This window comes from Rhinoderma darwinii, chromosome 2 (genome assembly GCF_050947455.1).
Source record: "Rhinoderma darwinii isolate aRhiDar2 chromosome 2, aRhiDar2.hap1, whole genome shotgun sequence".
Lineage (NCBI taxonomy): Eukaryota > Metazoa > Chordata > Amphibia > Anura > Rhinodermatidae > Rhinoderma > Rhinoderma darwinii.
Window position 1 is genome coordinate 244,604,766 of NC_134688.1, and position 72,089 is coordinate 244,676,854.

The following is a 72,089-nucleotide window of genomic DNA, read 5'->3' on the forward strand; positions in this document are numbered from 1 at the left end:
GGTGGCGGAGTCATGTTTTGGGCTGGAATCATGGGGAGAGAGCTGGTAGGCCCCTTTAGGGTCCCTGACGGTGTGAAAATGACCTCTGCAAAGTACGTAGAGTTTATGACTGACCACTTTCTTCCGTGGTACAAAAATAAGAACCGTGCCTTCCGTAGCAAAATTATCTTTATGCATGACAATGCACCATCTTATGCTGCAAAAAATACCTCTGCGTCATTGGCAACTATGGGCATAAAAGGAGAGCAACTCATGGTGTGGCCCCCATGTTCCCTTGACCTCAACCCTATTGAGAACCTTTGGAGCATCCTCAAGCAAAATATCTATGAGGGTGGGAGGCAGTTCACATCAAAACAGAAGCTCTGGGAGGCTATTCTGACATCCTACAAAGATATTTAAGCAAAAACTGTCCAAAAACTCACACATTCAATGGATGCAAGAATTGTAAAGGTGATATCAAAGAAGGGGTCCTATGTTAACATGTAACTTGGCCTGCTAAGTTTGTTTTGATTGAAAGAGCTTTTGATTTCTGTAAATATGACCTCCTGATGCTGGAAATTCAACAAATTACCATTTTAGTTCTCTTTACAACCTTTAAAATGTTTTGATCTCTGTTGTGCATAATAATGTGAAGCAGTGCATTTTGAGTTTTTTTACTTCTAAAAAAAAACCTGTTATCATTATGAGATTTGTTCAATAAAATTTGCATTATACCCCAACAGTTGATGGCTTGAAGATTATACTGACTGTCATTTGCATCGACTATTTAGGAAAATGAGCGAAAAATAACATTTGCATAATAATTTGGAACGCGGTGTATAAGCAATAGGAAATAAATAAGAAACATTCACCAGTATTTCTACAGTCCATAGCAGTCTTCTGTAATTAAAGGTGTTTTTTGGTTTTGTCTATATAAAGTCAATAACTTTATAAATAAAACATTCTACTACTTTCTAATATTCTTTGTCTTTTAATTCCTCACTATTTTCAAGATATTGGCTGTCTGTAAGTGAATGAGAATACTCTGTTTCCATTCAGAGGAGGCTGAGAATTAGATACAATTGTATCCAGTCTAGGTAATGTTCTGGGAGCGAAATACACCAGCAGTAGCTGCACAAATCCCTCTGCTACTGTAGTTTGGTAAAATGTATCAATCTGAGGTGCGGACTGTGAGGCTAGGTTTTAACATCGCGGTCAAAATGCATCATTTGCTGCTAATCGTGTCTGAGTCGTGCCAATTTGCCACGATTTTCATCAGATTGGGGCAAAATGGCGCAGTATTGCAGTGATTTGTGGCAAAAAAAAAACGCATTTTGACTGCATCATGTGGACCCAGCCTTAAAGGCATGGTGTCGCCCCAAAAACATGTTTTTTTTTTAAAATTTAAACATTTAGTGTGTGGGTGATTAAACATTGTTCAAATTTTTTTTATTTTTTTCGCGAGTCAGGAAATATTATACATTTTTTCAAATTTATAATACTACCCATTTTTGGTCACTAGATGGAGCTGTTTGGAGCTAGTTCCCAAAATTGCAGCATTGCAACATTGGGTTAAAAGCTATCGCTCTAGTGAGCTCTCAGCAATCCCCCCTCCTTTATCCTGGCTAGTGCCGGGATAAACGAGGGGTTTGAAAGGTTTAACCTCCTACACTGTGTGTCGCCATTTTTTGAGGTAACCCACAGTGTAGTAGGTTTACATGCAGTAGTAAACACACACAAACACTAACATACATTGAAATCGCTTACCTGCTCCTGCCGCCGCGGCCCGTCCGCTCCCTTTGCTGCCGCTGTTCCATGTGCACTTGTCCGGAAGCCGCGACCGGAAGTAGTAATATTACTGTCCAGCCGCGACTTCCGGTCCACGGGAAAATGGCGCCGGACGGCGCCAATTTCGAATAGGACTGTGTGGGAGCGGCGCATGCGCAGTTCCCACACAGACGCCGTACACGGCAGTCAATGGGACGGGAGCCGTTCGCAGTCCCTATGGGACTGTGGCTGCCGTATTCCATGTCTGTGTGTGTCGTTAATCGACACACACAGAAATGGAACAAAAAATGGCAGCCCCCATAGGGAAGAAAAAGTGTGAAAATAAGAAACAGTAAAACACAAACACACAAATGAAAATAAACGTTTATATTAAGGCACTAACATCTTTAACATATAAACAAATTATTTGTGATGACACTGTTCCTTTAAGCTTGCAGTGCATTGCCTAGACTGGATACAATTGTATCCACTTCAGCTGCGAGCAGAAGAATATTTAGTATTTATGGATTTTTTTGCTTCTGAATGTAACCAAAGGTGTTGCAACTCACTGACAGCAAACAAATAGCTAGAAAATGGTAAAGAATTTAAACACTATGGGGGAATTTATCAAACTATGTACAATAGAATTCTGTTGTAGAAAAGTTTCATAAGATTTGTATGCCGTCCTAGCCGGTTTTGCGTAAAAAGAGGGCGTGACTTCACAAAATGGACAGAGTTACAGCAGCCTGACAAATTACTTATAATTTACACCAGAAAATTGGCGTAAATCATAGTGGAAATCTACGCCAGCTCCTAGCTGCCGTAGATTTCTCTGTGTGGGGCTTAGCAAGGTACAGGGCACCGTGCGGGCCGTACTTTGCCCCTTTCTGTCGGACTAGCCCCCATCACCCTTTGGACATTTAAATAAAAACAAGAAACAATTATGCTCATTACAATGTTCCTATTCTGAGGGAGCCGGAGGGGACTAGGAGGGGAGAAGAGGAGCAGTGAGGTTAATATACTTATTCTTTATTTTATGTCCGAAGAGGCGGGGGTAGGGTTGGATGCTGCACGGCCACGGTTGCTGTGCCACACGGCCAGCAGGTAGATGCAACAGCTTTTTTTTTTTTATAATAATAATGGTTTTGATGACATTTTTTAACCTTTCAACCAAGGGTACAGAGGGCAAAAGGGGAAGGGGAGGGAAGGAACCAATAAGAAGCATGGTTATATACATTATATTAAATATCAATACTTGAATGCAGGTCAATAATGATGACATTGCCGAGATATATCTCACAGTTAGGCCCCATGCACACAAACTTATTTTTTTCCTCCCGTAAATACAGGGGTAAATACGGATCCTTGGTCACACGTATTCGACCCGTATTGCACTAGTATTTATGGACCCGTGCCTGTAAATACGGGTCCGATGTCACTCGTATTCCACCCGTATTTACGGGCACGTTTTCGCTGCAAAATTACACTGCACTAATCGGCAGCCACTTCTCTCTATCAGTGTAGGATAGAGAGAAGGGGCAGTCCTTTTTGTAGTAAAAGTAAAAGAAATTCATACTTACCTGGCCGTTGTCTTGGTGACGCATCCCTCTTTCGACATCCAGCCCAACCTCCCTGGATGACGCGGCAGTCCATGTGACCGCTGCAGCGGTCACATGGGCTGAAACGTCATCCCGGGAGGACGGACTGGAGGAAAAGAAGGGTTCCTTATTCTATCCTGGCCAAGCAAGTCTCAAATCGCCAAGACCCTTTATATGTATACTGAAAGGAAGGTTATGCAGAATAGAGGTATTACTTGATCAAAGTGTATAAATAACAGCTATATACCTGTATATTCACATTAATACAATGTAATGTAGAGAATCTGTAAAAAAAATAAAAAAGGAGGGGGGGGAAAGCGGGAGAGGAAATGGGGTTTGGATACCAGGATTTCACCTGACCAGATACCATGAAATGCTATCCAGGCTAAAATATAAATGGCTTAAATCAATTGAAGTGTCGAACCAGTGAGAGATTGCTCAACATACCAAGTGGTTGGGCCAAGTATCTGAGTTTCACATGCTCTGGGAGAAGAAATATGAATCTCCCCCGAATTTAAAATGTTTTTTTTTCCCCTTTTTTTTCTTGGATAACGATGCCTCTATCCAGTTCATGCGGAAGTAGAACGAATACTTTTCAAGGAAAAGTCCGGTAGTGGGTGGAGATGATGATATACAACAGCGTAATATTGTTTTACATGCTGCCCTTGAAATAAACAGCAATAATTTTCGCTCATGTCCGAACCTACTTTTTTAACGTTTTTGGGATAATATCAAATAAACTCCAGGAAACTGCATAAGGGCAATTCACCGATATGTTTGGAGAAACAAAAGACTTTATCTGTTACCAGAAGTTTTAAATCTGAGGGCATTTCCACATACAATGAAGATGAACTCTGTGTCGGGCAGTGCATTTTTGGCAGGAGTGATCTGTAGTATTATTAACCAAAAATCCCCTGTGTGAAGAGATGTAAGCTCTGTGTGTTCATTTGTATGGCATTTCCCAGTATATGGCGGAGGGCAAATATTTAGCTTTATTCTGCAATGCAGACAGGATATCAACTACTGTGACTGCTCGACATCACAAGTATAGCTGTTATCCTGAGCCTCTACCAATCAATACACCCATGCGATACTGTGCCACCGGACTGTACACTATTCTTATTGACGTTCCCTTGAGCCTGAGATTTGGTGGTAGATGTGTTGGCAGCTTCCATTCTGTGTTTTGTCCATTGTGCCGCCACTTGGTCCCAAAGATTGGGTGTTGGTAACGGGAGCATCCTCTGCAGGGGTTTGGGGCATCTCATTGAGTGTCTGCATTACACATAGGCGGGCGTAAAAGTGGTATTTGAGTTTATTCTTTTTAACACATTTGCTGAAATTTCTGCAAACCTGACTTTGCTTTGTCATCATGGGGCATTGTGTGTAGATTGAGGAGTAAAAAAAAAAGATTATCCATTTTAGAATAAGGCTGTAATGTAAGAAGATATGGAAAAATTGAAGGGGTCTGAATTAGGGCTGTCACGATAACAGAATTTGGACTTCGATACCGATACTTTGTGTATTATTGCGATTTTCGATACCAAAACGATACTTTGCCAACAGTAATAAAATAAAATAAGTTCTTCCATTTTCTGATGTGAGGCACGTGGTGTGATGAATTTTGAATGGGCCAGACATTAATAGTAATTAACCCCATCATCTTTCTCAGTCATAATGGACAACATTGGGTTAATGTGTAAGGTACATGATGTGGTTAATTACTATTAATGTGAGGCACATGGAGGTTAAATTCATCACACCTCGTGCCTTACATTAAGGGTATGTTCACACGGCGGGGGTCCGTAACGGCTGAAATTACGGGGATGTTTCAGCCTGAAAACATCCCCGTAATTTCAGCCGTACCGGCATGTGCAGGCGCTTGAACGCCGCGTCAATTACGGCCGTAATTAGCGCTGCTATTCATTGGAGTCAATGAATAGCGGCTCCAATTACGGCCAAAGAAGTGACAGGTCACTTCTTTGACGCGGGCGTCTATTTGCGCGCCGTCATTTGACAGCGGCGCGTAAATATACGCCTCGTGTGAACAGACAAACGTCTGCCCATTGCTTTCAATGGGCAGATGTTTGTCAGCGCTATTGAGGCGCTATTTTCGGGCGTAATTCGGGGCAAAAACGCCCGATTTACGTCCGTAAATAGGCCGTGTGAACATACCCTAACAAGTGAAAGAAAGACGTTTTTATTTTATTTTTTTATAGCGTACACATCATAAATGCCACAAAAAACTATTTGTTGTGTAGGTTATAACAGCCGCGCCAATACCGAATATGTTTATATTTTATGTATTCAGTCTTATTTTAATGTTTATTATAAAAAATGTGTATGTGTATTTTTTTTATTTAACATTACTTTATGTTTTTATTTTTAAACTTTAATGTACTGGAATATTTCTATATACCAGTACATTAGCCTGTGCACTGATAGTACACAGGCAGTTCTTAGGACATATCTAAGTGTGCTCTAACAACAGGAACTATAGTAAGAGAGCCCTGGGGTCTTTCAATGGACCCTGGGCTGTCTGCTTATATATGGTATGTCCCTCAATCATGTCACAGAGAAGCGTCACAGGGACTCCCTGTAACACGATCCACGGGGCATCCCCCTTCTCATTTTCCCCCTCAATGCTGCGGTCAGCTTTGATCGCAGCATTCAGGGGAATAGCGGTACTGCGGCTGGGTAATACAGTCAGTGCCACTCTCCTGACACCAAGTGTGCGAGCGGTCAGCATTAGGTGATGCGGCCGGCGCTGCACTAATGAGCACAGGCACTGAACACAGAACATGGGGGTGTTTTGCAGTGCGCCTGCCATGTTCTGTCTTCAGTGCCGCCGCTCATTAGTGCACCGCTGGTTGCATCACATCATGCTGACTGCGCGGACTTGTCAGGACTCAGGAGCGGGGCAATGGCTGTATTAGGGCATGGCCCCACGTGGCGTATTTCTTCCGCAACTGTCCGCATCAATGCCGCACAGAATCTGCGTTGCAGATTCTGTTGCGGATCTGCCCAAAATGTGCAGTAAATTGATGCGGACTGGCCGCTGCGTATTGAGGGTAAAGTACTTCCCTTCTCTCTATCAGTGCAGGATAGAGAGAAGGGACAGCACTTTCCCTAGTGAAAGTAAAAGAATTTCATACTTACCGGCCGTTGTCTTGGTGACGCGTCCCTCTTTCGGCATCCAGCCGGACCTCCCTGGATGACGCTGCAGTCCATGTGACCGCTGCAGCCTGTGATTGGCTGCAGCCGTCAGTTAGACTGAAACGTCATCCTGGGAAGCCGGACTGGAGAAAGAAGCAGGGAGTTCTCGGTAAGTAGGAACTTCTATTTTTTTTACAGGTTGATGTATATTGTGATCGGTAGTCACTGTCCAGGGTGCTGAAACAGTTACTGCCGATCGCTTAACTCTTTCAGCACCCTGGACAGTGACTATTTACTGACGTCGCCTAGCAACGCTCCCATAATTACGGGTGCACACACGTAGTCACCCGTAATTACTGGAGCCCCATTGACTTCCTCAGTCTGGCTGTAGACCTAGAAATACATAGGTCCAGCCAGAATGAAGAAATGTCATGTTAAAAAACCAATACGCTCCGCAGCACACATAACATGTACATGACATCTGCGGACTTCATTGCAGAATTTAGAATCTCCATTGAAGTCAATGGAGAACTTCCGCAATGAGTCCGCAACATCCATTGCATGCTGCGGACACCAAATTCCGCACCGCAGCCTATGCTCCGCAGCGGAATTTTCCGCATCGTCTAAACGAACCCTACTAAAAAGCAGTGGAAGGCAATGAAGAAACGGGTCCGCTGCGGATTAACGCTGCGGAGCGTCCGCAGCGGAATTCCAGAGCAATTCCGCCACGTGGGGCTTTGCCCTTACACAGCTGCAGCTCCGCTCTCATACATTCATGTGTTACAATACTAAGCTGTGCGGCCGCACAGCTTAGTATCGAAATACATGGAATAATGGTATTGAACCGTTTGAGGGTGCTCGGTGTGAAGGATGATTTATTTGCTTATATTCTCTGTATGAAATGACATTGTGAATTATCAAGCAGGATGCCGAATTACTAAGATATGTATTATGTGAAAGTGATGATAACGTGTAAATGATTTAGTTTCGTGCAGCAGCCATCTTGTCTGGAGTTCCCATCTTGGTTCTTTTGTAGTGAATAGGAAAGTCATTGTTCCTTTAATACAAGTAATGTTGATTTCGTATGTTTTATCTTTGACCTTGGTTCCCATGCGAAGATGGACAGGGAGTGAGATGGGAGGATGGCAAGTATGCGTGAAGAAAGGTCTCCCCCATCTCCACGAGGACATTCTGTCCAAAAGAGAGATAAGAAAGCTGTAAACATAATGTGTGAAGAATTATAATGATGTATTTTATTGTATGCTTTTTACTGAATAACAAATATTGTTACATTGTCTCTGATTGGTTTACCTCAAGCCTACACCCCTTCTGAATTTCAGTTTAACAGTTTGAGTCTGGTAATAAATCCTTCAGAGGAGCATTTTGAACATATAAGCGTGTCTGTGTGTTTTCTTCTCCTCTCTCGATATATATCGGTGAAATATCCTAATTAGGATACTGACTAATGGAGTCTGGCCTTGAGAGTCTGTTGGGACTCGTATAAATTTCAGTCTAATATATTTTGAGCGATGGATTTCCACGACATCGGCATCTAAACAGTATGGAAGTCTCAATGCATGGTGCATCCCTAGTCTGAATACGTTCTCAGTATTTTGTTTTACATTCTGCCTCTTAATTGGCTGTGTTCACATGAACCTGTATCGGTGCAGTTCTCCTCTGCATTTTTTCTCATTTGTAGCACAGCTCCCATACTAAGAAGACGAGGAATGACACACATGACATTCACACGCCTGCAACCAGGCACTTAGACACGTAGAATAATTTCACCTTATAAGGGCATGACCACACATGGCGGAATTCCTCCGCAACTGTCCGCATCAATGCCGCACAGAATCTGCGTTGCAGATTCTGCAGCGGATCTGCACAAAATGTGCAGAAAATTGATGCGGACTGGCCGCTGCGGACTGCAGGAAAAGTGCTTCTCTTCTCCCTATTCAGTGCAGGATAGAGAGAAGGGACAGCACTTTCCCTAGTGAAAGTCAAAGAAATTCATACTTACCGGCCGTTGTCTTGGTGACGCGTCCCTCTTTCGGCATCCGGCCCGACCTCCCTGGATGACGCTCCAGTCCATGTGACCGCTGCAGCCTGTGCTTGGCCTGTGATTGGCTGCAGCCGTCACTTACACTGAAACGTCATCCTGGGAGGCCGGACTGGAGACAGACGCAGGGAGTTCTCGGTAAGTATGAACTTATATTTTTTTTTACAGATACATGTATATTGAGATCGGTAGTCACTGTCCCGGGTGCAGAAACAGTTACTGCCGATCGCGTAACTCTTTCAGCACCCTGGACAGTGACTATTTACAGACGTCTCCTAGCAACGCTCCCGTCATTACGGGAGCCCCATTGACTTCCTCAGTCTGGCTGTAGACCTAGAAATACATAGGTCCAGCCAGAATGAAGAAATGTCATGGTAGTAAAAACAATACGCTCCGCAGCACACATAAGATCTGCGGACTTCATTGCGGAATTTTGACTCTCCATTGAAGTCAATGGAGAAATTCCGCCATGAGTCCGCAACCAGTCCGCCACTGCTCCGCAACAGACAGAGCATGCTGCGGACACCAAATTCCGCTCCGCAGCCTATGCTCCGCAGCGGAATTGTACGCATCGTGTAAACGAACACTGCTAAATTAAAGTGAAAGTCAATGGAGAAACGGCTCCGCTGCGGATTAACGCTGCGGAGTGTCCGCAGCGGAATTTAAGTGAAATTCCGCCATGTGTGAACCCGCCCTAAAGAGTATATGGAGGTCAACATTCCGGCAAGGCTTAGTATTTTATTGATTCATACATTTTACATTCTGCAATGTTTCGGCTTCAGAGGAAAACTTTCTGAACCAGTTGTTTACCTTGCAGCTATCACCCGCCTGAGAAGGCTTTCTCATTGTGCAGCTTTATTTCTCTGCATTTTTTTTTATCACATGCTTGTATATAATAAGTTACGGCTGGTGGGGGACCGTGAACAGGAGTTGATAATCCAATCAAAACTCCACCTTGCTCTGTCACAATAATGAATGCATCTACTGAGGGCATGTGGCTAAGCGGATGTCCCAGCGTCTCCTTAGCGATTCTGCGCATACACCCAGGCTCAAGCGAAATAGTATCATGACAGCACGTATCCAAGTAGTAACATGACAGCATGTATCCAAGTAGTAACATGACAGCACGTATCCAAGTAGTAACATGACAGCACGTATCCAAGTAGTAACATGACAGCATGCATCCAAGTAGTAACATGACAGCACGTATCCAAGTAGTAACATGACAGCACGTATCCAAGTAGTAACATGACAGCATGTATCCAAGTAGTAACATGACAGCATGTATCCAAGTAGTAACATGACAGCACGTATCTAAGTAGTAACATGACAGCATGTATCCAAGTAGTAACATGACAGCATGTATCCAAATAGTAACACGACAGCATGTATCCAAATAGTAACACGACAGCATGTATCCAAGTAGTAACATGACAGCACGTATCCAAGTAGTAACATGACAGCATGTATCCAAGTAGTAACATGACAGCATGTATCCAAGTAGTAACATGACAGCACGTATCCAAGTAGTAACATGACAGCATGTATCCAAGTAGTAACATGACAGCATGTATCCAAGTAGTAACATGACAGCATGTACCCAAGTAGTAACATGACAGCATGTATCCAAGTAGTAACATGACAGCATGTATCCAAGCAGTAACATGACAGCATGTATCCAAGCAGTAACATGACAGCATGTATCCAAGCAGTAACATGACAGCATGTATCCAAATAGTAACACGACAGCATGTATCCAAGCAGTAACATGACAGCATGTATACAAGTGGTAACATGACAGCATGTATAAAAGCAGGGCCGCCATCAGGAATTTCTGGGCCCCATACAGCCAAGATGTCTGGGGCCCCCCTCCATTACCGGGGGTGGGCAACAGAAATTGTGGCACTCACGTTTGTACGTTATACGCATTAACTGATTTTGGTGCCGATGTCAATTACAGTGAAGGAAACCATGGAGCCGGCAGTGACCGGTTAATGCTCCGGATTTTGATCTATTTAGCTAAAACGTATCCGACTGTATGGCATGCAGTGGGATACGTCGCATGGGGAATGGCCCAGGGGAAACTCCTGACGTCACCGTCCATGAACAGGGCTGGAGACTTCTACTAGCACTCTGCCCAGGGAGTCTGGCGCTGTTCCTGATGTCCATATACGTAAAGTGACGTCCGAAGCTTTGCAAAGCCTGAGTACACGCCCGGAGCGTCGACAATGCTCTGGCCAGGGATTCCGGCCCTAGAGAATCCTCTGATGTCACTTTACATATATGGACAGTGATGTCAGGAGCTTTCCCAGGGACAAAGTCCACGGGTAGAGCACTCGTGATGCTGCCTGGGGACTCTGGAATAACAAAGTCTACTACGCCATTTCATCCTTCAAAAATAAGGTAAACCGACGTCTACCAGCCCGACGGAGGCTAAAAGGACATAATGGAGCCCTGTGAATTATCATCTACGTTGTTTATACTGTAAGGTAGGAGATTTCCTGACTACACGATAAACTTAGGGCAACAACACGATGTGAAGGGGGAAGGGAGGGGGCAGCGCTTGTGAGGAAGTAAGGAGCACTAATGCTCCGCTCTTACGTTGCCATTAAAGTTCAATGTGTTTTTCCACAGCAAAAATCGGAGGCTTTCCCTTTGATTCCTGGCGCAGATGCTACAAGCGTGTAGCAGATCCGCACGAGAATAAGGCCCTGTTCAAAAATATAAAAAATGGACTTTAGATCGGGCCCAGGCTATTGTTAATTCTAGAGACAGAAAAGATTTACTTTCTATACACAATAGAAGTCGAGACTCATCAAAAATTAATAATTCATCCCAACCGACGTTAATTTTACAATATAATAATCAATTTTCTGAAATACGAGATATGGTCCACCGGTATATTCCAATATTGTTTGATGATCCTAAATTGGAATCTATACTGAAAAATGGCTATCGTATAGTCTCCCGTCGAGCCCCAACTTTGGGTAACATCCTTTCCCCTTCATATTTACCACCTAATACTAAGTCTCCAACATGGCTACATTATACGGGAGTGGCTATTATTATTTAAAGCACCTGCTCACTCGCCTTCATCAGCGTTTCAGACCTGGCTGTGTCCATTTGTAAGTATGGCCTTTTTCGGTGATTATACGGGGTTTTACAAATGTGGGTCCCACCCGTGTAAAGTTTGTACTTTCAGCAAAGTCACTAAAACTTTTTCAGATTCACATAACTCTACCAGCTTCCCAATAAAAACATACATCAATTGCAATAGTGACTTCGTTGTTTATATAGTGGAATGTTCCCAATGCAATTTAAAATACGTAGGTTGTACTACAAGGAGACTGAAGACTAGGATATTAGAACACCTAAGTTACATTAGGAATCCGGCTATTGTCAACATTTCCAATGTAAGCAGACATTTTATCACCTGCCATAATAGAAACATCGATTTTCTCCAAATATATGCCATCGAAAGAATGATTAAGACCCATAGGGGTGGTGATCTTAAACATAGGCTACAGACACGGGAAGCATTCTGGATTTACCACCTAAATACTAGATTTCCCCAGGGTCTTAATCTTCGAAAGGAATTGATGTTTCATTATTAATTGATCTCAGTACATCATTCATCTCATTACATTTAGAAACATTAGACGGTCGAGAATGTACATTTATTAACCTCATTACAATAGTGTTCTACTCTAGATTTAGATCTAACTATTGATATCTAACAAACCCCAATTGTGGGATGGTATTTTTTGATTTTTCATTTTCTTTATTTGGGTATTTTCCATTCTTTAATTTTTCCAGTGTCATATTATATTGTTCCATCATATACCCGCATTTCGGGTTTACATTTCATTTTCAAGATAGTTTGTTTTTACATTTTACACTTTTTAACATTTTTCATATGTAGGTTATAGTTATTTCATTAATTATCTAATATATCTATACATATCTCTACATATGGATATTTTTTCTTTTTCTTTCTCATTTTTATTAGGCCGGTGTTAGTTATATAAAAATATTTTGGTTTTATATATGCATTTCTGTTTTCCATCTTGGCACCCGCTTTCATATTGTATTCAGATTTGATTGATCATGGATTGTTTTTACTATGTCTTATTAGTTTAGTGCCCCTTACAGTACTGCATATGCATATATATATCATCATTTTCATTCGGTTTTCTGTATTTCTTAGTGTATAAATTTGTATTATTTTCGGCAGTTATTTGCCGACTTTACTATCCCGGTCAAATTATCATATGTTCGTATGTACATTTGCTTTTTTGTTTCCCGTGTTTATCAATATTCCTGTTTTTCTGTATTTTTATTGTCACTTGTCACTCACAATGTTATATTTTTTTGCATGAAATAACTTTTATTTCTCTGTTTAAATGCATACGTTTTAGACTCATGACGCTCTGCAAGCATCTAATATATTGATATACTATATTATATATTCTTGAGATTTGTGTTAGAGTACGTATCTAACACATTTTCTAATTTAATTTCTTCCATAAATATTTCCAATATACTAGATACACTCAGGTTACAATTTATACGTACCTTTTCATTGAATGTGCCTCCTGGTTTTGAAATTACCATAAATGAGGGTGTTGTTATGTCTTCGGCACACCCTCCCATTTTCCCAGGATACATTTATTTCCTCACCTTGCAGTTGGTCATTTGTCTTAGCCATGATTAAGAGCACAGCCAGTGCTTGAAACGCGTAGGCTTCATTTCTTGCCATTTCAACCACCTCGTTATTCTCCTGGTGTTATCCGTCATTCTGTTGGATTTTTTGTTTGTCGGTGTATTATCTTCAATAAAGTGGAAACGGAGTTTCCCCCACTTATACCATACATCGCTGGACCTTTCTCTTTTTTGCCACTGTTTCTTGCCGTGAGCCGTCGCGGTTGATCCGGGCGATATCGAGCACAGGAGTGTGAAGCTGGTGAGCTGGAGGTTTCCTCCCATCCCTTTTCCCTGTTACTATTAAGGCCCTGTTCACCCAGAGTTTTTTGCCACATTTTTTTCAACTGAATCCGCGGCAAAAAACGTCCGAAATCGCCTCCTATTGATTTCAACGGGAGGCGAAGGCGTTTTTTTCCCGCGAGAGAAAGAAGCGACATGCTCTTTCTTCAGGCATTTCCGTCTCTCACCTCCCATTGACATCAATGGAAGGCAGAGAAAGCCTGAAGGAATTTCAAGGCAGATGTTTCTGCCTGCAAAAAGCTGTGTGAACAAGGCCTAAGTCCCATTGTCATTCACAGTTGCTCATCCTCGGCTTTTCCATGTAATATAAGTCGCATGCTACTTATTGGTGTGGCGGATTTCTTTTCATGGTGCGGACAAAAATACACGTGGAAAATTTTTCGCAGCATGTGAACTGGGTTGCGGAAACCTCACATGCATGGGATGCAGAATCATCGACATGTCATCGGAATCCGTATCAAATCCAACATGTGTGAACGGGGCCTTACTGGGAGTTAAGAAAAATCTCTGTTAGGCCAAATGCACACGATACTTATTACATGCAAATTTATCATGGGTATTTTCGTGCGGCAAATCTGCAGCGTAATACAGGACCAGCAAAGTAAATGAGATCAAGAAATCTCATCTACAGGTCGCATTTTCTGCACAAAAACTGACCTGCGGTGCGTATTTGAAAATATGCTACATGTCACTTTATCTTGCGTTTCCGCTTGCGAATTGTTTCTGACTAGTTTAAAAAATAATAAAAAAATCTGCAGCATAAAACCTGCACCTATTTCCGCATCAAAAAGCAAAAACCGCACCTAAAAACGTATAAAAAAAACACACTATTAGGTGCAGATTTTACCCGCGGAATTACCTGCGGTTTTGATACGGATTTTGTGCACCAAATTCCTCAATGTGTGCGTTACAGAATTTGCTGGGGATTTACAGCAAATTAACCCTTTACATTGTAAAGGATGAAATACGTTACAATTCTGCAACATTAGGGTATGTTCACACAGCTTATTTTCTGGCGTTTTTCTGTCCGTAAACGTCTGAAATATCAGAACAGAACGCCTCCAAACATCTGCCCATTGATTTCAATGAGAAAAAAACGGCATTGTGTTGCGATGGGCCGTTCTTTTTACAACGGCCGCGTAAAAAAAACGGCCGCGAAAAAGAAGTGCAGGTAATTTCTGGAGCCGTTTTTCATTGACTCTATAGAAAAACAGCTCCAAAAACGGCCGCAAAAAACACCGCGAAAAAAACGAGTTTGCTTTAAAAACTTCTGAAAATCAGGAGCTGTTTTCGCTTGAATATCTCCGTATTTTCAGACTGCTTTTGCTAATTGTGTGAACATACCCTAATAGGCATGCAGCTTATTTAACCCCTTCCCTTCTCAGCCATTTTTGGGATTTTAACTTTTGTTTTTTCCTCTCCACCCTCCAAAAGCTATCATTTTTTTACTTGAGGGCTTGTTTTTTGCGGTACAAGTTGTAGTTTTTCATGGCACCATTTATTGTACCGCATAATGTACTGGGAAGCTGAAATTATTTGTGGGGTGAAATGCTGCACGTGGATGAGGTTTTGACAAACCCCATTCACATGAGTTAGGGCTTATTCAGACTAACGTGTTAATCGTCCGTGTGAAGGACGTTTTTTTTAATGGCCGTCACACGGCTGCATGTATTTCTATGGGGTTATTCACATGGTCGTTGTTCTAACAGACCGTGTGAAGGGCCTGTAAAAAAATAGGACATGTCCTATTTTTGTGCGTTTTCACGGATCCCTCAATAGACTCAAGTCTGTGAAAACGGGTCCCGCACGGCTGCAAATCGGCCGTTCTTCACGTCTGATTTCACACACGTTGGTCTGAATATCGCCTTAGGCCTTATTCACACGAACGTGTCCGTTTTGCACGCGCAAAAAACGCTGCGTTTTGCGCAAGCAAAAGTTCGGTGTGGCATCAGCATATGGTGCGTGGCTGCGTTGTTTTCGCGCAGCCGGCATCATTATGACACTCTGTTTTGATGTTGCGACACAGTAAAGAAGGAGGGGCTTTTATGTTTCTCTTCTTTACCAGCTGTAGCGCGAATCACGCGTGTCACCCTGAAGTGCTTCCGTGTGCCGTGCGCGATTTGCACGCACCCAATGACTTCAATGGGTGCGTGCTGCGCGAAACACGGGCAAAGTATAGGACATGTCGTGAGTTTTACACAGCGCACACACGCTGCGTGAAATTCACTGACAGTCTGAACGGCCCCATTCACTGACATAAGTCCGTGCGACGCCCGTGAAAATCACGCTAGTAGCACGGACGTATAACGCTCGTGTGAATAAGGCCTTATATTGTAATTTGTAGTGAATTTTCAGTGCGCAATCCGCACCAAAAATAGGAGGCAAGCAAGTGGCCTTATTCAGACGTCCATGTTCGGTTTGTGAAATACGGAGCGTGTATCGACCATATTTCCCGGAACGACCACAGTTCAGGGAGCCGGGTTTCTAGCATCACAGTAATCTATGATCATAGTCCCTCCCTTCCCGTGGGAATACTGTCCCCGGTCCCGTACGGAAAGCATCATTACAATATGGGGCAGTCCGGCTCCATGAATTGTGGTCAGCCTGGGAAATACGGCCGATACACGCTCCGTATGTCACGGACCGAACGCGGCCGTCTGAATAAGGCCTTAGTCTAGTTACACAGTGCGGTGAAAACCCATTTTTTTGCCACAATTTTTGCAAAATCGCGGCAAAAACGTGATTTGACCGCACTGTGAGAATATAGCCTAACAGCACTTTTCATGTCTTGTATCCTTTTTTTTATGCAATTTTTGTAATTGCGGCACAAATCACGCGGTTTTGCCGCGATTTTTATATAATCGCTGCAAAAACTGCGGCATTTTTGCCGCGATTACGAAAATCGCGGCAAAAAAAACGCTAGGAAAACCAAAAAATACCAAAAAACATTTTAATCAACTTTATACATACTACAAACGGGGTCAGGGGGATGGGAAGCAGGATGGCTGGTGGAAAATACTCACCAGCCTGCAGGTCCGGTCAGCTGAGTAGAGGAGCTGGGGGGCGGGATCTCCACACGGAGCTTCAGCACATGCTGCATCTTCCCCTTCCAGTGAAGCTACAACAGGTATGCAGGGGGTGCCGTGAGCGTTGCTAGGGGGGTGCCGGGCGTTGCTAGGGGGGTGCCGGGCGTTGCTAGGGGGGTGCCGCGGGCGTTGCTAGGGGGGTGCCGTTAGTAAGGGTGGGGTGCGAGCGTTGCGAGGGGGGGCCCGTGAGCATTGCGAGGGGGGGGCGACGGCAGCCCGACGGGCCCCTTTTCTTCATCCATGTGGCCGGGCCCCTGACGGGAGTACCAGTAATACTCCCCTGATGGCGGCCCTGTATAAAAGTAGTAACATGACAGCATGTATCCAAGTAGTAACATGACAGCATGTATCCAAGTAGTAACATGACAGACTGTATCGAAGTAGTAACATGACAGCATGTATCCAAGTAGTAACATGACAGCATGTATCCAAGTAGTAACACGACAGCATGTATCCAAGTAGTAACATGACAGCATGTATCCAAGTAGTAACATGACAGCATGTATCCAAGTGGTAACATGACAGCACTAGGCTGTACTTAGTGTTAGCCGGTGCAGAGGCTAGCACTAACCACCCATTATTACCCCGGTACCCACCACCACCAGGGGTGCCGGGAAGAGCTTGGTACGATCCAGTACCCGACCATCTGTTGTGATGGCCGGGTACTGGGGCGGCCGTAGGCTGGTATTATGAGGCTGGGAAGGGCCAAAATCAGTGGACCTTCCCACCCTTGTAATGCTAGGCTGCTGCTGCTGTGTTGTATCGGGCTGGTTATAAAAATGGGGGGGACCCCCACGTCGTTTTTTTTTTTGAATTTAACAAATTTAGCAATAGACGGGTCCCCCACATTTTTAATAACCAGCCATATACAAGGCCGCAGCAGTCTGGCATTACATGGGTGGGAAGGGCCACTGGTTTTGTCCATTCCCAGGCTAATAACACTGTGTTGTATGTGGCTGGTTATGATAAATTGGGTCATTTAAAAAAAATGACGTGGGGTCCCCCCCCCACTTTTATAACCAGCCAGATACAACACAGCAGCAGCAGCCTAGCATTACAAGGGTGGGAAGGTCCACTGTTTTTGGCCCTTCCCAGCCTCATAATACCAGCCTGCGGCCGCCCCAGAGCCCGACCATCACAACAGATGGTCGGGTACTGGATCGTACCTGGCTCTTCCCGGCACCCCTGGTGGTGGTGGGTACCGGGGTAATAATGGTGGTTAGTGTTAGCCTCTGCACCGGCTAACACTAAGCCTCGCCTTAGTAATGGATGTTGTCACTCAGACAGCGGCCATTACTAAAGTGGTAGTAATAAAATTTGAAAAGAAAAAGACAAAGATATAGATAAAATATTTTATTGAAATAAAGCACCCCCAACACAACCCTCATTAACCATTTTATTGTAGAAAAAAACGTCATCTAATTAGTCCTCGAAACCGACGTAGTCCAAACACCAAACCTGTAAAAAAAAAAAAATGAAATAAAACATGTCGTAGGCTTAGATTCAGTTTAATGTGTGATACAGACTGTTATACCATGTATAGAAGCCTGCCGTGAAGTTGACTTAGATACAGGGCGCCAGCAGACAGTATCATACATGGCCATACATACATACATACAAACATACATACAAGCATGCACATATATACATGCAAATATACACACATATATACATGCAAACTATCATACATACATACATACATGCATACACACACACATGAAAACATACATACATACAAACAAACATGCAAAGATACATACATACATATATACAAGCATGCACAAATATACATGCAAACATAAATACATGCAAACATAATTACATACATGCACATATATATAAACATACATGCAAACATACATGCAAAAATAAAAACATGCAAACATACATACATGCACATATGTGGGGGACCCGTCTATTGCTAAATTTGTTAAATTCAAAAAAAAAAACGACGTGGGGGTCCCCCCCATTTTTATAACCAGCCCGATACAACACAGCAGCAGCAGCCTAGCATTACATACATACATGACAACATACATACAAACATACATGACAACATACATACATGCAAACATACATACATACATGCAAACATACATACACACATGCAAACATATATACATGCAAATATACATACAAACATGTGCATGTATACATACATGCTAACATACATGCAAACATACATGCACATATATACATACATACATACATACATGACAACATACATACATGCAAATATATACATGCAAATATAAATACATACACATATATACATACATGCCAACATACATGCACATATATACATACATACATACATACATACATGACAACATACATATATATATATATATATATATATATATACACACATGCAAATATACATACAAACATGCATACATACATGCAAACATACATTCATGCAAACACACATACATGCAAACATACATTCATGCAAACATACATACATACATACAAATATACATACACACATGCACATATAGGCTGGGTTCACACGTGGCGGAATTTCACTTAAATTCCGCTGCGGACACTCCGCAGCGTTAATCCGCAGCGGAGCCGTTTCTGCATTGACTTCCACTTCTATTTAGAAGTGTTCGTTTAGACGATGCGTAACATTCCGCTGCGGAGCATAGGCTGCGGAGCGGAATTTGGTGTCCGCAGCATGCTCTGTCTGTTGCGGAGCAGTGGCGGACTCATGGCGGAATTTCTCCATTGACTTCAATGGAGATTCTAAGTTCCGCAATGAAGTCCGCAGCTGTCATGCACATGTTATGTGTGCTGCGGATGCGTCTTGCTTTTTTGCCATGACATTTCTTCATTCTGGCTGGACCTATGTATTTCTAGGTCTACAGCCAGACTGAGGAAGTCAATGGGGCTCCCGTAATGACGGGAGCGTTGCTAGGAGACGTCTGTAAATAGTCACTGTCCAGGGTGCTGAAAGAGTTAAGCGATCGGCAGTAACTGTTTCTGCACCCGGGACAGTGACTACCGATCCCAATATACAGCAACCTGTAAAAAAATATAAGTTCATACTTACCGAGAACTCCCTGCTTCTGTCTCCAGTCCGGCCTCCCAGGATGACGTTTCAGTCTAAGTGACGGCTGCAGCCAATCACAGGCCAAGCACAGGCTGCAGCGGTCACATGGACTGGCGCGTCATCCAGGGAGGTCGGGCTGGATGCCAAAAGAGGGACGCGTCACCAAGACAACGGCCGGTAAGTATGAAATTCGTTTACTTTCACTAGGGAAAGTGCTGTCCCTTCTCTCTATCCTGCACTGATAGGGAGAAGGGAAGCACTTTTCCCGCAGTCCGCAGCAGCTAGTCCGCATCAATTTTCTGCACATTTTGTGCAGATCCGCAGCCGTAATCCGCAACCCGGATTAGGTGCGGCATTGATGCGGACAGTTGCGGAGGAAATCCGCCACGTGTGGTCATGCCCATATACATACATACATGACAACATACATACATGACAACATACATGCAAAAATACATACATGCAAACATACACACATGCAAACATACATACATACATGCAAATATATACATGCAAATATACATACAAACATGCACATATATACATACATGCCAACATACATGCACAGATATACATACATACATACATACATGACAACATACATACATGCCAACATACATACATACATACATACATACATACATACATACATACATACATACATGCCAACATACATACATGCCCAAAAAAAATTATAATACGTTCATACTTACTTTCCTCCTGTCCGGCCTCCAGCGATGACGTTTCATCCATGTCGCCGCTGCAGCCTGTGATTGGCTGCAGCGGCGAAAGGGATGAAACGTCATCGCTGGAGGCCGGACAGGAGGAAAGTAAGTACGAACGTATAATTTTTATTTTTTTATTACATTTAAATGGTATTTTCCGCGCGCCGAGCATGTACTGTGAAGGTTGCTGAAAGAGTTAGTGCAGCCCATTAACTCTATCAGCACCCCGGACAGTAGCATGCTCGGCGCAAGGAAGTGACAGGTTCGGTCCGAACTAGTTCGGTCCGAACCAAACTTTTTTGTGAAATTCGGCGAACTAGCCGAACCGAACTTTTGATAAGTTCGCTCATCTCTAGACAGCACGTATCCAAGTGGTAACATGACAGCACGTATCCAAGTGGTAACATGACAGCACGTATCCAAGTGGTAACATGACAGCATGTATCCAAGTAGTAACATGACAGCATGTATCCAAGTAGTAACATGACAGCATGTATCCAAGTAGTATCATGATAGCACGTATCCAAGTAGTAACATGACGGCATGTATCCAAGTGGTAACATGACAGCACGTATTCAAGTGGTAACATGACAGCATGTATCCAAGTAGTAACATGACAGCATGTATACAAGTAGTAACATGACAGCATGTATCCAAGTGGTAACATGACAGCATTTATCCAAGTAGTAACATGACAGCATGTATCCAAGTAGTAACATGACAGCATGTATCCAAGTAGTAACATGACAGCAAGTATCCAAGTAGTAACATGACAGCATGTATCCAAGTAGTAACATGACAGCATGTACCCAAGTAGTAAGATGACAGCATGTATCCAAGTATTAACATAACAGCATGTATCCAAGTAGTAACATGATAGCATGTATCCAAGTAGTAACACGACAGCATTTACCCAAGTAGTAACATGACAGCATGTATCCAAGTAGTAACATGACAGACTGTATCCAAGTAGTAACATGACAGCATGTATACAAGTAGTAACATGACAGCATGTATCCAAGTGGTAACATGACAGCATTTATCCAAGTAGTAACATGACAGCATGTATCCAAGTAGTAACATGACAGCATGTATCCAAGTAGTAACATGACAGCAAGTATCCAAGTAGTAACATGACAGCATGTATCCAAGTAGTAACATGACAGCATGTACCCAAGTAGTAAGATGACAGCATGTATCCAAGTATTAACATAACAGCATGTATCCAAGTAGTAACATGATAGCATGTATCCAAGTAGTAACACGACAGCATTTACCCAAGTAGTAACATGACAGCATGTATCCAAGTATTAACATAACAGCATGTATCCAAGTAGTAACATGATAGCATGTATCCAAGTAGTAACATGACAGCATGTATCCAAGTATTAACATAACAGCATGTATCCAAGTAGTAACATGATAGCATGTATCCAAGTAGTAACACGACAGCATTTACCCAAGTAGTAACATGACAGCATGTATCCAAGTAGTAACATGACAGACTGTATCCAAGTAGTAACACGACAGCATGTACCCAAGTAGTAACATGACAGGATGTATCCAAGTAGTAACATGACAGCATGTATCCAAGTATTAACATGACAGCATGTATCCAAGTAGTAACATGACAGCATGTATCCAAGTAGTAACGTGACAGCATGTATCCAAGTAGTAACGTGACAGCAAGTATCCGAGTAGTAACACGACAGCATGTACCCAAGTAGTAACATGACAGAATGTATTTGAGGGCACCCAGGCTTAATTTTAAATACGTTAAGCTAGGTGGATTTCGTTCCATAGGTTTTTATAATAAGGAGCCTATAGCAGTGGGGCACCCGCCCATAGGGGCGTTTTAGAACAGCTTACACACCCTCCCAGGCTAGGATTTATAAGGGCAGATAGGGAGGACATCTCCCTCTTTTGGCTGTTACCACTCATGGATTTGTATTGCCAAAGAATCGTGTGTACACTTACCTGTTTGTGATGGACCGGCAGAAGCTAGAAGAGATTATCCGCACCAGGATGCAAGAAGAGGGGTCAGTGTGGCTGCAGTCTCTTATACAAGAGAATGTGGCTTTAGTGTCCTCTTTGCCCACCACACTCCCTGCGCGTCGCTCCTCCCGTAGCACCAGGCCGCCAGCTCGTCTCTCACCCTCCGGCGACAGTACAGTTCGCTCGCTGTCGGCTAGAGGGTCCGCGCATGCGCAGACCCCACTCTCGCCGCAAGTAGCGCGGGAAGTGCAGACAGAGCCCGACGAGGATATTATTCCTCCCTCACCGGGTCTGCAGTCTCCCACCGGCATGGGCCGCGTTAGGTCTCGCCCGGCGGCTGCAAGGAGCATGCCCACCCACAACCCAGCAGCAGGAGCCGGCCGGCCTGTTAAAGGTGGGACACCTGGGGGGATAGCCACGCAGCACTCCCTCCCAGGTTCTGCAGCATGGGGGTGGCATGACACTTTCACACCCCCCACCCCCCGTTGGACGATGGGGACACTGGCTCAGTTGGGGACAGTGGAGAAGATTTTTTTCCCCTGCGAGCAGGAGCTACGCTGGGAGCAACAGCCTCATCCACCACCACTTACCCCCATACAGCCTGGGCAGGTCATACCCACGGGCTTAGGCCCAGCTTATGTCCCGGCAGGAAACACTGGAGGGCCTCTTCAGTTTACTCAAGGGGACGACTAGGATCGTTCCGATCATTACGGAGGAGCCAGTAGCACCCACTGCACCTGTACCTCCACCGGCGCCATCATCGTCATTGGTCCCGGTATCCGCTACAGGACACGGTGAGTATGACTGCTTTCGGGCTTGGGGTTCAGGGGGAAAATCTGATGCAGAAGTCTTACATGTGTTGCGATCCCTGTTGGTGGGGGCTCCGGCGGCTCCATCCGTGCCCACTTCGCAGGTGGAGGCAAAAAAAACGCTAGTGGAAGCGTCCAAGTCCATGGTATCCCCGTCGCTGCCCGCCTTCAGGGATACTTATTTTTGTGGTATCCCCCCCTTGGGGGCGCATTTGTCGGATGACACCAGGGAAAAAATAGCAAGGAATGATTATATTGATATTTGGTCCCTGGTGTCTGTGGATTCGGCTACAATTGATAAGGAGCGTCGCTTTGAAAGGGGTGCCCCGTCCAAATCGCGGGTTGCAAGAACGTTTAATAACTGGTTGCAGGCTTTCGCGGTGCTGGGTTGCGTGTTTTCGCAGAAGCTCCCCGATAAGTCTTTTCAACTGTTCGTTTATTTGGATACTATTTTTAGCGCATATAAGTCGCATGGGGGCTCCGCTTGGTGGCGCTATGATGAGGAGTTCCGTAGACGTATGGCGCAAAAGCCAGAGGTACGTTGGGATACAAAAGCTACAAATGTTTGGTTGAGGCTCATGATGTCTCAGCGTCCCTTTCAACGAGCAGCCCCCTCCCCATCCGCGTTTGGCGGTTCCTCCGCCGGGGTCGGGGCTCAAAACAACAAGCGTACTGGGACTTGCTGGCTCTTCAATGAAGGGCAAAGCAAGTTCTATGGCTCCTGCAAATTTAAGCACGAGTGTTCAACTTGTGGGGGTTCCCATCCAGCAGTCCGTTGTAACCGGCGGACTACCCAGGTCCCGCGTCCCAACAGTATGGGTAGGGTTGAGGACCCCAATACACGTCCTAGAGATGCTCCCCTGGTTAGACCGTTACCCCAAGATGGGGGAGGTCGCCCTAATTAGGACTGTTTTTTCGTTCGGGTTCTTTATCCCATTTATTTACAAATCTGCACCGAATTTTTCCAGTAATTTATGGTCCGCCAGAGAATTCCCGTCGGTTGTGAGGGTATGTTCACACGGCAGCGTCCGTAACGGCTGAAATTACGGGGCTGTTTTCAGGAGAAAACAGCACCGTAATTTCAGCCGTAATGGCATGTTGAGGCGCTTTTTGCTGCGTCCATTACGGATGTTAAATGGAGCTGTTTTTCCATGGAGTCCATGGAGAACGGCTCCATTTATCTCTGAAGAAGTGACAGGCACTTCTTTGACCCGGGCGTCTTTTTTACGCCCCGCCTTTTGACAGCGGGGCGTAAAAAAAAAAGACCGTCTTCACAGCACATTGTAAGACCCATTCTAATGAATGGGCAGATGTTTGCCGACGCTATTGAGCCGCTATTTCGGACGTAATTCGGGGCAAAAACGCCCGAATTACATCCATACCCTTATAGACCAGGTGAACAAGGAGGTGGAGCTCGGCCGGATGGCCGGCCCTTTTTCTGAGTTACATTTCTCTAACCTCAGGGTATCCCCGTTAGCGGTGGTACCCACTAAAGAGCCGGGAAAATTTAGCTTGATCCACCACTTGTCCTACCCTAAAGGCGATTCGGTCAATGACGGCATAGATAAAGACCTGTCCGCGGTGTCGTATGTCTCGTTCGACAGGGCGGTGGAGTTAGTTTGTCAAGGGGGGCAGGGAGCCCTTATGGCCAAATCGGACATCGAATCGGCGTTTCGGCTATTACCCGTTCACCCGGATTGTTTTCATCTGCTTGGTTGTGAGTTAGCTGGACGGTTTTATTATGATATGTGCCTCCCTATGGGTTGTTCAATTTCATGTTTTTATTTTGACGTTTTTAGTTCCTTTTTGGAATGGGTTTTGAAGGACTTTTCAGGGTGTACATCGGCTACGCATTACTAGGACGATTTATTTTTCGTAGGCCCGGCTGCGTCGCCGCTGTGCCAATTATTGCTGGATTCCTTTCGCAGTTTGTCAGCCCGTTTCGGTGTCCCCCTTTCCGAAGAGAAAATTGAGGGCCCTACTACAGTGTTGTCCTTCCTTGGTATAAAAATTGTCTCTTCGGAGATGGTTTTCCGATTACCGGCTGACAAAGTCATCAAATTGCGCTCGCATTTGACAGCGGCCATTTCGGCTAAGAAATTACAGCTCCGGCAGGTTCAATCCTTGTTAAGTCTGTTAGTGTTCGCCAGTAGAGTCATGCCCATGAAACGTATTTTTTCGCGTCGCCTGTCATTATCTACGGCTGGCGTTCGGTTGCCCACTCATTACGGATGGGGCGGGAAAAGCCGGTTTTGGGGCTATATTGGGCCCTTCCTGGTGTTCGGCCCCATGGCCTGAAGCATAGCGCCTTCCTGGCTGATGCAAGAATTTAACTTTGCTGGAGATGTTCCCTATTATAGTTGCAATAGAATTGTGGGGTGATAAGTTAGCTAAGTCATCCATGGTGTTTTGGTCAGACAATGCAAGCGTGGTCCATGCGATGAATCATTTGACTTCCACTTCAATGCCGGTAGTGGTTCTGATTAGGCATTTGGTGCTTAGATGCTTGCAGCACAACATTCAGTTTAGGGCGCGACATATTCCAGGTGTTCAAAATAATGTTGCTGACGCCCTTTCTTGTTTTAATTGGCAGGTTTTCTGTTCCCTCTGCCCATGGGCGGACTTGGAAGGGGCCAGCTGGCCGGATACGCTGTGGAGGATGCTGGATCTCAGCTGGTCCCCCTCGTAAGGTCATCCCTCGCTTCCTCTACCTGGGCTACATACGGTAAGGCGTGGAATGAGTGGTTGGATGTTGTTGGGGTCCGTCCCCTGGGTCCTGACGACGCTACCCTACCTGGTTATGTATTGGTGTACCTGTCTAGGTTATATGACCGTGGGGTCTCAGGGGCTGTAGCGCAGCGTAACCTTTAGGGTCTGGCATTTTTATTTCAATTGCGCGCATGGCCAGATTTAACCAAATCTTTCTTTAGGGCGGATTTACACGAACGTGTAATACGTCTGTGCAACCCGCGTGCTTTTCACGCGCATCGCACGGACCTATGCTAGTCTATGGGTCAGTGCAGACTACCAGTGATTTTTGCGCAGCGTGAATCCGCTGCGTAAAACTCACGACAGGTCCTCAATTTCAGCGTTTTTCGCCCATCACGCACTCTTTGAAGTCAATGTGTGCGTGAAAATCATGTATGCCACACGGAGGCACCTCCGTGGGAAGCACGTGATTCGCGCAACAGCAGTCAAACTATGAATGTAAACAGAAAAGCACCACGTGCTTTTCTGTTTACAAACATACAGAGTGTCATAATGATGGCGGCTGCGCGAAAAGCACGCAGCCGCGCACCATATGATCATGACACACGGAGCTGTCAAGTGCCTTTTGCGGGTGTAAAAAGCCGCGGTTTTTTGTGCCTGCAAAACGCACACGCTCGTGTAAATCCGCCCGCAGGCTCTAAAGGGTTGGAAGGAGTCCGCGGTTAAAAGAGAAGCCCGACGCCCGGTTTCATTCCCAATTCTCATAAAATTGTTACAGGCCCTTGAGCATGTTTGTTCTTCCCCTTTCGAAATATCTTTATTTTTTAAGCGGCCTTTGTGTTGGCCTTTTTTGGGGCTTTACGTATCTCGGAGTTGATAGCGGCTACCTGGCTACCCGGCCTGGCGGTTTGTTGGCTGACGATATTGCACTGTCCAATTCAGGGGTTCGTTTCCGTATTCGGAAGTCGAAGACAGACATTTTTGGCAAAGGGTGTTGGGTATCTTTGAGACCGGTTCCCGGTCCGGCCTGCCCTGTCTGGGCCGTCACACTTTATATAAATGTTCGTGCGTCAGGTACGCAATTCTTGTCACATGCCAATGGTAAACCACTCACTAGGTTTCAATTCACGTCTATATTTCGTTCAGCGTTAACTCATGCTGGCTTTCCCCACATGGAGTTCGGAACACATTCGTTCCTCATTGGAGCCGCTACCACATCCAGTGGCTTGGGCCTATCTGATGAGGAGGTACGGCGCATTGGGCGGTGGCGCTCAGACTGTTTTGCCAGTTATTTCCGCCCAGATTTAATATTGCAATAGCTTCTTATTGTTTTCGTTCTAGGTTCACGCCACGTTATATGGATACTTGATCATTCTTACGTTTTTTGGGCAGAACGAAGAGCGGCAATACGACCAGGAGGTCTCTCGCTGGGTCTGCTGGGAGCCGACGTTCATTGGAGGGGTTTGTGAGGCCTGAGGTGGCTGTACGTCTTGCCCGAGGTGGTGGCCATAAGCGGACAACGAGTCGGTCCTACGGTACTGGTTATCCATGTCGGGGGGAATGACCTATGTTCCGTTTGCTTGGGTGAGCTCATAGCACTGATCCAGTCCGACTTTGAGAGGTTTACTTTGTTTTTTAACGAATTGGTGCTGGTGTGGTCTGAGGTCATTCCCAGGGCGGTTTGGCAAGGGGCCCGTGATGAGGCGGCAATTAAAAGGCGCAGGAGGCTGCTTAAAACCAGGGTGTCCAGGTATGTCAGGGCTGGTGGAGGTGTGGTGATTAGACACCGGCAGTTGGAAGGTGACAATCGGTGTCTGCTGCTACAAGACGGGGTACACCTCACTGATATCGGGTTAGATATCTTTTTGTCCGTGCTCCAGAATGGTATGGAGGAGGCTCTGTTTCGGTTGACCTAGCGTGATAAAAGGGTAATATGCACACAGTCTTGAAGGCACTCAGGTTTATTGCCCATTGTACCCAGGACTGGGTAGCAATAAAGGGGTTAATTTGGTTACGTTAAGCTAGGTGGGTTTCGTTCCATAGGTTGTTTATAATAAGGAGCCTATAGCAGTGGGGCACCCGCCCATGGGGGCGTTTTGGTGGGAGTTATAGAGCAGCTTACACACCCTCCAAGGTTAGGGTTTATAATGGCAGATAGGGAGGACAATCTTCCTCTTTTGGCTGTTACCACTCAGGGATTTGTATTGCCAAAGAATCGTGTGTACACTTACCTGTTTTTCCCACCCTCCCTCACAATTTTTTTCTCTTATGAAAAAAAAAAAGAAAAAAAAAGAAAGAGAAATTATGTATATATTTATAAAAAGAAAAGAAAAGAAAAAAAAAGGATGTTAAAAAAAAAAAGTGGAATAACACAATGGAAAATAACGGTTTAAAAAAAAAAAAAAAAAAAGGCTAAATGATTGATGAAACTAAGAAAGGAAACTGCATACAATTTTGCTTTTGTTATGTTTATTCATGACACTTCAATGTTGGAGTCCAATATGTTGTTTGATGGTCTTTTTTGGTTGTCATTGTTTTATTTTCTCAGAGTGTTTGTGGATTTTATGTCACAGCAGGCGCTATTTGTGGAAAAGTATGACCTACAGGCGGGCCTTAGGCGGGCTGGCATACGGGTTCATTAATAATGGTTTACAGCTATATATTTTGAAATATTAAATTAAGAAATAAATAAAGGTGTGGCCGACCGTCCATGTCAACCCACGTTTAAAAGTTCAGTGGTAGTTTGTCTTGTTATTTATAGCAAAAGGTTTTAGTCTAACCTAGCGTGATAAAAGGGTAATATGCACACAGTCCCTAGTAGTAACATGACAGCATGTACCCAAGTAGTAACATGACAGCATGTATCCAAGTAGTAACACGACAGCATGTATCAAGGACAGAGATTTGTAACTTTGGCGCTGGCTCCTAGACCTGACTAAGATTGGTCCAGACATGGCAGAGGGTGGGGGGAGTAGTGCACATTTTAAAACCTCGGCCTTGAGTACCAAGTGTCCCTCCCACTGCATGTAAGGCCAAGAGACTGCTCTACAGGAGTGCGTAGTCATGGACTGCTCCACTGAGACTGATCCTTGCTGATAGAGACCGGCGCTGGGAGAGTAAATTACATTTGAGAGCTCTGTTGTTGGCCGATTACATGTCACTTCCTGGCAGTTTGTAGAGACGATGGTTCCAGGAGAAGGTTTTAGTTCTTTAATAGCTACCACAAACTGAAGCTTCGCTTCCCATTGGAGTGGTGTCTATTTTTGATGGAATATTGTTCAGAGATATAAAGTGTAGTATGATCCGTGTGAACTTTCCTCTCTGGCCATCATTCCAGGTAGTCCACTCATCAGAAGATTTTCGTTTGCTTGTCTTCCTTCAGCTCTAAGGCTCACAAACATCTGACTGTAATACTTTGGGTCAGTATTGAGACGCATCATCTTTGAGCTCATGTGAGCAATGATGGACAGACATTGGTACCAAAAGGTCTCCTTTCTGCCGTCTACCAGGAAGGGACCTAGTGGGTAGGAGATCTGGTGTCCCATATAGCAATATGACACATACAAGCATGTTAACAAGGTTGCCTTTAGTTCTTTCTCACTTCTTATCTCGGAAGAGATGACATCTCGGCAAAGCATGTACAGGAACACCACAGTTCCTGATGTTAAAAATCCTTGGCCCTGCCATCCTTGAAGGAGAAGTTGTCTGTCTATGCTTGTTATCCACTCTACTACATCTATTGGGGAAAGGTGATACAGCTGGAAGCATCTCCGGCACAGAAAGTCCGCTAAACATTTTAGAATCTTCTTGGTGTATGTGTGTAGTATGATGCGCTGTGGAACATTAAATATTTGTTGCTCTTGAGTGGACACTTGATCTTTGAGGACTGGATATTCTGAGTCCATCTTGACGCTTGGTGGCTTAGTAGTTGTCAGAGTCTCCTTCAGATCAGCACTGATGACTGGAGTAATACTATACTTGCAACTGTTACTTGGTTCGTGGTGGTTTTTTCCTTTCTTTGTTTTCTGTGTGTCTTCATGGCGGCTCATTCTTACTTTGCTCTTTACATCGGGAACCAGCTTGCAGCAGCTGAAAGCTTTCCCCATGATTATTGAAGTCTAGATTCTGGATTCTATTTCTGTAGATGAAGTTACAACAGATGATTATTTCTTAGTTATGAAAAAACACATTACAATATTTAACCAAATGTAGTAAAAAAAATGGAACCTTTTATTAGAACACGTCTATGCCTATGGGCAGCTCAGCCTTAAAAGTTGTCTGCTCTCATGGGTCATGGGTATATGCAGTGTGCTGTGAATATGCACAGATGATGGTTTCACTGTATAGTTAGATAGAATCTAATTGTGCTCCCACAATATAAAGAATTTTAATTATAAGGTTCACTGAATTGACAACTGAGTAAAAAGATATCTTTAATAGTAACTAGTTTAAAAACAGGGGTAACACACCACTGTGACATAAGCCCCACCGTGAAAATTTAAAAAATGTATTAAACAAGGAAACACTGAGTTATTATGATACCTATATCTCTGTGTATAAACGATATTTGTAGGAATCAGCATATACCCAGGGCACAACAGTAGTACAAGCCCTAATTATAGCATAGGTGTCCGACAATTACGGATCTCCTAACGCTGGGTTTCACACAATATATTGTCCCCAATGCACACATTCCTTAAACATTAAACGACCCTACGCGTTTCAGATACTCATCCTCAGGGGTCCGTATCTTGGTAACTCTGGCCTCATCACCAGCGATATTAGTATTTCAACAGCGGATATTCCGCTGTGCGTCACGGGAAGATGCACGTATCGATGTCAACGGCATACTCCATAGCAGGCGCTAGGTTACTATAAACGCTAAACTCCACCCATCGTGTACGGCGGCAAAACATGAATTGACCAATCACAACACCCTCTCGATTCGTGACACCTGCCCATGTGACCCCCCGCCGTCAGCTGACAGCCAGGGGTCATCATCGGCCGCATCAAGCCGAACGCGCAGGCGCAGTGGAAGCCAAGGACGTGTCGCCCGGACTGCCAAACACGAGGAGGTAAGCGCTAAAAGATAATATATTGTAAGTATATCTTGCGGCACAGTGTACCACCGCAAGTGGGCAACCTCACAAAGCAACTCAAGAGAAAAAGACACATATGAGGTGGAAGAAATTGCTGAGGTCCCTATTCCTTAGAAAAACTGACAAAACGATCTCTTAGTATGTTGGCTAACAAGTATAGCCATCTCAAATAAGTAATGCACAAATGCAGATAAACACTCACCCACCCCAAGGTAAAACACCTATAGGGGGATGGTATCACACATTTTAAATAAAACATGTATAGTTAGTCTGCTCATTTAGACCTAGTGGTTGTATGCATTCCAGTCTATGGATCCACTGCGCTTCCTTCCGTAGAATCAGGTTATCCCAGTCCCCTCCTCTCTTGGGGGGTCTGACAAGTTCAATTGCTTGAAATTTTAACACTGCTGCCTGGCCTTGGTGTTTTGCATGCACGTGCTTGGATATTGGAGTGTCCCTACCATGAATAATGTCTCCAACATGCTCCCTAATACGACGACGAAGTTGTCGTGCTGTTTTACCCACATAATTTAGGGGGCATGGGCATGTAATAAGGTAGACTACTCCAGCTGTCTTGCAATTGACATAGTCCCGAATATTGTATTGTTTTTGGGTGACAACACTGGTAAAGCTATTTCCTTTAAGAATGAAATCACAGGCTTTACAACCACCGCATCTAAAAGTGCCTGGTGTTTGTCTATCCAGCCATGTACCCCTAGGTGAAATGGGGTCAAAACAGCTGTGCATGACTCTGTCCCTTATATTTTTCCCTCTCCGATACGTGACAGAAGGCCTCTGTGTGATCTGATCTGCTAGATCTATATCAGAACTGAGAATACGCCAATACCTATTCAGTATCTGCATAATGTCATTCTGTTTTGAGTCATAGGTGCCTATGAGTCTGGTAACTTGTTCCTCTTTCCGTTTTTTAGGGACCAGAAGACATTGCCTATCTGCATCCCTAGCTCCCTCATAGGCCTTTCTAATAACACTCTTGGGGAAACCTCTATCCTTCAATCTTGTTTTGAGTTCCTGGGCCTGGCACTCAAAATCACCCATAGAGCTACAGTTCCTACGTACTCTCATAAATTGGCCCTTCGGAATGCCACGTTTGAGGGAATAAGGATGACAGCTATTCCATTGCAAAAAACTATTTGTTGCTGTCTCTTTCCGATGTACCTTTGTGCGAATTGTACCTCCTTCCGTTTTTATAATTTTCAAGTCTAGAAAGGACTGGGAGGAGACAATTGTTTTTGGTGACAAATTTGTAAATTGGACTTCATCCGTTGGACTGTGGATTAGATATATTGATGACGTGCTTATTCTCTGGAACTCTTCAGTAGACGAGTTCCATAAGTTCGTAGCAGCCCTCAATAAAAATGATGTAGGACTTAGGTTTACATGTGAGATCAGTGAGAATGAACTGTCCTTTCTAGACTTGAAAATTATAAAAACGGAAGGAGGTACAATTCGCACAAAGGTACATCGGAAAGAGACAGCAACAAATAGTTTTTTGCAATGGAATAGCTGTCATCCTTATTCCCTCAAACGTGGCATTCCGAAGGGCCAATTTATGAGAGTACGTAGGAACTGTAGCTCTATGGGTGATTTTGAGTGCCAGGCCCAGGAACTCAAAACAAGATTGAAGGATAGAGGTTTCCCCAAGAGTGTTATTAGAAAGGCCTATGAGGGAGCTAGGGATGCAGATAGGCAATGTCTTCTGGTCCCTAAAAAACGGAAAGAGGAACAAGTTACCAGACTCATAGGCACCTATGACTCAAAACAGAATGACATTATGCAGATACTGAATAGGTATTGGCGTATTCTCAGTTCTGATATAGATCTAGCAGATCAGATCACACAGAGGCCTTCTGTCACGTATCGGAGAGGGAAAAATATAAGGGACAGAGTCATGCACAGCTGTTTTGACCCCATTTCACCTAGGGGTACATGGCTGGATAGACAAACACCAGGCACTTTTAGATGCGGTGGTTGTAAAGCCTGTGATTTCATTCTTAAAGGAAATAGCTTTACCAGTGTTGTCACCCAAAAACAATACAATATTCGGGACTATGTCAATTGCAAGACAGCTGGAGTAGTCTACCTTATTACATGCCCATGCCCCCTAAATTATGTGGGTAAAACAGCACGACAACTTCGTCGTCGTATTAGGGAGCATGTTGGAGACATTATTCATGGTAGGGACACTCCAATATCCAAGCACGTGCATGCAAAACACCAAGGCCAGGCAGCAGTGTTAAAATTTCAAGCAATTGAACTTGTCAGACCCCCCAAGAGAGGAGGGGACTGGGATAACCTGATTCTACGGAAGGAAGCGCAGTGGATCCATAGACTGGAATGCATACAACCACTAGGTCTAAATGAGCAGACTAACTATACATGTTTTATTTAAAATGTGTGATACCATCCCCCTATAGGTGTTTTACCTTGGGGTGGGTGAGTGTTTATCTGCATTTGTGCATTACTTATTTGAGATGGCTATACTTGTTAGCCAACATACTAAGAGATCGTTTTGTCAGTTTTTCTAAGGAATAGGGACCTCAGCAATTTCTTCCACCTCATATGTGTCTTTTTCTCTTGAGTTGCTTTGTGAGGTTGCCCACTTGCGGTGGTACACTGTGCCGCAAGATATACTTACAATATATTATCTTTTAGCGCTTACCTCCTCGTGTTTGGCAGTCCGGGCGACACGTCCTTGGCTTCCACTGCGCCTGCGCGTTCGGCTTGATGCGGCCGATGATGACCCCTGGCTGTCAGCTGACGGCGGGGGGTCACATGGGCAGGTGTCACGAATCGAGAGGGTGTTGTGATTGGTCAATTCATGTTTTGCCGCCGTACACGATGGGTGGAGTTTAGCGTTTATAGTAACCTAGCGCCTGCTATGGAGTATGCCGTTGACATCGATACGTGCATCTTCCCGTGACGCACAGCGGAATATCCGCTGTTGAAATACTAATATCGCTGGTGATGAGGCCAGAGTTACCAAGATACGGACCCCTGAGGATGAGTATCTGAAACGCGTAGGGTCGTTTAATGTTTAAGGAATGTGTGCATTGGGGACAATATATTGTGTGAAACCCAGCGTTAGGAGATCCGTAATTGTCGGACACCTATGCTATAATTAGGGCTTGTACTACTGTTGTGCCCTGGGTATATGCTGATTCCTACAAATATCGTTTATACACAGAGATATAGGTATCATAATAACTCAGTGTTTCCTTGTTTAATACATTTTTTAAATTTTCACGGTGGGGCTTATGTCACAGTGGTGTGTTACCCCTGTTTTTAAACTAGTTACTATTAAAGATATCTTTTTACTCAGTTGTCAATTCAGTGAACCTTATGCACAGATGATGCCAAGGTTTGTATTCCAGAGGAGAACAAGGCAAATCCCCAAATAAATTTTGTTATAATTATGGTCTATCCCTAGAAAGTCAAAAAAGACCTTTGGGGGACTTTTCTAATGTAACTGGGGCTGCAGATTTACAGGGTATATGAACCCTGTTATAGTGACTATTATCCCTGTTAGGCTACGTTCACACAGGGCGGAGACGCTGCATAAAGGTACACAGCGTATCCTCCCTGGCGGTTGCAGGGAATTCCGACTGAAAAAAAATCACACCAAATTGTGGTTAATTTTTTCGTCCAGAATGTCGACTGCGGAAAACTGCTCGTAAAAAAACAACAACACGTACTTACCCTCTGAAGTCTTGCAGACCAGCTTCCTAGGATGACGCTTAATCCCATGTGACCACTGCAGCTTGTGATTGGTTGCAGCGGCCACATGGATGGAAAGGTCATCCAAAGAGGCCAGGCTGGACGAAGAAACACAGAATTCTGGGTAAGTACACACTTTTTTTGCGGCGGAATCGCTGCTATTCCGCCGCAAAAAAACGCATTATCTGCTACTTGCTGCAGGTTTTACTTCCCATTGAATTTAATGGGGAAATCCCACAACACAAAAGCAGCGATTACGAAAATACAATTGACATTCTGCAGATTAAGAAAACCGCACCGCAGGTCAATTTCTGAACGTTTTTTTCCACTCATCATTTACGCAGTGTGTGAAGGGGATTTGGTAGAATCTCATCCACTTTGCTGCTGCTGTATTATGCTGCGGATTTTACACAATGAAATTTGTTGCAGAAAATGTGCAGTTTTTACGCTACTTGTGAACTTACCCGTAGGGCTGTGCTGGATCTAGTTAGACCTAGCAGCAGCCTCCTACTACCGGCATCCCGGCGATCAGGTGACCAGTGTGAATGTGAGTACAGAGAAGACAGTAACCTACTCTCCAGGGTCCCTGACAGTCACTGACTGCAGACCACCGACATTCAGTTGCCCAATTGTTTGGAGAGCAAGCTTAAACCTGCGCCGTATATATAAGGTGGACGGTCCTCAAACGGTTAAATATGATAAAATATGTAAACTTGTCAACGTATTCTACATAGATAACGTTTAAATAGTTTTTTTAGAAAAATATTTTATTAGTATCACTTCCAAATACTAAATTATCAAGAAACCCCTGAAAAATCATAAATTGACATTCTGATCCTAAATTCTTTTCCATTTAGACCATGTTTGCTTATATTTCAATAGCTGCCCTCTTTCTTTATAATACATTTTCTCTGAGATAATCGGTTTCGTCATTCTCCATATCCTACTACGAATAATTCTTCTTGCCATTTACAACACATTCAATGTTAATACAGCCTCTTGTCTCCCTTTTATTTCCATATTAGCTCCCAGAAGATGATTATTTCATCCAGAAGGATCCGTATTTTACAGTTTCTATCTACGGTATCTCAGCTATACGTTTTCCCCAATAAATATGGAGCTTGGGGCAGCGCCACGGTATATGGACCAAGTCCACATTTAGGTTTGCACATCTTGGACAAGGGTATTCACCTCCGGGATTAAACATTTTAACTTCTTTGGTGTATAATAATACGCATCATGTATTATGAATAGCTGTGAAATTCTAAATACATTATCTCTAGTGGTTGCTGGCATCATTTTTAGCGCATTGATCCACTTATCATTATTTAGTGTATCCACCACCCTATTCCATGTAATGAAGCTCTTCTTCACCTTATCTTCTGTATCACTCCAATTTAACATAGAATTTACTTTTGCCACCATCTTTTTCTAGTTACAGAGTGTATTAAGAAATCAAATAGTTTGTGGTTATACAATCTGAATTCTCTCTTCCCATATTGTGACCTAATATCATATTGTACTTGTACGTACTGTAAAAAGTGTATATCTAACACCCCATATTCTCCCATAATCTTCTCAAAAGACTTAACCACCCTATTATTAAACCAGTGCATCATAAATGTAGCCCCCTTATCATTCCAAAACTTAACCCCTTGTAGAATTTCAGTGTCTGTAAATATATCACCCCAAACTGGGGTAAAAGGTAAATAGCCTTTAATCCCTAGAGTTTTATCCCTCACCCTGTCCCATATTATCTGAATCATTCCCCCAGTAATATTACTCCCCAATCGTGAGAGAATATTTGCTTCCATGCACATCACCATGCGGATTTTTTTTCCCTATTTAAAGAGGCTCTGTCACCAGATTTTGCAACCCCTATCTCCTATTGCAGCAGATCGGCACTGCAATGGAGATAAGAGTAACTTCTCTTCACAACGCCCAGCTTCTGGCAGTGCAGACACAGCGTGTTCTCGAGAGATCACGCGGTGACGTCACTCACTTCCTGCCCCAGGTCCTGCATCGTGTCGGACGAGCGAGGACACATCGGCACCAGAGGCTACAGTTGATTCTGCAGCAGCATCAGCGTTTGCAGGTAAGTCGATGTAGCCTCTGTCGCCTGGTGCCGATGTGTCCTCGCTCGTCCGACACGATGCAGGACCTGGGACAGGAAGTGAGTGACGTCACAGCGCGATCTCTCGAGAACACGCTGTGTGTCTGCACTGCCAGAAGCTGGGCGTTGTGGAGAGAAGTGGATGATACTTCTATACACAACGCCCAGCTAGTAAAAGAAGTAAAAACGCCGAGATGTAAGGAACACAATACACGCCCACTTGTACTTTTACTTTAAAGACGCCCAGTTGTACTTTAGAAAGCCTCATTTACATAAATATAAAAATGGTCATAACTTGGCCAAAAATGCTCGTTTAAAAAAAAAAAAAAAAGTTACTCTTATCTCCATTGCAGCGCCGATCTGCTGCAATAGGAGATAGGGGTTGCAAAATCTGGTGACAGAGCCTCTTTAAAGATTCAACTGCCTTTACACCATTCAGTAACCCTTTATCATAATCCTCCAATTGTGCTGGTTGGGTTGTAAAGTAATAGAGCTAAAAGTTGGATATTTTAACCACCCCCTTCTCATTTGGCAATTTCAATATCGATAGTAAAATTCTAGATCTTTTACCACCCCAAATCAGATCGATTATAAATCCATTAATAGTTCTAAAGTATTTACCGGAAATCCATACTGGACAGTTTTGTAAGACATATAATCCCTGTGGCAGGATCAATATTTGTACCAGTAAATTCTGGCCGCCATAGAAATTGGGGGTTTACACCACACCTTAATCTTTCCTCTTACTTTTAGAAACCAGGGCATCAAGTTCAAGGCGAGAAAACCTTCTACTTTCTCTGAAATAGTTATTAGCAGGTATTTGGTCCACAATCAGTATATTTGATGGTAACTTTAAGTATATAGATACCTTATCCAGCAATCCTTTACTCTGTAGTAGACCAGGAGGTCCTCTCTTCTGGTTCAGAAGATTGTAAAATGTATATTCTCTAAAAGTAGTAAGACAATAGAGATAACATGGACACTGCACACTGAGAAGCGTGAAGTGTATGGTAAATCTGCGGTGAATCACTTGGATCTAGATGTCAGTGTTCTAGAACAATGTATATCACAATGGCAAAGGAAACTTACTGGTTACTATGACGATGCCAACTATGCTGTGGAGTTTCTATTAACGGGGCAGTGCAGGATTAGAAAAACATGGCTGCTCTCTTGTAAAAACAGTGCCACTCCAGTCCACAGGTTGTGTGGGGTATTGCAGCTCAGCCGGTGAACTGCAATACCAGACACAACCCGTGGACATGTGTGGTGCTGTTTCCGGAAGAAAGCAGTCACTTTTTTTGTAATTCTATGGAACCCATTTAAGATTCTTTAGAATGTTTGTGTCAAGGATAACCCCTGTCCATCCGCGCTATTAGGACTTTTGAACATAATTGAAAGTAATTTCCGCATTATGGGCCAGAGCAGAGAGATGCTAACAAACAACAGCTCTTGCTCTTAATGATTCCAGCTGTCTATGTATTACATGGTCGGCCATCAGTGTTGGCCTGGGATGATTCCCCAGTAGATAGGGCCGCCACGTTTTACTGGCTAACCATTTTAAGGAATCCTCCATATCTAGTAGATCTACCGCACGCTAGGCAGGTCTAGAACACGCCTCTGACGCAGCCTGCCAGAGAGGAGCAGGAGAGCGCGCCACTGCGTGTGAGTGACTTGCTGCTGTACCCCAGAAGAGCAGGAGGACATAGGCAGGGGCGTAGCTAGGGGGGGACAAGCGGGGCATGTGCCCCGGGCGCAGTTCGGAGGGGGCGCCAGCGCCACCTCCTCCTGCACTATAATTGTACCTGTGTCGCAAGGACACAGGTACAATTAGAAGCAATGAATGACCGGGCACGTTCCGTGCCCGGCCATTCAGCGCCTCTCCACGAATGAAGCGACTGGTACCTTTTGTACCAGTGACGCTTCCGTCGATGAAAGGCGCTGACTGACTGGCAGGGAAAGTCATCCTGCCCAGCCAATCAGCGCCTTTCATAGACGCTGTGTTCAACCCCCTGGAGACCTGCGCAGAAGAGAGCAGGTCTCTATGGCTGCCGGACGGCGTGGGAGCGGGAATAAGGTGAGTTTGAATATTTTTTAATTTTTTTTTAATTGCAATAGAAGTGTGCGGCTGTATCTGCGGGGGGGACTATGTCTACACGGGGGACTTTATCTACGGGGGGTGTCTATCTACAGGGGGACTATATCTACAGGGCTGGGCTATATACAGGGGGACTATATCTGCTGGGCTATATGTAGGGGGACTATATCTACAGGGGGACTATATCTACAGGGGGACTATATCTACAGGGGGGCTATATACAGGGGGACTATATCTACAGGGCTGGGCTATATACAGGGGGACTATATCTGCTGGGCTATATACAGGGGGACTATATCTACAGGGGGGCTATATACAGAGGGACTATATCTACAGGGGGGCTATATACAGGGGGACTATATCTACAGGGCTGGGCTATATACAGAGGGACTATATCTACAGGGGGACTATATCTACAGGGGGGCTATATACAGGGGGACTATATCTACAGGGCTGGGCTATATACAGGGGGACTATATCTGCTGGGCTATATACAGGGGGACTATATCTACAGGGGGGCTATATACAGGGTGACTATATCTACAGGGGGCTATATACAGGGGGACTATATCTACAGGGCTGGGCTATATACAGGGGGACTATATCTACAGGGGGACTATATCTACAGATGGACTATATCTACAGGGGGGCTATATACAGGGGGACTATATCTACAGGGGGGCTATATACTGGAGTGGGCTGTCTATAGAGCACCATATACAGGGGTGGGCTGATTTCGGCAATTAACCCGATAAATGTGGTGCTCGATTGCGATCACCACATTTAGGGGGTTTGTAGCACATCAGCAGCCCCAATGCAATTGTGGGGGCTGCTGATGCTTGTGATGGCATCTGGAGACCAGGCAACGGCCACTGCGTCTGCCATATATGGAAGCCTCTGGCTGGTCCTCGTAGACTTACTGTCAGAGTGACTGTGACGTTACACTGACAGTTGGAATACATTACACTACCTAGGTAGTGTAATGTATTCTAGCAGCGATCAAAGCTGCAGGTAAAAAAAAAAAAGTGTAAAAAGTAAAAAAAAAGTTAATAAAAATGTTTTATAAAAGTGTAAAAATAAAAGTTTTTGTTTTCCTATAATAAGTCATTTATTATAGGGAAAAAATGAAAACTTGAAAAAAGTACACATATTTGGAATCACCGTGTTCATAACAACCCAAACTACGAAACTATAATGTTCTTTTTTCTGCACGGTGAACGTCGCAAACAAAATAAACGGAAAACTATGTCAGAATTGCTATTTTTTGGTCACCACCCCTCCCAAGATATAGAATAAAAAGTGATCAAAAAGTCACATTTACCCCAAAATAGCACCAATAAAAACTACAACACATCCCGCAAAAAACAAGACCTCCCACAGCTTTTTTGACGAAAAAATAAAAAAGTTACGGCTCAGAATGGGGTGTCTCAGAAAATAAATTATTTTATAGAAACTTAATTTTATTGTGCAAACGCTGCAAAACTTAAAAAAAACTATACACATATGGTATCGCCGTAATCGTACCGACCCGCAGAATAAAGTAAAATGTAATTTATTGCGCACGGTGAACGCTGTAAGAAATAAAGAATTTAAAGCACCAAAATCGCTGTTTTTTGGTCACCTTAGCTCTAAAAAAGATCCTTTGGGGTCAAAATGCTCACTATACCCCTAGAAAATTCCTTGAGGGGTGTAGTTTCCAAAATAGGGTCACTTTGGGGGGTTTCCACGGTTTTGGTCCCTCCGGGGCGTTGCAAACCCGACATGGCACTGAAAACCAATCCAGCTAAATCTGCGCTCCAAAATCCAAAAGGTGCTCCTTCCCTCTTTAGCCCTGCTGTGGATCCAAACATCAGTGTGTGACCACATATGGGGTATTGCCATAATCAGAAGAAATTGCTTTACAAATGTTGGGGTGCTTTTTCTCCTTTATTCCTTGTAAAAATGAAAAAATTCTATGTTTCCACAGAAAAAAATGTGTTTTTCATCTTCACAGACTAATTCCACTAAATTCTGCAAAAAAACTGTGGGTTGAAAATGCTAACTATACCCCTAGAAAAATGCCTTGAGGGGTGTGGTTTCCAAGATGGGGTCACTTTTGGGGGGTTTCGACTGTTTAGGTACTACAAAACCTCTTCAACCTGATATGGTGCCTAAAATATATTCCTAAAAAAAGTAGGCCCCAAAATCCACTAGGTGCTTCTTTGCTTCTGAGGCCTGTGTTTCAGTCCATTAGGACACTAGGGCCACATGTTGGATATTACTAAAAACTGCAGAATCTGGGCAATAAATATTTCTCTGGTGAAACCGTCTGTATTACAGATTTTTTTTTAATACAAATGAATTTCGGCAAAAAAAAAATGAAATGTGTAAATTTCACTTCTACTTTGCCTTAATTCCTGTGAAATGTCTAAAGAGTTAAAATACTTTCTGAATGTGGTTTTGAATACCGTAAGGGGTGCAGTTTTCAAAATGGGGTGATTTATGGGGACTTTCTAATATAGAAGGCCCTCAAAGTCACTTCAGAACTGAACTGGTCTCTGAAAAAATGGCCTATTGAAATTTTCTTGAAAATATGAGAAATTGCTGCTAAAGTTCTAAGCCTTGTAACGTCCTAGAAAAATAAAAGGACGTGAAAAAAAACAATGCAAACATAAAGTAGACATATGGGGGATGTTAACTAGTAACTTTTTTGTGTGGTATTACTATCTGTTTTACAAGCAAATACATTTAAATATAGAACAATGCTAATTTTTGCTAAAATTTGAAGTTTTTCACAAATAAATATTGAATTTATCGACCACATCTTTTCACTAACATAAAGTACAATATGTCACGAGAAAACAATCTCAGAATGACTTGGATAGGCAAAAGCATTCCGGAGTTATTACCACATAAAGTGACACAACAAGGGGTTAAAAGTAGGCCAATGAACAGACGTAACCTGGGACCATGTGATGTAAACTAACTCAATGACAGCTTAAAGCTGTCACTGCTTAATTTACTGTCACAGACCCAGGAAGGTAAGTATGATAATGGTTTTGCCTTTTTACTTATTAGGCTGGATTCACACGAGGTCATTACGTCCGTAATTGACGGACGTATTTCGGCCGCAAGTCCCGGACCGAACACTGTGCAGGGAGCCGGGCTCCTAGCATCATAGTTATGTACGACGCTAGGAGTCCCTGCCTCGCTGCCAGACAACTGTCCCGTACTGTAATCATGTTTTCAGTACGGGACAGTTGTCCGGCAGCGAGGCAGGGACTCCTAGCATCGTACATAATTATGATGCTAGGAGCCCGGCTCCCTGCACTGTGTTCGGTCCGGGACTTGCGGCCGAAATACGTCCGTCAATTACGGACGTAATGACCTCGTGTGAATCCAGCCTTAGTGTTACTGTTAAATGTCGTTCTCACTGTCTTTCTGACCCACTAAAAAGTTAATATTGACCGCGTTTCCTTCAATATTCTTGATCAGTATTCAATAAGAGGAATACGAAAATGATACAAAAGATGGTTTGTTTATGGAGATATATTTAAAAAAAATCATATAATAGCAGAGATACATACATAGACAGATCCATATTGTAATATAACTTAGATCGTAATACAGAATACAGATATCATCTTACATAGTCATTGTATGGGACACTTGTCGTCTCCATCTTGCTTAGCCTGAGTGTGTGTCTTCATCATTGGTATCAGTGTATGTCCTTGGGCGTCTCCCTGGATGACCACCACTCCTAGATGACCACCCCTAGATGACCACCCCTAGATGACCACCCCTAGATGACCACCCCTAGATGACCACCCCTAGATGACCACCACTCTGGGATATTTATGACAGAGATAGACAGAGTATACGTAGTTCGTACGGTTGAAAAAAAGACACATGTCCATCAAGTTGAACCAAGGGATGGGAAAAGGGAAGTAAACATTTTTTACACATAACAGCTTATATTTTTTTGTTTCAGGAATTTATTGAAGCCTTTTTTAAAGCCGTCTACTGTCCCTGCTGTGACCAGCTCCTGCGGTAGACTATTCCATAGATTCACAGTAAAGAAGGCTTGTCGCCTCTGCAGGTTGAACCTTTTTTTATAGGCGTGTCTTAACATTTAGGTGACATTTGTGCCTACATTTGGAAGACTTACAACTGTCATTACTCATGCATTGCCGGTGCTTATATAGTTTTGCTAAAAGAGGCTCTGTCACCACATTATAAGTGGCCTATCTTGTACATAATGCGATCGGCGCTGTAATGTAGATTACAGCAGTGTTTTTTATTTAGAAAAACGGAGTTATGACGGAGTTATGACCTATTTTAGCTTTATGCTAATGAGTTTCTTAATGGACAAATGGGCGTGTTTTACTTTTTCACCAAGAGGGCGTTGTGGAGAGAAGTGTATGACGCTGACCAATCAACTGAACAATCTGCGTCATACACTTCTCTCCATTCATTTACACAGCACATAGCGATATAGCTATATCGCTATGTGCAGCCACATACACACACACACTAACGTTACTCAAGTGTCCTGACAGTGAATATACATTACCTTCAGCCAGATAACCAATTTGTACACATGCAGCAATAGTATGAACGCCAATTCAGTAAAGACAATATATATATCTCTTTTAAATGTAACAGTCTAATGACTAGAGATGAGCGAACTTATGAAAAGTTCGGTTCGGCAGGTTCGCCGAATTTCATGAAAAAGTTTGATTCGGAACGAACTAGTTCTGACCGAACCTGTAATACAAGAAAGCCCCTAAAAATCGTGTATAACACTGTTTAAAAGCCCTAGAAGCCCTGTATAACACTCTTAGGTCACCCATGAGTGTATCCAAGTACTTTTGAGCTGTCTTTAAGGCAAAGTTAGTGTCAAAGTTACGCCAACATGTATGGCTATAGGAAAACGGATGGGACACGGTGATAACTAACAGAAACCACTGCACTTGTGCATGTTGTATGCTTAATGCAATGTTAAAAAAGGTACCAAAATTAATCATTTTTGGCGGAAGATGCCTGACAGGGTTCATACATATAAGGTGGTAAAAGAAGAAGCAATGGCTTTTGACAAGCCCTCCAAAAAGTTACCCTTTTTATTGGCAGATGCCTGCCGGGGGTTCATCCATACATGGATGTAAAAGCAACAAGCAATGGCTTTTGACAAGCCCTCCAAAAATGTACCCTTTTTATTGGCAGATGCCTGCCGTGGTTCATCCATACATGGATGTAATGTAAAAGCAACAAGCAATGGCTTTTCACAAGCCCTCCAAAAATTTACCCTTTTTATTGGCAGATGCCTGTCGGGGTTCATCCATACATGGATGTAATGTAAAAGCAACTAGCAATGGCTTTTCACAAGCCCTCCAACAATTTACCCTTTTTATTGGCAGATGCCTGCCGGGGTTCATCCATACATGGATGTAATGTAAAAGCAACAAGCAATGGCTTTTCACAAGCCCTCCAAAAATTTACCCTTTTTATTGGCAGATGCCTGCCGTGGTTCATCCATACATGGATGTAATGTAAAAGCAACAAGCAATGGCTTTTCACAAGTCCTCCAAAAATGTACCCTTTTTATTGGCAGATGCCTGCCGGGGTTCATCCATACATGGATGTAAAAGCAACAAGCAATGGCTTTTCACAAGCCCTCCAAAAATGTACCCTTTTTATTGGCAGATGCCTGCCGGGGTTCATCCATACATGGATGTAAAAGCAACAAGCAATGGCTTTTGACAAGCCCTCCAGGCCTGCTTGTAGCAGACGGGCGGCAGTGGAGGTGTATTGGTGGTAGTAGAGATAGCCAACACAGACAGCAAGGGTGGTGGTAGTAGTAGTAGCAGCACATTAAAAAAAGAGACTGGACGACAGTCACAGGACAAAGCCCTGTGGTGGGGCAGGCCTCAGGCCTGCTTGTAGCAGACGGGCGGCACTGGAGGTGTATTGGTGGTAGTAGAGGTAGCCAACACAGACAGCAAGGGTGGTGGTAGTAGTAGTAGCAGCACATTAAAAAAAGAGACTGGACGACAGTCACCGGACAAAGCCCTGTGGGGGGGCAGGCCTCAGGCCTGCTTGTAGCAGACGGGCGGCACTGGAGGTCTGTTGGTGGTAGTAGAGGTAGCCAACACAGACAGCAAGGGTGGTGGTAGTAGTAGTAGCAGCACATTAAAAAAAGAGACTGGACGACAGTCACAAGACAAAGCCCTGTGGTGGGGCAGGCCTCAGGCCTGCTTGTAGCAGACGAGCGGCACTGGAGGTGTATTGGTGGTAGTAGAGGTAGCCAACACAGACAGCAAGGGTGGTAGACTGGTAGTAGTAGTAGCAGCACATTAAAAAAAGAGACTGGACGACAGTCACAGGACAATGCCCTGTGGTGGGGCAGGCCTCAGGCCTGCTTGTAGCAGACGGGCGGCACTGGAGGTGTATTGGTGGTAGTAGAGGTAGCCAACACAGACAGCAAGGGTGGTGGTAGTAGTAGTAGCAGCACATTAAAAAAAGAGACTGGACGACAGTCACAGGACAAAGCCCTGTGGTGGGGCAGGCCTCAGGCCTGCTTGTAGCAGACGGGCGGCAGTGGAGGTGTATTGGTGGTAGTAGAGGTAGCCAACACAGACAGCAAGGGTGGTAGACTGGTAGTAGTAGTAGCAGCACATTAAAAAAAGAGACTGGACGACAGTTACAGGACAAAGCCCTGTGGTGGGGCAGGCCTGCTTGTAGCAGACGGCACTGGGGTTGGATTGGTGGTAGAAGTAGTAGCAGCACCAACAGCGGCACATTAAAAAAAGAGTGGACAGGACAGAATCCCGTAGTAGCAGGCGGCAGTTGCAGGTGGCAGCGGCAGCAGCAGCAGCAATGTCAGATCTAATCAGTTGCATCAGGCACAGGGGTTTTAAAATACTCACCGATCCACGCTTGATTCATTTTCAGAAACGTGAGATTTTCCAAGCTGTTGGCGGACAATCTTGTTCGCTTAGGGGTGACGAAGCCCCTGCCGCGCTGAATACCCTCTCTGACGCTACACTGGAGGGTGGACAAGACAGTACACCCATGGCAAACTGGGCCAGTTCTTGCCAATGATCCAATCTGCTGACCCAGAAGTCCATGGGGTCTGGGATCAGCATTTCTGATGGAGAAAGGGCACAGTCCAGGTACGAGTGAACCTGGTTGTTTAGGTGCTGCACCTGGTGATGGTGAACATCCCTTTGGTGACTACGATGTGTGTCAGGTCAGGGTATTGGATGTAAAAATGTTGTCATCATATTTTTCAAACTGAATTGGCTGCTGCTGCTGCCGCCGCTGCCGCCGCTGCCGCCTGTTGCAGAGGTAGCTCTGCCAGAGGCGGTGGAACGATGAGACAGTGGGGAGCGGAGAGTGGCCCCCCGGTCAGACATGCTTGCAGCAGGTGTTTGCCATTTGAAAGCCGTGACAAGCTGGCTGCATAGCTTCTCTCGATAATAAGCCAATTTTGCCTCCCTCTCGGAAGGCGCAAAAAACTCCCCCATTCTGGCTTTATACCGAGGGTCTAAAAGTGTGGCTATCCAGTACTCATCTCTTTGCTTCATGCTAACAATACTACAGTCAGCGCGCAAGTAACGAAGCATACAGCTCGCCATCCTGGCCAGCGTTTCAGAGGGCCCGGTTGGTTCCATCTCCGCCCCATACTGCCATGGTTGTCCATCATCAAGGTCGTCGTCAGACTCGTCATCACCACCATCCCTTCCTGTGATTCCATCTCCAAATCCAGCTCCTCTTCAGGTCCTGTTTCCTCATCCTCATCCTCCTCCTCCTCCTCAACATCCATAGCCAGATGTGATCCTTCCTCCATCCTTTGCTGAATCATCGCTGTGAGCGTTTGCTCCATAATGAATATCAGCGGCATAACATCGTTCATTCCGCTAGCGTCACGGCTCACAAATCGAGTGGCCTCTTCAAAGGGCCTCAAAACGCGACATGCGTCTCTAACCAGCTGCCAGTGCCTGAGCTCGAAATTACACTGGCTCCAAACGCTGCCCGTCTGCTGCATCAGGAAATCATTCACGGCTTTCTGCTGTTCGTACAGACGGTCCAACATGTGTAGAGTGGAATTCCAGCGTGTTGGAACGTCGCAAATCAGGCTGTGTTCTGGGAGATTGTTTTGACGCTGCAAGTCCAGGAGGGCGTGCTTAAATGCATACGAACGTCTAAAGCGAATGCAAACCCTCCTGGACATGGCCAGCACACCCTTCAAACCAACATATGACTTCAAGAAGCGTGTTATGACCAAATTGATCACATGTGCCATGCAAGGAGCGTGTGTCAGGTGACCTAGACGCAGTGCAGCCACAACGTTCTTCCCGTTATCAGAGACAACATTGCCCAGTGTGAGTTTCAGAGGAGACAGCCAGCGTGCGATTTCCTCCTTGATGCACAGCAGCAGCTCCTGCCCTGTGTGGCTTTTCTCGCCCAGGCTCAGCAGGTGTAAGACAGCGTTGTGGCGCTTCACCTCGCACCTATGAAAAGAGGAGGGAGGAGGAGTGGAAGATACGCTGTGTCCTGTCGGGGACGGGAAGACCTCCAAGGAGGAAGGCAAGGAGGAGGAGTAGGAGGATGGTAGGCGCCTGGTGTCGAGTTGAACCAGAAAGATACAAGCGTGGAGGTGGTAATGCCTGGCATTGCTGCGGTGGTGCATCGGACTGCAAAATATTGACCCAGTAGGCCGTGAAAGACATGTACTGTCCCTGCCCATAGTTGCTGCTCCACGTGTCGACGGTGGCATGTACCCTGCTGCACACGGATAATTGCAAGGACTGGCACACCTTTTCCTCCACATGCTTGTGCAAGGCAGGGACAGCTGTTTTGGAGAAGTAATGTCGGCTAGGTATTCGCCACCTAGGCTGAGCGCACGCCATCAATAGCTTGAAGCCGGCGGAGTCGACCAGGTGGTACGGCAGCAACTGCACCACCAACAACTTAGCCAGGTGTGAATTAAGCCGCACGACAAGTGGATGACTGGGTATATATTGTTGCTTATTGGACAACGATTCCGTAATGGATAACTGACGGGACGTAGGAGGAGCACTAGATGACAGTGATGATGATGGTGGCAACGACATGGTGGATAAGGCCTGGCTACTACTTAGATGACAGGGACTCGGAGCAGCATCAGCGGCAGAGGGGTCTTCATTAGATGTACATGATGATGGTGGGGCATGTCGATTGTCCCACATGGCCTTGTGATGCCGCTCCATGTGTTTACGTAGAGCGGTAGTTCCTACATTGCTGCCCTGCCCACGCCTTACTTTCTGCTTGCAGATACGGTACTGTGCCATGTTTTCGTCTTCCGGGAAGGTACAGAAAAATTGCCACACGGCAGAGTACCGTAAAGAGGTAGTACCACGTCCACCACCAACACCACCACCACCCGAGCTTGCTCCTTGTCTGGCAGGCTTTTTTCGGGAGCCTACACCAGCATCAGTGTCGCCGTCACCGGCTCCTGAGCTGACCCTACCGCTGCAACGTTTTGCAGATTTACTTCTGCCCCTACCTCGGCTTGGCTGTTTATCACGGCCAGTGCCGCCACTACTACCCTCCTCCTCTGACGCCGTCATCACCTCGTCATCTGGTTCCCACGTCCTGTCTAAAACAACATCATCATCATAGCCTTCCTCATCATCCCCGCCACTTCTTTCACTGTGTTGTGAATGTGATGTGACATCATGGCGGGCTCCATGCCCCCCCTCATTACTGCGTCTGCCACCACGGCTACCACCACCAACACCCCCACTACCACAGCTATGCGTCTGACACCGCTTCCACCTCCACCACCGCCGCAACACACTCCGTTGGCTGACTCGCGGAAAACAAATCATCATCATCACTATGTTGTTCAGTATCTTCCTTCGCACCCGAGGAGATGTCTCTTAGGACTCTAAGGAAAGATGGCTTCCCGCTAGGAAGGGGGAGCGAAGACATAGATGATGGAATGGAAACGCTAGAAATACCTATATTACTACTGTCACTGTGCCAAGGAACTGTAGAGGATCTGGAATCCAACGAAACCTGGCTTGAAGCCAGATCGTCAGAGTCTTCCTGCTGAGATGACCGCGAGCCAGCCAACCAGTCCATAATGGGCGTATTGTCTAAAGTAACCCGCCCACCGGAGGAGATGGACAAGTCTGGCTTGCTGATACTGCTACTACTACCAGCAGGCACATTGCTTCTGCTACTAGTGGAACTGGGCACATGTCTTGTGCCACAAATGCTGGTACTGGGTCTGGCACCAACAGATCCAACATTTGGACTGGAAGAAGAGACGGCATAGGTATTTTTTCCTCTACCCCGTCCTTTCACAACCTTTTTTTTACCAGACATTTCACTGCTGGTGTTATGGCAGGAAGGAGGTGAAGGGAACAAGTGAGCCCTAATCTACCCACCGCCCTGTCCCTGCCTACTTGCAACGACCCGCCCTAGGCGACGGGGTACAACTTGGCGGCGGTCCCTACGCTGACTAAGTGCAAGGGGATACAAACAGGGAACAAGCAAGAGAAGGGGCAGTAGCCCACGGAACACCGTGAGGAAATGGAGTGGTGAACGAGCCAGTCAGGATCAGGATGTAGTGGAGTATACAAACGCAGAGCACGGAGCAGGAAGCAAGCCAGGGGCAGAGCGAAGCAGGATAAGCGGGAACTGAAGCAAGGCAGAAGCACGGCAGAAGCAGGCTGGAGCAAGGCAGCAGTGGGGCCAGGAATCCAAGAAGAACTTGCCAGTGGCAGACCGGCCAGCAAACGAGACCTGAAAGGGAAGCAAAATTTTATTGCAATTCATATTAACGGGAAATACCTGTGCGCCCAAGTGACCTCCCCGATGATCACTTAGGCGCGGAAGTTTTCCGGCTGCTTATTCTTGCGCCTGGGACAGGTGTTCAGTAGATGCTTGGCAGATCTTTTACAGTTGGAGTGCAGCAAGTTGAATCAAAACCCGGGGGATGAGCCCCTTCTAAAAGCGTATTCACACTGACACTGGCTTGGCAAATGGCAATGAATGAGAATTTCTATCAGCCACGCCGCTGTGCACTCAGGGAATGCTGGGCATTGTAGTACTACGTCTACTACAAAGGCTGCCTGTATTGCAAGTTGGATTGTTATTTGTTTGTTATGTTAACGGCCGGGGATGAGCCCCTTCTAAAAGCGTATTCACACACTGACACTGGCTTGGCAAATGGCAATGAATGAGAATTTCTATCAGCCACACCTTTAATTTCGTTGGATCGCAAAAATGATGTGTTTTCAAATTTCGTGGTATCGGTTTTAGGGTTTCCACGGCTTCCTCATTGGCTGCTCGTCTAATGTCAGACATATGCTCCCTCACCCGCACCTTTAATTCCCTTGAAGTGAGACCAACGTATACTTTAGGGCATGGGCACGTTGCATAATACACCACTGCTTTCGTGGTGCATGATATTGAATGTGTTATGGTGTATATTTTCGTACCTGTCACATTGGGAAACGTTGTTGTTCTCTCAATGTTGGGACATGCCACACAACGCCCACACGGGGAACACTCCCATTTTGCGCCCTTTGTCCCAAAAGGATGTTTTCTTGTAATCGGATCGTAGTGACTCCTCACCAAATGATCTTTCAGATTTTTCGAGCGTCTTGCTGTGATACTAGGGAACCTAGTCACATATTTGATAAGAATTGGGTCCGTGAGTAAAATTGGCCAGTACCTCTTACAAATTTCCCTCATTTGTGGCCACCTCGAGTGATAGTTAGTTATAAACCTCACCTTTTGTCTGTATGTCTTTTTTCCTTTTTGTAAACAGGAGGTCATCTCTATTTGTATGCTTAGACCTGTAATACGCTTTTTTAATGGACCGCATACTATAGCCTTGATCGATAAAGCGATTTTTTTAGATCCTTGGCGTGTTCCTCAAAAAGTGTGTCGGAGGAACATATCCTCAGAAATTGCCCGATAGGGATCGCCTGTAAGGTCTGTGGTGGATGAGAAGACGAAAAATGCAATAGAGAATTAACAGAGGTCTCCTTGCGATACACATTACTCTGCAAGAATCCATCAGCATCTTTAGTTAACTTAATGTCTAGAAAATCCATGCATTGATTGTTAGATTTGTACGTAAATTTGAGATTAAACTGGTTGTTATTCAGATCCGACATAAAATTATCTAACTCTAATGATGTACCCTTCCAGATGACCAGGATGTCATCAATGTACCGTGCCCAAAACAGGATCCGGTCCATTGAATCATCCTGGCCATTTGTCAATAGGTCTCTCTCCCACAGTCCAAGGAACAAGTTGGCATATGAGGGTGCACAAGCAGCCCCCGTCGCCGTTCCCTGGAGCTGTAGGTAGAAATTCCCATTCAAGGTAAAAAAATTGTACGGCAGAGTATATTCCAATAACTCAGCAAGAAAATCACGCATGGATTTTTCCAGATGAGATGTGGAGAGAGAGAATTTGGTGGCCCCAATCTCATCAGCATGCCTGATACTGGTATAGAGGGACTCCACATCAATCGCAACTAATAGCATGTCATCATCAATGCTGATGCCGCTAACCTTCTGGAGAAGATCTGCGGAATCACGGATATATGAGGGTAGGTTTATGACCAAATCTTTTAGGTGGTAATCAATGTATTTGCAACACTTCTCTGTAATGCTGCCCCTACCTGAGATTATTGGTCTTCCTGGTGGTATTGTGTCGTTCTTATGCACTTTTGGGAGTAAGTACAACGTGGGGATAATAGGTTCAACAGTTGTGAGTGCGGTTAGCAATTCCTTATCAATAACATCTTCCTGTAAGGCCTTTGATAATATCTGCTGCAGTATAGATCTAAAAGAGGATGAAGGATTAAATGTCAATTTTTTATAACACTGCTTATCACGTAATTGTCTGTAGGCTTCAGCCTCGTACATGTGGCAAGGCCATACAACCACATTACCGCCTTTATCGGCAGCCTTAAACACGACATCCTTCATTTTTTGTAATTTATTTAAGCTTTCCCGTTGTATTGTGGTTAAATTGTCATGTCTAATGCTACCGGGAATATTTTGGTATTCTCGTGTAACCGCCTTAACAAATGAATCTACAGCGGGGCACAGACTGAGTGGAGGGAATTTCTTTGATTTCGTGCGGATACATAATGGAATTTTACCTGATACATTGGTATCTTGTTCTTCCAACAAATCCTCAAGGACCCCTAAGGCTTGTTGTTCCTCTGTAGTAGGAAATATATCCGCATGGTTGGATTTATGGAACCATTTTTTATGTATGAGTGACCGACCAAACATATTAAGATCTTTCACTGCAGAGAAAATATCGAAACGATTACAGGGTGAGAAAGTGAGGCCTTTTTCAATGACCTCTATATCTATTTCTGAAAAAATATGTGTGGATAAAAGGATCACCTTTAGGCGATGAGTAGGGTCTTGCGTGTCTGATCTTCTCTTGTTTGCCATTTGTCTCTGCGTAAGTTTTCTTTTAGGACGCAGACCAGATGATTGATTAAATCGTGAAAATGTATTTTCTGTTTCGCTCAGAGAGGAGATAGATGATACTGATGGTGTGCGACTCCGTCCTCCCATTATTTTATTTCTCCTCCATCTGTATACCCGATTTTGCTGGAAATCTCTGACATCCCTAGTAAACTTTTTTGATTTTGTTGCTTGAATTTCCTTCTAACATTCGAAGAATTGAGATTCAAGACTTTGTCTAAATTTGGACATACTGTCTATAGACATAAGTGCAATCAACTGGGATTGGATATCTTCAATTTCTGCATCCAACAAGGCAAGTGTATCTTGATTGAGCTCAACCAAAAGTTCCATGAACTTTTTGGAGCCACTGCTACAAACATCTTCCCACCTGGTGATGAAAGTTTCATCATTAATTGGGAATGAGGGAAAAATTTGGATCCTAAGACCTCTTGGAATGAGACATCTCTGAATGTAATTTTCCAAAAATACTTTATTCCACCAGACCTTCATACGTCGGTGGAGTAGATTTTTGTATCTATGCTGGAGTTCGCTCACACTCTCAGAACCACTAAAACCAGACACTGTTGACTCATCCTTAAAAACTTGATCCATCAAGGATCGCCAGGCGCCATCTCTGGCTTTGTAGTCCATGGGACCCACGGTACCTGATTCTGTGTAAAACACAGAAAACAATTAGTATAGATAACCAATTTGTACACATGCAGCAATAGTATGAACTCCAATTCAGTTAAGACAATATATATATCTCTTTTAAATGTAACAGTCTGACATATATGTAACCAAAACTATAAAGAAATGGAAGATTATACGCATAACCCAAATGTAACCTGGTACTCTGACCATACGTGTACAGAACAACCTATAGAGGAAGAGGTCAAGTACAACTCACATAATAAGTAATAGAAAAAACTTCTTTATTGGTAAACAAAGACACAAACAATTAAAAATGAGTCATACAATGTATAAAAGGCGTCAGCCCATACAGGATACATGAAATGGTATTGGGACATAAACATATATAAAAAGGGACCCAAGATTGGATGCTGATATTAGTAGTAGGCTGGATACATATAACATGTAGAGAACAATATATTTATAAAGTGCTGGTGTGCAAGAGTAGTATGCTTCCTGTGTGGAAGACACCATGTACTAGTGTCAATATATGTCAAGTAAAGCTAAGTTGTATAGCAAGAAAATATAAAGGGCAGAGTGCAGCCTAAATATAGTAAACAAGCAGCCACAAGAGTCAGATAACAAGGATGATAGTACGTACCCGGATTCATGTCACCACATGGGGGAGACGCCAGACCCGACGCGCGTTTCGGCGAATGCCTTCGTCCGGGGTGGCGTCTTCCCAGCGGGGCCCTCACTTATATATTGCCGTGATCAGGTATAATTCACATCAGTGGAGTCAGTGAGAGAGGTCTGCTGGCGACAAGCCGGGGGTAGCAAGATGGCTGCTGCCCCACTTCCGGAACCGAGTCATCGAAGCGGACGTGAGCCAGCGGTGTCTGACAGCGCCGCCCACGTCCAGCTACGATTGGAGACTCGGCCGAGAGTGCGCAAGCCACTCCTCCATCCCTAGCCAGCGCACACCCCTCTCCCCCTGTGCCACCGAAAGAAAACACAGATCGGAAACAAATGCTAGTATTAAAGATAAATGTGTATATATACATATGAGATGACTGGGGGCAATTTGAGGAAGTATATACTTATTTGGAAAGGTGCAGTATATATAGATGCACATTGTCAGCGAAGAGAAAAGAAAAAAGAAGAAAAAGGGGGAAAAAGAAAAATACGTAATCACATGTGATAATAAGGTAAGTGAATGAATGAAGACGGTCCATAAACAAAGAATAATAAAGAAGATACACAGTGTGTGCAATAAGGGACCGATAAAAAAGAAAAAAAGGGAAGACAAATAATTAAATAAGTGAAGAAAAAGTGAAAGAAGAGAAAATAAGAGAACAATACTAGTAAATGGTAATAATTAACGGAAAAATACAAAAATATATATATATATATGTCTACAGTGTAATTGATATACAATATAAAATTACAAATATATACAAAATTTATTAAGTGCATAATCGATAATAAATACATTAACCCCTTAAGGACACTTAAGGCCTGTATTGGCCTTGTGGCACAGCCGATTTTTGCAAATCTGACATGTGTCACTTTATGTGGTAATAACTCTGGAATGATTTTGCCTATCCAAGCGATTCTGAGATTGTTTTCTCGTGACATGTTGTACTTTATCATACTGAAAAAATTTCGTCGTTAAATTCAATATTTATTTGTAAAAAACACCAAAATTTAGAGAAAATTTGCAAAAATCTGCATTTTTCTAAATTGTAATGTATCTGCTTGTAAAACAGATCATAATACCACACAAAATATTTACTAGTTAACATTTCCCATATGTCTACTTTATGTTTGCATCATTTTTTGAACGTGCTTTTATTTTTCTAGGACGTTACAAGGCTTAAAAAATTTAGCAGCAATTTCTCACATTTTCAAGAAAATTTCAAAAGGCGATTTTTTCAGGGACCAGTTCAGTTCTGAAGTGTCTTTGAGGGCCTTATATATTAGAAACCCCCTATAAAACACCCCATTTTAAAAACTGCACCCCTCAAAGTATTCAAAACCACATTCAGAATTTTTTTTAACCCTTTAGGCATTTCACAGGAAATAAAGCAAAGTAGAGGTGAAATTTACAAATTTCAATTTTGTTTTTACTAAATTCATTTGTAATACAGTTTTTTCTGTAACACAGAAGGTTTTACCCAAGAAATGCAACTCAATATTTATTGCCCAGATTCTGCAATTTTTAGAAATATCCCACATGTGGCCCTAGTGTGGTAATGGACTGAAATACCGGCCTCAGAAGCAAAGGAGCACCTGGTGGATTTTGGGGCCTCTATTTTATTAGAATATATTTTAGGCACCATGTCAGGTTTGAAGAGGTCTTGTGGTGCCAAAACAGTGGAAACCCCCCAAAAGTGACCCTATTTTGGAAACTACACCCCTCAAGGAATTTTTCAAGAGGTATAGTTAGCATTTTTAGCCCACAGGTTTTTTGCTAAATTTATTGGAACTGGTCTGTGAAAATGAAAATCCACTTTTTTCTGAAAAAACATACGATGTTTTAGATTTTGCAAGGAATAAAGGAGAAAAAGCACCCAAACATTTGTAAAGCAATGTCTCCCGATTACGGCAATACCCCATATGTGGTAATAAACTGCTGTTTGGACCCACGGCAGGGCTCAGAAGGGAACGAGGGCTATTTGGATTTTGGAGCGCAGATTTTGCTGGAATGGTTTTCGGTGCCATGTCGTGTTTGCAAAGCCCTGGAGGGACCATAACAGTGGAAACTCCCCAATAGTGACCCCATTTTGGAAACTACACCCCTCAAGGAATTTTTCAAGAGGTATAGTTAGCATTTTTAGCCCACAGGTTTTTTACTAAATTTATTGGAACTGGTCTGTGAAAATGAAAATCTACTTTTTTTCTGAAAAAACATACGATGTTTTAGATTTTACAAGGAATAAAGGAAAAAAAGCACCCAAACATTTGTAAAGCAATGTCTCCCGATTACAGCAATACCCCATATGTGGTAATAAACTGCTGTTTGAACCCACGGCAGGGCTCAGAAGGGAACGAGAGCCATTTGGATTTTGGAGCGCAAATTTTGCTGCATTGGTTTTCGGTGCCATGTCGTGTTTGCAAAGCCCTGGAGGGACCATAACAGTGGAAACTCCCCAAAAGTGACCCCATTTTGGAAACGACACCCCTCAAGGAATTTTTCTAGGGGTATAGTTAGCATTTTGACCCTACACGGTTTTTGTTGAACTTATGGGAATTGAAAATCTAAATTTTTTTCTAATAAAATGTCGTTTTAGCTCAGATTTTTTCATTTTTACAATAGATAAAGGAAAAAAAACACCCCAATATTTGTAAAGAAAACTGTTCTGAGCACAGCAATACCCCATATGTGGTAATAAACTGCTGTTTGGACACTGGGCAAGGCTTAGAAAGGACGGAACGCCATTTGACTTTTGGAGCTCAAGTTTTGCTGGAATGGTTTGCGGCCCCATGTCACATTTTCAAAGCCACTGAGGGGCCAAAATAGTGCAAACTCGGCAAAAGTGACCCCATTTGGGAAACTATACCCCTCATGGAATTTATCTAGCGGTACAGTGAGCATTTTGACCCCACAGATTTTTTGCTGAATTATTGGAATTATGCAGTGAAAATGAAAATCTACATTCTTCCCACTAAAATGTTGCATTTTTTTCATTTTCACAAGGAATAAAGGAGAAAAAGCGCCCCAACAATTGTAAACCAATTTCTCCCGAGTACGGTAATACCCCACATGTGGTCATAAACTGCTGCTTGGATACACCACAGGGCTCAGAATGGCAGGAGTGCTACTTGGCATGTAGATTTTGGTTGATTGTTTTTTGGGCGCCATGTCGCATTTGCAGAGCCCCTGAGGTACCCGTACAGTAGAAACCCCTGAGATGTGACTCCATTTTGGAAACTATACCCCTCAGGGTAATCATCTAGGGGTGTACTGAGCATTTTGATCCCACAGGTGTTTCATAGATTGTATAAGAATGAGGCAGTATGAAAATGAAAAATATTTTTTTTTCCCCAAAAATATGTAGTTTTGCACCCAATTTTTTTTCCACAAGGGGTAATATTATAAAAAACCACACAATTTGTTACCCAATTTCTCCCGAGTACGGCAATACCCCATGTGTGGCCCTAAACTGCTGTTTGGGCACATGGCAGAGCTCAAAATGGAAGGAGTGCCATGTGGCTTTTAGAGCACAGATTTTGCTGGACTGGTGTATGGGCGCCATGTCGCATTTGCAGAGCATTCTTAGGTACCAGAGTAGAGTGTAAAACCCTGAGAAGTGACCCCATTTTGTAAACTACACCCCTCAAGGCATTTATCATTTGCCTGGATATATGACAGGGCTTAGGCGTGAAAGGCGCATGTTAGGCCTATTTTGGTGATTTTCGCAGCATTAGCCCACAATGGCAGGGCTCTGTGGTCTAATAGTAAAACAAACCCCCAAGTAGTGACCCCCATTTTGGAAACTGCACCCCTGAAGGCATTTTATTAACGGGTGTAGTGAGCATTTTGACCACACAGGATTTTTTTTTTCTATAATAAATGAATGCTCAGTGGATGGTGCAAAGTGAAAATTGCAAATTTCCACAGGTATATGCCATTTTAGTGCACAATATTTTGTGCCCAGTTCATGCCACTGAAGACAAATACCTCAAACTGTTAAGCGGGTTCTCCCGGGTATGGCGATGCCATATATGTGGACGTAAACTGCCCGTTGGGCAAGCTGTGGGGCTCAGTAGGGAGAGGCGCCATTTGGCTTTTGGAGCGCAGATTTTGCTTAGTGCCAGTTTTGTTTGGGGTTTTGCTGGTATTTCAGTTTATGATGTGGGGGCACATGTAATCTGTGTGGAGTACATCATGGGCATAATAAGAGGGTGTAATAATGGGGTAAATAAATAATAATCCACAGATATGTGGCCTGTGTCGCACTGATAAATGGTGCCAGATCTTATCCGCTTTTGGACACTGCACATTTTGCATTGCCATATTCTGAGAGCCCGAACCTTTTTTTTTTTCTCCACCGGAGCCGTGTGAGGGCTTATTTGTTGCGGGACAATCTGTAGTTTTCATTGGTACCATTTTGGGGTACATGCGATTTTTTTTGATCACTTTGTACTTAATTTTTTTGGCAAGCAAGGTGACACAAAAACCTGCAATTCTGATGTTTTTTATAATTTATTTTTTACGGCGTTCGCCATGCGCTATTAATGACAATTTTACTTTATTCTGCGGGTCGGCACAATTACGGCGATACCAGATGTATATAGTTTCTCTTATGCTTTGCAGCGTCTGCACGATAAAGTCACTTGTTTCAAATTTATTTTTTGTGTCACCAGATTCTGAGAGCCATAACTTTTTTTTATTTTTCCGTCAAAAAAGCTGCGGGAGGGCTTGTTTTTTGCGGGACGGGCTTCAGTTTTTAATGGTATCATTTTGGGGTACATGCAACTTTTAGATCCCTTTTTTTATTCTGTTTTGCGAGGGGTAGTGACTAACAAACAGCGATTCTGGAATCGTTTTTTATTAAAAAAATTTACGGTGTTCACCGTACGGGTAAAATAGCATGATATTTTTATCGTTTGGGTCGTTACGGACGCGGTGATACCACATATGTGTACTTTTTTTATGTTTTTATGTTTTTCCTATAATAAAAGACTTATTATAGGAAAAAAGGCTGTTAATGTTTTTTGCAACTTATTTTTTTCATGAAACTTATTTTTTTTTACTTTTTTTTTACAACATTTTTATTAACTTGTTTTACCTTTTTTTTGTGTCCCACTAGGGAACTTGACGGCATGAAGCCCTGATCGCTATTCTAATACACTGCACTACCTACATAGTGCAGTGTATTAGAGCTGTCAGCTATTCACTGACAGCAAGCCTATTAGGCTTCGCCTCCCGGCGGGGCCTAATAGGCTTCCGTACTAGGAAGCGATTGTTAGGCTATGGTTTCCATAGCAACCATCGGAACACCCGCGTGTGCCGATGGTTGTCATTAGCAACCATAGCGTGCGGTCTAATCACTTAGATGCAGCGATAGCTGCATCTAAGGGGTTAATCGGCCGGATCGGAGCCTAGCTCCGGTCCTGGCCGTTGCAGAGGGGTGCCGGACATCTGATTACCGGCGGTGATAGCGCTGGCTCAAGCTGAGCCAGCGCCATCACATACCCTACGTCATGGAGCTGTGATTGGTCAGTCTGCTTTGACTGACCAATCACAGCGATCGCCGGCAGGAGACCGCTGTGAATGGTCCCCTGCCGTCTTACTGTGCCGGTCAACTGTCATAAACAGTTGACGGCACAGTTCTGTCACCTTGTCATTTGACAGGGTGACAGTTTTTAGCCAGGACGCACCGGTACGTCCCTGTGGCTTAAAGCACTTCAATCCAGGACGTACCGGTGCGTCCTGGTGCGCTAAGGGGTTAATAAAAAGTATGCAATAGTAAATAACAAATATATGGATATTCACATAAATATAAATTGATATACAATAAAATTAATAATGATATATGCCAGATTATTGAGTGGATAATAGCTGCAAATACATTAGTGATAAAGGAGATCGTTGGCACCCAATAAGACTGGGATGGAAAACTCCTTTCCTTTTTTAGGGGAGACCCCGGACTCTTCCATACCGGCAGGAAGCGTACCAGGAGAGGGGGCAGAAGGCACGGTTTGCGGTCTAAACCAGAGAGTGAACAGGCCCAGACAACAGATGAGGAGAGGTCCAATGGAGTTGAGGAAACGATAATTGTCAATATCTCCTCCAAGGTATTGACTGATGCTCAATCTTCACTTTTAAATAAGGGTTTGTCATTTTGTCCTGCTGCATTCACTGATTGGTTTCTGATTGAAAAAGATTTGTTTCGCTTTTTTAGGTCCATTAAATTAAAATGGTGGTTCTCTGAGAAGCTTTTGGATAGGCCTATTAGGAGCTCTGAATTGAATCTTAAACGTGTGGGTCTTTTTAAAGGGAGTAATTTTACACCCTCATCTAGTATGCCGGCTATTGAGGCATTTATCACTGCTGTCAGGAATGACATCGAGGCTATTAAAATAGGTCCCAGCTCTGACAATAGACATGCACACCCTAACTTGACCACAGCAGAATTTCAGGCACTTAATGAGCTGACTAAAGTATTAGAATCAAACCAGCTGATAAGGGTGGTGCGGTTGTGATTATGGATACTACCCTATATCTGAGAGAGATACGGAGACAATTAAGTGACTCCACTGTATACAAACGGATCTCACAAGATCCTAAATTTGAGATCAGTAAGGAAATTAAGATGTTACTGGACAAGGCTAGAATGGGAGGGATCATTGATGAGAGTTTGAGTGATTATCTGACCATTGAACATCCTAGAACTCCGTTTCTATACACGCTCCCCAAAATTCACAAAACACTAGATAATCCCCCGGGTTGGCCCATTGTGTCCGTTACAGACTCCATCTTTTGCCATGTTGCTATATTTCTTGATACAAATCTCAGACCCTATGCTGTAGGGGCCAATTCATACATTAGGGACACTTCTGACTTTTTAAAGAAACTGCAGGAAGTCTCTATACCGAGTGATGGAAATATCATACTTGCTTCATTTGATGTTACGAGTCTATATACCGTTATTGATCATGTTAGAGGTCTGCAGGCTGTGGAAGATTTTTTGCTATTATCTGATTTCTCTCCCGACTGCCGTGTGTTCCTTTTACAACTGCTAAATATTATTCTGAGATGTAACTATTTCTTATTTGGGGACGACTTCTTCCTACAACTGCGGGGTACTGCAATGGGGTCGAATATCGCCCCCACTTATGCTAATATCTATATGCGTACTCTGGAGGAAGCTTTCATCTATGCATCCCATCACTTTAAACACGTTGTTAGGTTGTGGCGTTACATCAATGACATTTTTTTAATTTGGACCGGAGACCTTACAATGCTGACTGATTTTCATACCTTTCTAAACTCAATTGATGAGGGAGTTAAGTTTACGCTGGTACACTCTGAGTCGGAAATTCAATTTCTGGATGTACCGGTTAGGATTACAGGTGATCACTTTAGTACTGAACTCTTTGTCAAACCCACGGATTGTAATAATCTACTCCTTTTCTCTAGTAGTCACCCACGCAAGATGGTGGAAAGCTTACCTACTAGTCAACTCATGCGCGTTAAGAGAGTTGTTAGTGATACGGATAGTTCTGATAAAACATTGGATTTGATGATGGATCGTTTCAAGAGACGTGGGTATCCGACGAGACTCCTTGACAACCATAGAGCTAGAGTAGACAAATTGGATAGGAGGACACTTTTAGAATCTACTGATTCATCAACAGACTTAGGACGTATTCCTTTTGTCTCGACCTACACGGAAAGGAGTAAAGATATTGCTAGTGTGATCAGGCGACACTGGCCCATGTTGGGTAATTGTCTTCCCCGGGTTAATGAATTCACCAAACCACCACTCTTCTCGTATCGCAGACCACCGTGTCTAAAGAATAGACTAGTCAAAGCTGATATTGGCCCCATCAGAACTAAGAAACAGATGTTTCTGTCCAAACCCAGGTTGGGTTGTTATCCGTGCTTGTGCTGTGTTAATTGTAACCTTATATGTAAGGGACAAACCTTTGAACACCCTGGTACAGGCAAACAATTCCAGATTAGGCACTATTTGACATGTAATAGTGATTTTGTTATCTATGTACTTCAGTGTCCGTGTAAACTTCTATATGTAGGTGAGACCACCTTGGACTTGAAGACTAGACTCAACCAGCACAGGTATACCATTCGGAAGAAGAGGTTGGATCTTCCTGTATCCAAACACTTCTCCGATTTTGGACATACCGAACAGCAGCTAAGATTTTCAATCATAGACCGTATCCCATTACCCAGAAGGGGCGGTGACAGGACTTAGCTCCTGAAACTTAGAGAGCTTCAATGGATAGGGAGACTTGATACTCTAAAACCAAGGGGTTTAAATGTCGATTTCACTTTAGGTGGGTTGATGTAGACCCCTTACATTGAGTCTCAGTAGTGGTATGTTCAGACCTCCTGTTCCGTATATTTGACAAGAAAATTGACTTTCTATTTGAATTTGTACTAATTTTATTTTTCTATTCTAGATGAAGATACATCATTTGGGATATCACTCATGCGGATCGATTGGATCATTGTTTTTCATTTTATGTATGGTGGGTTACCCTGTTATCATGTCTTTTGATACTGTTTCCCTATTAGACTTTTGCAGTTTAGGTCCGAAGATGACTGGAAGTGGCTATAGGCTTGTAAGGTTCAATGTGACTATGACCCGTCTTTGACACAAGTGCTCTCCAGTTCTGCTCTCTGCACACGCCTTACGATGCAAGTGGGGAGGTTTGGGATTGCGCTTTGTCACATGTGTGTGTTATTTACGCATACATGTGACGGTACTTTCCCTATATGTGAGTGACATGGATCGGCTGGTTGCGGATCTATGACCTCCTGCCCTCCCTTTAGCACGGTGTAGTCGTTGTCTCCCCCTCACTGGATAAGAGCTATTTAATGTCGGGGTCTGTGATACTCTTGGACTTTTATGCCTGCCACCCTGGTCTATTCTCGGTCAACCTATGTCTGTTTTATTCATAGGCACAATGCCTGCAAGATTTTACTTACCTCTTTGAAGCCAGTATCCAAGATGGCTTCCATGTACTCAGATGCGCAGTGCGCATGCGCCTATTTCGTCACACTTCTGGGTGACCTTTGCTCCTAGCCATACGTCCGCGCATGCGCAGTTGCGCCTCGTGGACGCCGCCATTGCGGCTGCATGATCTGACATCCCCAGGTGATATCCGTTTTAAAATACTGTTTTGATTTCACGATTGTATACACATGTGCATGTATTACCATAATTTACACTGACTGGATGAATTAACCTGTATGTGTATTCCTTAGCACTTTTTGTACTATTGTACTCTGTTTACATTTGCATTGCTGCATCACCTTTGAAGATATGTTTCACTTTGTACTTACACTTCTGTACAGTATACCTTGATTTATACCTGATTGCTGTTATTGATTTTTTAATTGGTATCCTGTTTTATACCACTGTTGTTTCACTTGTCATTTGCTTGAGAAAGGCTCTAGTGGGCAGAGCTGAAACGTCGCACTTGGGGTTAATAAAGTACCCTCTTTTTCACTAAATTCTACGGTGTGCTGCCTATTTTTTGGATCTCTATTGATATTGAGAGCTTGGTCTGCTCCCTGGGGCCTGCACCCACATCCTTCAACCGGTGCTGCTGGATCTTTTTTGTTTATATATATATATATATATATATATATATATATACACAATGGCACATGTAGGGACACATGTATATTGTGACAAAAATGAGTCCGAAAACCCACACATAAAAAGAGAGAGAATAATATTAATAATAAATTATGAATAAAAAAAAAAAAGAAATAACGAGTGGTCATTAAACAATGGGCATATATATTATTTAAATCCTCTCCAATATCCATGGCTTTCAGTATCTTCCATATGTGTTTCCAAACATGACTGCGTATCTGTGTACCTTAGAAATTGAAAAATTCACAAAAGAGGGTAGTTAACAAGGTAATGACTATATGCATAAAATGACAATTAATTAAAATGTATTAAAATATATTAAAAAACTTAGACCCGCATTGAGTCAGTGGTTCAAAGAAATGGAGCGAAGTTCAGAGATTCATTTAGGCCCAGTGGATGCATTGACCCAAGGGTCCAAATCCAGCGTGCTTCACATTGTGCTAGTTTCTGTTTGATATTACCCCCTCTCATATTTGTAACAATGTGATCAATGCCTCTCACCTTTAATTTCGTTGGATCTCAAAAATTATGTGTTTTGAAATGTCGTGGTATCGGTTTTAGGGTTTCCACGGCTTCCTCATTGGCTGCTCGTCTAATGTCAGACATATGCTCCCTCACCCGCACCTTTAATTCCCTTGAAGTGAGACCAACGTATACTTTAGGGCATGGGCACGTTGCATAATACACCACTGCTTTCGTGGTGCATGATATTGAATGTGTTATGGTGTATATTTTCGTACCTGTCACATTGGGAAACGTTGTTGTTCTCTCAATGTTGGGACATGCCACACAACGCCCACACGGGGAACACCCCCATTTTGCGCCCTTTGTCCCAAAAGGATGTTTTCTTGTAATCGGATCGTAGTGACTCCTCACCAAATGATCTTTCAGATTTTTCGAGCGTCTTGCTGTGATACTAGGGAACCTAGTCACATAATTTCTAAGAATTGGGTCCGTGAGTAAAATTGGCCAGTACCTCTTACAAATTTCCCTCATTTGTGGCCACCTCGAGTGATAGTTATAAACCTCAGCTTTGTCTGTATGTCTTTTTTCCTTTTTGTAAACAGGAGGTCATCTCTATTTGTTTGCTTAGCCCTGTAATACGCTTTTTTAATGGACCGCATACTATAGCCTCGATCGATAAAGCGATTTTTTAGATCCTTGGCTTGTTCCTCAAAAAGTGTGTCTTTCGTGAGATTACGATGTAACCTGTCATTTAAAATGAGATTACGCTTGCCTTGCTGTAAATATCACACAAACGCTACAGAAGTGTCAGGATTCTGAATAGACATCACGTACTGGCTGGAGGTAATGTATATTCACTGTCCGGATACTTGAGTAACGTTAGTGTGTGTGTGTGTGTATGCAGGGCCGGCCTTAGGGTAGATGGCGCCCCGTGCGAAATTATCTTTCGGCGCCCCACGCCATTATAAAAAATGCCCCATAAAAAAAAGCATAATTCCTCCCCACAGTATAATGCCCTATATAGTGCCCCCACACAGTGTAATGCCCCTTTAGTGCCCCACACAGTGTAATGCCCCTTTAGTGCCCCACACACTGTATAATAATAATATTTAATAATGTAATATATTATAACGCCTTCAAGGACACAGTATTTTGTCCTCTAATTGTTCCCACACAGTGTTATGCCCCCTAAGTGCCACACACATTATATTGCCCCCTGTAGTGCCCCTACACAGTATGATGTCCTCCACAGAGTATAATGCCCCCACAGCCCCCCTAGTAGAAAGTGCCCCCTGTAGATTGTGCCGTACAGCCTCCCTGTAGACAGTGCCATAATCCCCCACCTCCTCCTTGTAGACAGTGCCATACAGCCCCCATCTGCCCCTTGTGTCATAAAGCCCCCATCTGCCCCTTGTAGTGCCATACAGCCCCCCATCTGCCCCTTGTAGTGTCATACAGCCCCACCTCCCTCTTGTACACAGTGCCCCCCACAGTCCCCTTGTAGACAGTGTCATACAGCACCCACCTCCCCATTGTAGAAAGTGACATACAGCCCCCACCTTCCCCTTGTAGACAGTGCCATACTGCCCCCCACCTCCACCTGAAAGGATCCTTGCGTAGGCCGGCTTGATCCAGAGATGTCATCACGCCGACTGCGCAGGGATCCTGTCCCTGCGCCTCATAGGCTGCAGGCGCCTCTGTAGCCTGCTACAGAGTTTCCCAACCTTTTCGGACTTGAGCCACCCCTGGAAAAAAAAAATTCCTCAGGGCCCCCCTACCAAAAATTGTTTAGAGAAAGACAGAAAATAGCTAAAAATAAGCACTACATTCTTAGGGTATGTTCACACAGCGTTTTTTGTAAGGCAGAAAAAAATTTGCTTTTGAATTGACAGCGTTATTTGATGGGGTTTTTTAGCGTTTTTTTTTAAGCCGTTGAAGCCAATGTAAAAGACGCAGCAAAAAAAGCTCCAAACGAGCGCCACAGCTATTTTCTTCCTACTATTAATTTCAATTGGAGGTCAGAGGTGGAAACCACCTGTGGGGGACTCACAGTAAAATGACCATCAGCCCCTCCACTCACAGTAAGGCTGGGTTCACACACACTATTTACGGACGTAATTCGGGCGTTTTAGCCTCAAATTACGTCCGAAAATGCGGCTCAAAAGCGTCGGCAAACATCTGCCCATTCATTTGAATGGGTCTTACGATATTCTGTGCCGACGGTCACTTTATTTACGCGCAGCTGTCAAAAGACGGCGCGTAAAAGAGACGCCCGCGTCAAAGAAAAGCCTGTCACTTCTTGAGACGTAATTGGAGCCGTTTTCCCTTGACTCCATGGAAAAACAGCTCCAATTACGTCCGTAATGGACGCAGCGAAAAACGCCTGCACATGCCATTACATCTGAAATTCCGGAGCCGTTTTCTCCTGAAAACAGCTCCGTAATTTCAGCCGTAATGGACGCTGCCGTGTGAACATACCCTAAAATGACCATCAGCCCGTCCACTCACAGTAAAACGACCATTAGCCCCCCACTCACAGTAAAACTACCATCAGCCCCCCACTCACAGTAAAATGACCATCAGCCCCCCACTCACAGTAAAACTACCATCAGCCCCCCACTCACAGTAAAACTACCATCAGCCCCCACTCACAGTAAAATGACCATCAGCCCCCCACTCACAGTAAAACTACCATCAGCCCCCCACTCACAGTAAAACTACCATCAGCCCCCCACTCACAGTAAAATGACCATCATCCCACCACTCACAGATGCCCCCTGTAGATAGTACCACACAGCCCATTGTAGGTAGTGCCACACAGCTCCCTTGTAGGTCGTGCCACACAGCCCCCTTGTAGGTCGTGCCACACAGCCCCCTTGTAGGTCGTGCCACACAGCCCCCTTGTTGTACAGCCCCCTTGTTGGTCGTGCCACACAGTCCTCTTGTAGTTCGTGCCACACAGCCCCCTGTAGGTCGTGCAACACAGCCCCTTTGTAGGTAGTAGGGATGTCACGATACCTGAATTTGGACTTCGATACCGATACTTCGTGTAGTATTGCAATTTCGATACCAAAACGATACTTTGCCAACAGTAATAAAAAAAAGTTCTTCCATTTTCTGATGTGAGGCGCGAGGTGTGATGCTGAATTTAACCTCCATGTGCCTCAAATTAATAGTAATTAACCCCATCATGTTTCTCAGTCATAATGGGTTAATGTGTGAGGTACATGATGGGGTTAATTACTATTAATTTGAGGCACATGGAGGTTAAATTCATCACACCTCGGGCCTCACATTAATAAGTGAAAGAAGTTTTTTTTTAGGTTTTTTTTACAGCGTACACATCATAAATGACGCAAAAAAATTGTTGTGCAGGTTGTTACGGCCACGACAATACCGAATGTGTATATTTTATGTATTGAGACTTATTTTAAGGCTTATTGTAAAAAAGGCGTATGTGTATTTTTTTAAATGTAACATTACTTTAAGTTTTTACTTTATTTTTAAACTTTAATATACTGGCATATATCAGATATATGCCAGTACATTAGCCTGTGTATGTATAGTACACAGGCAGTTGTTAGGACATACCTAAGTATGCCCTAACAACAGGAAATATGTTAAGACGGCCCTGGGGTTCTTCAATTGACCCTGGGCTGTCTGCCCATATATGGTATGGCCCTCAATCGCGTCACAGGAATTACCTGTGACGCGATCCAAGGGTAATCCCCCCTCCTCACTTTCCCCTGAATGCTGCAGTCGGCTTTGATAGCAGCATTCAGGAGAATAGCGGCGGAGATGAGCGGTTTCTCTGATCTCCGCCGTTATAGAGCGGGGCTGCCGCTGTGTAATACAGTCATTGCCCCGCTCCTGACAGAAGTGCGTGCGCGGTCAGCATGAGGTAATGCGGCCGGCGCTGCACTAATGAGCGGCGGCGCAGACACCGAAGACAGAACATGGGGGTGTTTTGCAGTGCGGCCACCATGTTCTGTTTTCAGTGCCGCCGCTCATTAGTGCAGCGCTGGCCGCATCGCATCATCCTCGCGGCGCACTCTTGTCAGGACTCAGGAGCGGTGCAATGGCTGTATTACACAGCCGCAGCCCCGCTTTCATTCATCATGTATTACTTACTATTCTTAGCTGTGTGGCTTGAACCATTTGGGGATGCACAGTATCGAAGTTTCGATGCATTGTGCATCCCTAGTAAGTAGTGCCACAAATCCCCCCCTTGCCGCACAGCCCCCTTGTAGGTAGTGCCACACAGATCCCTTGTAGTGCCACACACACCCTTGTAGGTAGTGCCACACAGCCCCCGTGTAGGTAGCACTCCCTTCTTGTAGATAGCGCCACTGTAGCTCCCTGTGGCTGGGGATTCCGCTCCTTGACGGACTGCTTGATGTCTCTGTCCATATGTGAACAGTGACATCAGGGGCAATTAACTCCTGAAGCGGAATCCCTGTCCTCAGCGTTGCCGACGCTGTGACCGGGGATTCCACTCCAGGAGAAGCCCCTGACGTCTCCGTCCATTTAGTCGGGGGGTGCCATCTACAGGGGTTCTGCAAAAAAATCTCCTCCTCCTCCTCACATCCACTTTACACTATGAGGAGGAGAGAAAGCACGTCCGTGGCAGTTGTCCAGAGGAGTGTCGCGGCACCCCTGGAGGGTTCTCATGGGAACCTCATGCTGGGAACCACCAGCCTAGTAGATCGCAGAGCAGGGAGATACCTCCCTGCTCTGCTATAGTGTTCAATAGTATCTGCGTCTTTAGCACGGCCGTATTTACAACTCACGCTGTCCTAGGCACTAAGCCTGAATATACCCCCATTAAAGGCCTATTTAGTTTAGCCAATTATCATCATGATTCGCCAGTTTCTGACCAATTATAGTGATATTTGGTCAGTGTTAACAAAGGGGAAGATCAATGATAAAAACTTTGCTTATAGTTAATCTCTAATGAGAAAAAAAAAAAGGGTAGTACACCCGGCCGTAGTCATAGCGATGCGTATTCTCTTCTGAGCGTAGCCCGGCCTCCAGGGATGACGATGCATCCCATGTGACAGCTGCAGCCAATCAAAGGCTGCAGCGGTCACATGGACTACAGCGTCATCGCAGGAGGCCGGGTTACGCTCCGAGAGAAAGAGGGACTACGGCCGGGAGTATTACCTTTTTTTAAAATTTATTTCTGCAGTCTTTCCGCCCAAAAAACGACACCAAAATGTGGTGCTGTTTTTCAGGTGAAATTCCCTGCGGTTCTCAGGACGTATACACTGTGTGGTTTTACGTATCCACCCTGTGTGTTCCTACCCTTATAATCAAGTTGCTCTCCCCCACAAATATTATCTCTAATGGCTTATTCAGACGAACGGGAATTACGTACGTGCAACGCGCGTGATTTTCATGCGCGTTGCACGGACCTATATTAGTCTATGGGGCCGTACAGACATGTGCGTGATTTTTACGCTGCGTGAGTCCGCTGCGCAAAAGTCACAACATGTCCGTTCTTTGAGCGTTTTTTGCGCATCACGCACCCATTGAAGTCAATGGGTGCGTGAAAACCACGCATGCCACACGGAAGCACTTCCATGCGAACAGCGTGATTCGCGCAACAGCAGTCAAAAGGATGAATGAAAACAGAAAAGCACCACGTGCTTTTCTGTTTACAAACATCCAAATGGAGTGTCATAATGATGGCGGCTGCGCAAAAAGCCCACAGCCGCGCATCATACGGGGCTGACACATGCAGCTGTCAAATGCATTTTGCGCAGGCAAAACGCCGCATTTTTTGCGTGCGCAAAAGGCACACGCTCGTGTGAATCCAGCCTAAGGCCTTATTCCCACGACAGTGAAAAACGGCCATGTGATGGCCGTCCTTTTAACGGCTTTCACATGGCCGTTTTCAGAACAATGATGTTCTATGGGTTTATTCACACGGCCGTTTTTTAAACGGCCCGTGAATAATGGCCGTCAAAAATAGGACATGTCCTATTTTTGGCCGTTTTAACAGCCTGACGGCCCCCATAGAAGTCAATGGATCCGTTTTTAACGGCTTTCAATACATGTAACAACCGTTAAAAACGGATCTGTTACATGGGGATTGGCAAGGGAACTACTAGTTCCCTTGCTGGCTATGGTTGGCATACTCACGTTTGCGGCGCTTCTTTAGGTGTGGTCACTCGTCTTCACGGGTTTGAAGGCGCCTCGATGACGTCACCGCCCCGTCGCGCTGCCTTGCCAGATCCCATGCAGACCAGTGACCACACCTGAAGACAAGAGACGGCGCTGCTCTCGTGAGTATGTGGCACGATCTCTAGGCAGACTGGTGTGGCATGTACAGGGAGACTGGTGTGGCATGTACAGGGAGGCTAGTGTGGTATGTACAGGGAGGCTGGTGTGGCATCTACAGGGTGGCTGGTGTGGCATCTACAGGGAGGCTGGTGTGGCATCTACAGGGAGGCTGGTGTGGCATCATATACAGGGAGGCTGGTGTGACATCATATACAGGGAGGCTGGTGTGGCATGTACAGGGAGGCTAGTGTGGCATGTACAGGGAGGCTGGTGTGGCATCTACAGGGTGGCTGGTGTGGCATCTACAGGGAGGCTGGTGTGGCATCTACAGGGAGGCTGGTGTGGCATCATCTACAGGGAGGCTGGTGTGGCATCATCTACAGGGAGGCTGGTGTGGCATCATATACAGGGAGGCTGGTGTGGCATCTACAGGGAGGCTGGTGTGGCATCTACAGGGAGGCTGGTGTGGCATCATATACAGGGAGGCTGTGTGGCATCATATACAGGGAGGCTGTGGGGCATCATATACAGGGAGGCTGGTGTGGCATCTACAGGGAGGCTGGTGTGGCATCATATACAGGGAGGCTGGTGTGGCATCATATACAGGGAGGCTGGTGTGGCATGTACAGGGAGGCTAGTGTGGCATGTACAGGGAGGCTGGTGTGGCATCTACAGGGTGGCTGGTGTGGCATCTACAGGGAGGCTGGTGTGGCATCTACAGGGAGGCTGGTGTGGCATCATCTACAGGGAGGCTGGTGTGGCATCATCTACAGGGAGGCTGGTGTGGCATCATATACAGGGAGGCTGGTGTGACATCATATACAGGGAGGCTGGTGTGGCATCTACAGGGAGGCTGGTGTGGCATCATATACAGGGAGGCTGTGTGGCATCATATACAGGGAGGCTGTGGGGCATCATATACAGGGAGGCTGTGGGGCATCATATACAGGGAGGCTGGTGTGGCATCTACAGGGAGGCTGGTGTGGCATCATATACAGGGAGGCTGTGGGGCATCATATACAGGGAGGCTGGTGTGGCATCTACAGGGAGGCTGGTGTGGCATCATATACAGGGAGGCTGGTGTGGCATCATATACAGGGAGGCTAGTGTGGCATGTACAGGGAGGCTGGTGTGGCATGTACAGGGAGGCTGGTGTGGCATCTACAGGGTGGCTGGTGTGGCATCTACAGGGAGGCTGGTGTGGCATCATATACAGGGAGGCTGGTGTGGCATATACAGGGAGGCTGGTGTGGCATCTACAGGGAGGCTGGTGTGGCATCTACAGGGAGGCTGGTGTGGCATCATATACAGGGAGGCTGGTGTGGCATCATATACAGGGAGGCTGTGTGGCATCATATACAGGGAGGCTGTGGGGCATCATATACAGGGAGGCTGGTGTGGCATCATATACAGGGAGGCTGGTGTGGCATCATATACAGGGAGGCTGGTGTGGCATATACAGTGAGACTGGTGTGGCATCTACAGGGAGGCTGGTGTGGCATATACAGGGAGGCTGTGTGGCATCATATACAGGGAGGCTGTGGGGCATCATATACAGGGAGGCTGGTGTGGAATCATATACAGGAGGTCTGTGGCGTTATCTACAGGGTGCAGTACATGGCAATATCTACATGTGGACCGTGTGGCACTTTGTGCGTAGTTACTGTATGGCACTATCTACAGGGGCACTGTGTGGCATCATCTTCAGGGACACTGAGTGCGAGCATCAGCACATATCCATTAGCCTTGCCCTTTAAATAATACATTGTAATATAAAAAGCTACACAGCTTGATACGTTCAGATCAATACTGATAGCGGGTGCATGGTCAAAATAAATGTATTACGAAATTTTCTTTTTCAACACCTGACATTACAGCAAACATCACAG

General features: G+C 44.4%; 1 protein-coding gene across 1 annotated transcript; it reads right to left on the reverse strand.

The window, feature by feature from the left end:
* Positions 1–28,425: 28,425 nt before the first annotated feature.
* On the reverse strand, positions 28,426–30,071 carry LOC142741043 (cyclin-dependent kinase 5 activator 1-like). The gene has a single exon (XM_075850441.1). It carries the CDS (start codon positions 30,043–30,045, stop codon positions 29,218–29,220), a length of 828 nt encoding a protein of 275 aa, XP_075706556.1. The 5' UTR covers positions 30,046–30,071; the 3' UTR covers positions 28,426–29,217.
* Between the last annotated feature and the right edge of the window lie 42,018 nt (positions 30,072–72,089).

Coding starts and splice junctions, on each gene's coding strand:
- LOC142741043 (XM_075850441.1), bottom strand. CDS start 30,045: ATGGGGAAAGCTTTCAGCTGCTGCAAGCTGGTTCCCGATGTAAAGAGC.